The sequence below is a fragment of the Talpa occidentalis genome, unplaced genomic scaffold (genome assembly GCF_014898055.3).
Source record: "Talpa occidentalis isolate TD23 unplaced genomic scaffold, MPIMG_talOcc4v2.1 talOcc4.5, whole genome shotgun sequence".
Classification (NCBI taxonomy): Eukaryota; Metazoa; Chordata; class Mammalia; order Eulipotyphla; family Talpidae; genus Talpa; species Talpa occidentalis.
In genome coordinates this window covers 92,966,942-93,039,030 of record NW_023604861.1, presented here as the reverse complement: position 1 = coordinate 93,039,030, position 72,089 = coordinate 92,966,942, and the positions used below count along the sequence as shown (strand labels likewise).

Below are 72,089 nucleotides of genomic sequence, written 5' to 3'. Positions count from 1 at the left end.
TACTCTGCTGTGTGTCCCTGCACACACCCTCTACTTTCTGAGGCCTCTGTGATACGGTATTTTGTTGCTTTATCACCACCTTGTGGTTAAATCAATGTACTGCCAAAGGAAGTTTTTAACCAGACATTTTGAATCAGGGCAAAAATTTATCTTAGATTTGCAAGGGGCTTGAGGCATTCTATGGTATCAAGTCCCACACATTATGGTAAGTCATAAATTACCACCAAATTTTCCTCCAAAATTTGAATCAGTGTTAATTATGGATTTGTAAGAAGCCTTTGGCCAATCCCAGATAATTAAATACCAGGAATTAAAGATCTTTGCAGGTGATCTCTAGCCAGTGTTAAATGGATTTGAAAGGCCAAGGGGTCCTTAAACTCAGCTGTGGATCAGAATTACTCAGATAACTCTGAAAAGTCCTGATGCCCAGGCAACCCTTCATGCTAATTAAACTCTAAGTGAGAGACATATTGGTATTTTTTCTAAAGAGGCTCCTTCCCCAGGTGATTCCAATTCACAGCTATCCTAGTACCTGGCCACCTGGTCTTGCTTATTCAAGCTGTGATCCATGGACTTGCAGCAGTGGCATCACCTGGGAGTTTGTTATACGTGCAGTCTCAGGTCCTTCCCCAGACCACCTATATCAGTCTGTATTTTAGTGATTTCCAGGTTGTTCATTGGTGTTAAATTTGATAAATGCTGTAATAGAGAACAGAATCGGTGTCCAGTAGGTCTTCTGTATACACAAGATGGGAATGGTGTCTGAAAGGTGGGCTGCTTAGGAAATTTTTGACCTTCATGCTATGGGACAGTTCTAATTGCTAGAAAGTTCTTTTTGGTAGACGTCAAAATCAATTTTATGATAAGAATCTTAAAGATATTTTTGTTAGGTTAATAAGATGACTTTTGGAATGCACTTAAAGTCAGGCGCTGATTGCCAGGAGAACCAACCAAATGATTAGAGGATGGGGACTTTCAGTTCTACCCCCCTCATCTCTGGAGAGGAAGAAGGGTATAGTGACAGGAGGACACGGAGCAGGATCCCTATGACCCAAGCTGACGGAGTAAAGGAGGAGTCCTGGAGCCCTCAGTGGCTTTTCAGGCTTTTATTGGGATTTTACTGGGCACAGAGCAGGCAGGGGTGCCGGGGGTCCGGGAGGCTGGCAGGCCTCCCAACCCCCAGCAAGTCTTCACTCTTTCTGGGCTCTCAGGCCTTCTCTTGTGGTCTCTGCTTCTCTTTCGCTCTAGTTCTCTCTGCTTCACTGCTCTCCTCTCCTGGCGTCCCTGAGATGCCATCCTTATAAGCCCAGCTTCTCAGCACAGGTGTATCCACTTAAGCATGCCTGCATCCCACTCCAGGTGCCTGCCATCATGCACGCATTCAGGACTGGAAGGATCCATCATCAATCCTAACGGTGGGAGGGCAGAAAAGCCTGATACTTTTTCACTTACCCTACAAAGGGGCAAGAGGTTTAATCAATGTCCAGTGACCAATGATTTATTCAATCATGCATGCCTATATAATGAAGTCCCCCAAAAGCCCCAAAAGGCAGAGTTGGTAAACACATAGAGATTAGGGCAGAATGACCTGCTAGGACAGAGAACAGAGATTCCTTCACTTTTACCCATACCTTGCCTTTCTCATCAATCTGTCTATTCCTGGGTTATATCCTTTTATAACAAATCAGTTAGCTAATAAACAAAATGTTTGAGTTCTCTGAGTTGCTTTAGCAAATTAATTGAGCCTGAATAGGGGTCAGTGGGATCATGAATCTATAGCTGAAATCACAAGTTAGAAGAACAGGTGCTAACCTGAGCTTGTGACTAGCATCTGAAGTGAGGATGAGGGATAGTCTTTGGGGTTGAGCCCTTAACATGTGGGATCTGATGCTATCTCCAGTAGACAGTGTTAGAGGTGAGTGGAATTGCAGGACACCAAGCTGGTACTCAAGAATTGGGTATTGTTGTGACACTCCCCCAACCCCCACACCTAAATGTAATAATTATAATCAGAATCTTAATAGCATAGAACAGGGGTTAGTGAACACTGTTCTATGGGTCAAATTCAGGTTGTTGCCTGTTTGTAGAAATAAAGTTTTATTGGAATACAGCTGTAGGGTAAGGTAAAAAAATCAGGCTTTTCTGCCCTCCCGCCATCAGGATAGATGAGGGAACCCTGTGATCCTGAATGCATGCCTGATGGCGGGCACCTGAAGTGGGTACACCTGCGCTAAGACTATGCTTTTTAATGGCGGCGTCACGGGGACGCCAGTAGAAGCTGAGTAGAAGCCGAAAGAGAAGAAGCCTGAAGCAGAAGCAGAGAACACCAGAGAGCCCAGATAGAGTGAAGATTTGCTGGGGGCTGGGAGGACTCCCAGCCCCCCAACCCCCAGCCCCCCTGCCTGCCACATACCTGCTGAACCCCAATAAAAACCTGCAAAACTACTGAGGACTCTGACTCCTCCTTTACCTGGTCTGCATGGGATCAGAAAACGTGCACTGTGTCTGTTCCTGACAACAGCCATGCCCATTTATTTACATATTTTCTTTGACTATTTTTGTGCTATTGTAACAGAAGTGAGTAGTTGTGACAGAGACTATATGGCCCACTGTAGGGTAAAGAAAATGTCAGGCTTTTCTGCCCTTCCGCCATCAGGATAGATGATGGATCCTTGTCCTGAATGCATGCCTGATGGCGGGCACTTGGAATAGGGTGTGGGCATAGGTAGATGGGATTCAGCTGAGCTAAGACTGTGCTTTTTAAGGGCGGCGTCACGGGGCGGGGGGGGGGGGACGCCAGCAGCACCAGTAGCAGCAGCAGTAGCAGCAGCAGAAGCCGAAGCAGAAGCCGAGAAGCAGCAGAACGAACGCCAGAGAGTCCAGATAGAGTGAAGACTTGCTGGGGGCTGGGAGGCCTGTCAGCCTCCCAGCCCCCCAGCCAGCACCCCTGCCTGCCATATGCCTGGTGAACCCCAATAAAAGACCTGCAAAAAACCCACTAAGGACTTTGACTCCTCCTTTACCCGGTCTGCATGGGATCAGAAAACCTGCACTGTGCCCAGTTCCTGCCCTTACACCCACAAAGGAGAAAATATTTAGTATCTGGTCATTTAAAGAAAAGATTTTCTGATTTGTGCTATATTAAATGCATGAACATCACATACACACCCACATACAATGTAGTAAATAATAGAAAATAGTCACCATGTCAAGATAAATTACCATTCTAATTTTAGTAGCATAAGTCTTATAGGAAATTTCTCATTGTTGTCAACTTTGCCTCTGATGTGATTTTTGTAGTCTGTAAAATTTTTTTATTGCTTTGAGACACATTGGAAAGCAAGTTATTATCTAGAAATTGTGCTTTCAAATGGTAAGTAGATAGTGACACACAGTGGACAATAGCAGGAAGCTCTGAGAGTTATATTCCCAAGGCATTGAGATCTTTGGATGAAAAGTTTTTGAAAAAGAGTATTGTTGGAGACATTATGGCCAACATGGCAGTTGGAATACACACAGCTGATGTTATTTCTCTCTAAAACACGACTAGAGGGATTTCTTTTTTCAATGTTGTAAACTCAGAGAAATTAGGAAAATGGAAGAGGAAACAATAGCTATAAAAGTTTGGGTTCTGGAAAGCAGAAGTATGAATGGTAGGTGATTAAAGAGATGCAAGAAAGGTATTCTATGTAACGGTGGTGATGAAAGAAAATAACCAAGCTGACGTATACTAAAGATTCCTCAAAGACCCTGGAATGGCTGGTACCAGGCATCGCTGGTGTTAGGAGGTTGGCTGACATTCTGTTAAGGACAGATTTGTTCTATCCTCCCCAAGCCCAGCAGAAGACTGAGAAGTTTTTCATACAGTGGCTAAACAGAAGGCCTCTAGACAGAGGGATACAAACACATCTGAGAATGGGAACCACACTGAAAACCATGGGATTACCTGGATGTGTATACAAGAGATGAGATGATCCAATCCTCTTTCACTGCTTAACTCTTAGAGTAGTGGCATAGGATGTCCAATTGTATCGAGTATCCTAGTGCTGAAGGTGTTCACAAGAGTGGACTTCCAGTTTTAAAACCTGAACACAAGCAAAAATAATAATTATGAAAAATAAAATAACCAGAACAGTCCTGAGCAAACAAAGATAAATTAATCACCCTTGTCTCATAACCTTGGCATTTACACCCTTCCAGCTGGAGACTGGGAGAGTCTTCCCTGGGGAATCTGCCCCATCTAAGAGGAAAGATCTGAATGTATAGGTAGAGGAGATTCTATGACTAAGTATTCCAGCCAGGTCAGCCTTGTAGTGAAGTTCATAGTGAACAAGCTTCATCTGGGTACACGGAGGTTCCAATTCTGTTTTTAGACTCTCCCTTTAAAAAATAAGCAGACAACTAAGGATTATTAGATAATTCAAAGAAGGCCTCATACACAAAGGATAAAAACTAAAACAGAAAAATCTTGAGTGGCAAGCATATGATTCAACTTGGGATGATCAGAGGGTTCTCCTGGATTTTAGAAAGAGGATCTGGAGAGAGACGTCCTCCCTCCTCTCTAACCATGGTGCTGCTAGTTCAGAGCCTGGAGTTCTGGGGGACAGAGAGAAGGACATACTCCCTGCTGTAAAGGAAAAGCCACAGCTGGTCACATAAAGATACGTAAATGGGTTGAGCTCCACGCTGTGAAGCTGTCTGCAGTCTCTGGAGCGCTGGTTTGATCCCCGGCCAGCAGGCGAGGGTCCCACATGGCGCTGCAGACCTCGCCTGTCGCGCCCACTGCTCCCCTCAGCAGTGTATTTCGTCAGCCTGCCTGTTCTGTTCCCCGCTCTGTCTCTGGTGAATCCTCTCACCCTCCTGCGAATCTGGTCTGTACCCCGGTTCTTGTATAAATAAATAAATAAATCTTTAAAAAAATACATAAATGTGAATTGGAGTCAGTCTAGAGTTCTGATGGCTTTTCATGCCAAGATCCATCGCCTCTAAGGCAACCTTTCCTTTTCCCAAAGTTTCGTTGTAAAAGTCAATAAATTCCAACACTTTTTTTTTTTTCAAGTTTTTTTTTTAGCTTGTTTGAATAGATTTTACGTTATTCACAACCAGCTTGTCCTGGTATGACTTATGAATGACATTGCCTCTTCTACACATCTGGATTTTTTTATCCATACCTATATCCTGAAAGTTTCTAAGTCAGTTTATTTCCCCTTTTCTTAAAAAATAAAGATCACGCAAGTTGTGAAAGTAAAAATAGATGAGATTTCTTTGAACAATAATTTCAGTAGACCCAGAACACACTAACTTTTCACTATCTCTCACAGTGAGGTCCTTCTCAGAATAACATTGAAAGGAATATGTCTGAAAGATCAGTATCTGAACCAAAAAGCAAAGGTGAAGGAAAATCCTGTGCATTAACTAACAGTGTTAGCCTTCCCAAGAGTAATGAAGGAAAGAGATTATATCAGCTACAATTGTGTTTAATAGCAAATAACAACACTCAATTGCTGAATTAAACGGGGCTATTAGGGGTCACTGATACAAGGTGTTTCTATGATTTTTTTGGCCTTTTCATTATGGTACAATAGGGTTGCTGAAGTTTAGCCATCAAGTCCACATTCGAGACAAAAATAATGGGATAAGGTCAAAGGATGTGTTTGTCTCTTTATAGAAGAAAAGCAAAAGCTCTCCCAGAGGCTTCTACAGTAGATACGATTTCTACTAATGTCTCATTGGTCAAAATTGCATTCAAAGGTTATATCTAGCTGAAAGGAAGTTGTAAAGGTAAGAAACAGGATTTTCATGTATCACTTGGAACCATTATGATCCATTACCTAGAGCAAAACGAAATTGCCACCTCCCCTCAAGCTCCCCAAATGAAGACTCTACTAACAAAGACAAAAGGATTCTGTGTACCACAGGAACCAAAATGAGCAGGTTCAATTGTTAAAAACAGCTGAAAATGGAACTCTAGCTTTTTGCTGGTGGGAATACAAAAAGGTAGACACTTTGAAAAATAGTGGACAATTTTTACCTGCCAAAATAGACATTGCAGATGTGGCTAAAGGTTTTTAGATGGGGGAAGTACTCCTAGATTATGCAGGTGAATACAGTGTAACCACAGGCGTCTTTGTAAAAGCAAAGCAGGAGGATCAGAATTAGAAAAATAAGTGATGAAGGAAACAAGAGGTTGGACTTATGTACTTTGAAGATGAGAGAAGGGACCACAAGCCAATGTGGGTGGTCTCTAGAAGTTGGAAAAGATTGTCTTCTAGAACCTCCACAGGGACATACCACCACTAGCACCAGAATTCTGATCTCCAGAACAGTAAAATAATTACTTTGTGTTATTTTAGACCACTAAGTTTGTGGTAATTTGTTTGTGTCACCATAGGAAACTAATATACCTGCCTAGTGTTTCTATCTTTGGGCATCTAAAAAGTTCTAATTTTTCACTGCATATCTTTGTAATATTTCTCCTTTTTCACTTCCACCTTCCCTCACTCTCCTCCTCCTCTTCGTTTTTGTTAATAACAGCTATAATTCACACACAATACAATCTACTCATTTAAAGTATATAACTCATTTTTACTATATTCAGAACTGTGCAACCGCTATCACAATCCATTCTAGAACATTTTCATCACCTCAAAAAGAAACCCTGCACCCCTTAGCAGTCATCTTTTGTTCTTCCTCTTCCCTCCATCCCTAGCAACTTCCAGCTATGCCATCTGTATTTATAAGCCTATTCTGGACATTTCATATAAAAAGGGTTATACAGCATGTGGTCCTTCATGACTGGCTTATTTCATTTTGCATAATGTTTGGAAGACTCATCCATGGTGTAGCATATATCAGTACCTCATTTCTTTTTATTGCTAAATATGATTCCATTGTGTAGATAGACATATTTTATTTATCTATTCATCAGTTAATGGGTATTTGGGTTTTCTACATTTCTTGGCTGTTATGTATAATGCCACTTACAAACATGTGTGTCAGTTTTGTGTGGAAGAATAGAACTTTTTAGTTAGTAATTGACCAGCATTTATTAGCTGCCTATTGTGTACATAGCACATGGGCAGTAGTGGATGTTGAGGCTTTATAGGAGAGGTGACACTCAAAAGAATTATATATGCAAAATTTAACTCTTATCTTTTTTTTTTTTTAAATAGAGGCATGTTATTTATTTATTTATTTGTTTGTTTGTTTGTTTGTTTTTGTTTGTACATGCACTGGGTACAGTCAGAAGCGCGGGAGGGTGAGAGAATTCACCAGAGCCAGAGTGGGGAGCAGAGCAAGCAGAAGACCAAAGTACACTGCTGAGGGGAGCAGCGGGTGGCAGGAGAGGTCTGCGCACCATGTGGGACCCTCCTCTGGTGGCCGCGGAGCAGCCGGGGATCGAACCGGCGCCGCAGAGGCCGCTGGCAGCTTCGCAACCCAGCGCTCAACCGCTGCGCCACCGGGAGGCCCCTTAACTCTTATCTTCTGATAAACTGGACTAGTTGGGGTTAAGCAGACTAAGCTTTTAAGACATTAAAATAATGAATGATAATCTGAATTATTTTCTCAGGGTAGTTTTCTGTTCATGTCTAAGAACAGAGCACCCAACTTATGTTTCTCAAACTGAGTACAAAAGTGGACTGGAGTCTGGAATGTGTCAGTTAAAAAAGAAGAGAAAGAACCCCTTTAAAAGAGACTGCTTTCACCTGTACAGATATCCCACAGGGTACAGGTCATGATGTCCTAGAGTAGGGTGTTTGGCCCCAGAGATTTACTTCCTTCTCTTTGTGTTTTTTCTCAAAGACACTCTTTCTAAAGAGTATTGTCAGCAGCTCAGCAGCAGACTGTCAGTGTTGACCTCAGCTCTCCTGCTGACCTGGGAAAGGAAACTCACCTTCTCTCTGGCTTCTTTATTCAGTGGGCCCATATCTTTTTGTGAAAGTTTAGTAGGGTTTCATCAAGGGCAGGCTTTATAGGCCCCTAATTCATAGCCAACACTATTAGCATCATTTGTTGTGTGTCTACAAGTGCTTGGGATTTAGCAGCAAATCTTTCCTATGTTGTCTATGGCTTTAAAGTAGGAAATAAATTTGGTCTCGTCTCTTTCTCTGACCCAGAGGAAGTCTCTTCTTTGGGTGACGCCTCATTGGTTCCACAGGAATTGCTTTTTGTCATCCTGGGCTGTAATATAAGCCAACCTCCATGTGGCTATGAAGTATGAATAACATTGCGCATGAAGAACATTCTTTATGCTGTCAGGGATAAGATGTGTTTTCTTAACTCTTCAGAGGTTTCATTTTCTAGCTTGAATTTGAGGCATTCAGATAATATAATGTCCTACATTTACATAGGACCTTCAGTTATTATCCATAGAGTTTCAATGCCACGTTTGATCCTCAAAATAGTTCTGGACAATAGAAGTGGCAGAAATGTATGTTACCATTTGATGGATGGGGAAATTTAATACATAAAGAAATCACAGCTTTAAAAGTCTTAGTTAATCAGTGCTAGAACCAAAATCCTGGGTGTCCTGTCTCCCAGACCATATCTACCATGTTGTTCACAGTGAATGAATAATAAAAGAGAAATAAAAACCTCTGTAAAGCTAAAGTAAATGTTGGATCTATGGCCTGGCTGTTATTGGTTTCTTTGGTGCCCCTAGTTTGAGTCTATGCCTTTCCTGGTTTCAGAAAACCCCCTTTGCTCACCACTGTGACTCACTACCCAGCACTGGTCCAGACACATGGGCAATGCTGAATAAATATTTGTTCAATGAACAAGTGATTGATTGGTTCTAATCACTAAATTCCTTCTCAATCACTGAGTCCAGGGAACACTGCAGATAGTTTTATAGAACAGGCTTCTTTTGGCATCTTTGTTTATTGTCCACTCATTGTTTTTGTTCTTCTGTTGCATTTGCCATGAAAGAAAATACCTCCTTTCTTGCCATGGGAAAGGCAAATAACTGTGCAAATCTGGCAGATAAACAAGTCTGTCTGGGCAATAAAGGAGGCAAACCAGTTAGCTATTAACCACTAGACAAGATAATTCAGCTACTTATCAAACTCTAGGTACCTCCCTTTGGAGGTCTTTTCCTGACATTTTCCAGCCCAAAGTGGTGACACAGATTAAGGCCTTGGGCAATCACAGTGTACATTTGTCCTCCTTCTGTTACCTCAACTATATCCAGGTGGCAGCAGGTTATAATAAACAGCAGGGAGTCTGAAGTGGAAGAAGTCACGGACAAGTGGGTAGTCTGCAGGCTGAGGGGTCAGTGAACCTGGAAGGAGAATTGATGGGGATGGAATAGGCTTAAGTGGCTTCTATTTTTTGACAACTTTAAATTTATTTTGGCACCATTTAAGGCTTATTCTCCATTTAAGACCCCTCAAGGGGCACCATTTAAGGCCCCTCAAGGGACCGCTTTATAATTATAAAAATTATATATTTTATAATTTAGGCAAAGGCACAATGTTGTGAAAATATTAAGATATGTTTGAGAAAGGTAGAGTAGTGTAAAGAGTGTGTAGGGTAAGCTAATGTTAGGAATGGAAAATGAGGCAGGAAAGAGAGTCTGGAGTCAAGTCACAGAAGATTCCAGGAGTAACAGCTACCAGTTAAAATGTTTTCTACTTTCTCTCACAAAAGTTGATATCATTATGCAAAATCATAGTTTCAACCTCTTTTATAAAATTTAGTATCTCACAAGCATTTATCTTAGGGAGACTGAGGAATTTTGAACATGGCGATACATCTGTCTAAGAGCTAGGAAGCAGCCCTCACGAAACACTGAATCTGTGGGTGCCTGATCTTGGACTTCCCAGCCTCCAGAACTCTGAGAAATAAATTTCTGTTGTTTATAAGCCACCTTGTCTGTATTCTTAGAGCAGGCAGAACAGATTAAGACACCACCTCACTCCACTCAAATACCATGGGAAAAACAAGGCCCCAACTTCACCTCAAGGGGATAGCCTAAACTCCCTTCCTTGCTCAGCTGTAACAAGATGCCCCTGCACCTTGGTTTTCAAGGTTCCCCAAGAAAACCTAGCTCGCACTTTCTTTCTTACTCAGTGATAATAAAGCCCTCCTGCAAGGGTGTCAGTGGAGGCCATGTAGGATGCCAGGCTTCCAACCCCAAGAAGCAGTAATGGGCCCTCCTCCCCTGCCTTCCTGTTACAGGAGGCCAAGTAGGAAGTCGGAACTTTCACCACCATTCAGTGGTAACATGGCATCTTCCACCTTCTGAAATGTCCTTGCACTTCCTGTAAATCCCTATTTCAAAAGGAAGTTTTTTAACAATACTAAAAACTTCCTTATTTATGTTTATGCAAGGAGACTGTATATTCTGGGGATATAAAAGGAAGGAGGTGTGGGACAGAGACAGAGAGAGAGAATATAACTAAGCTAATTTTTAGTTGTTTATCAATTGGTAAATAGTTTGAAATATTGTCTTTCTCTGTGGCGTCCTGTTATCCTCAATGCCAGCATATCTGTATATAAAATAGAAGGAGGATAATCAAGGCTTTAAGTATGAACTCCTAAGAACTAAGGATAAAAGAGGGAACTTGTCAGATGTCAGAGCCTACATGAGGATTAACTGGGGAGCTTTTAAAATATATAAATTTCTGAACCTTGTTCAGTATGCAGAGTGGTCTCTCACTGGTCTTCAAGATTTCAGTCAAGATAATTGACAAGCCAGACTTGTCTGAAGTAGAGAAATTTGACAGACCAAACTAAAAACTAAAACTGAAGGAAAAAAATACTTTTTTCAAAGGAACCATCCAAGAGGGTTCAAATACTGTAAAATGGGAATCTCCTCCCAAAAGCAAATTCAGCACAAACTAACAGTGTCCTAGTTTGGGGCTTTTTGTAAACTTTTGTGTTGTCGAGAGTGTTGGCATCTTCTGTATTCTCACCCATATTTCCTGATCAGGAGGTCAGGGATCGCCAATGTTCTCTTACTTTTAAACTTTCCACTGGAACATAAATTCCAGTGGCAGATGGTGCCACTGACATTACCATCACGATCTTTGTGTGTGTGGTTCTTGCCTTGCAACCCCAAAGGATAAGTGACTTATAACCGTGTACAATGGATGTCTCCAATGCTCCATGAGCTTTGTGAAGTAACATGCATTGCATCTTCTCACAGTTTATTTTCATTTCTAATGTAGCCATAAGATAATAAATATAACCATGATGTTGAGAAAAAAATAAATAGAAATCCCTCAGATGACTCACCCGGGCCACTCTGATTGTTTGGATCCTGGAGAATCGTCGCTGAGGTGACACCATGGTGTTCCTGTCGGCTCTACCGGTTGCTTTGACTGGAGCAGTGTGAGTAGTAAGAAACATGGTGGTAATACTGGATTTTTTCTGTCTAAATACATCACCTAGCACATGTCCTTTCTCTTTGCTCTGGGTAGTATCTTATTCTTGACGACATTTTTGCTTCCCCAGTTTTGACTAATTTTCAGAATAAAACGACATGCAAGAAAAACCTGCAGTTAAATAAAGTGTGTTGCCCTCACTGCTTTGTGTTTGCCACCTCCCACTTATTTGACACCTGTGTTTTTAACTGCTTCCTCCTGGGGTGCTGAGTCCTGCTGGCAGCAAGGATGGATGGTGTGCTTGACTCTCTACATTGAAGTCGTACTCTGGGATCACTAGGATTGCCTCTGACAACGAGGACAAATTGACTGTAAAACCTAGAGTGCCATTCAGAGCCACATAAGTCAGGCCCTGAGAAGTGACATTTAGGTCTGCTCTGATTTGCTGCCTCCTGAGTAGTAGTAGTTGGAGAAAATAGAGCTGTGAATCTGGGGTTGCTGCATGTCATAAGTAAGAGCGATTGGGCTGGACAGATTCCCAGGCTGGCTGAAAGCTCCAGGATGACACGCTGCCCTCAGCTTCCTCAGGAGGGAGAGCTTGCACTTTCTCTCATAGTTTACCTTTTTAAAACGAGGTGATGGTATTTAATAGCTTGATAAATTAAGTTCCTGTTGTGTTTTCTTTCACTTTCAGGAAGATCCAAAACTTTTGGTTATCTATGTCATCAGGAGAAATTTTGTAAATGTCAACTGCAAAGTCACCATAAAAATAAACTAACTGAATCAGAGAGAAGGTGAACTAACATTTACCAAATGTCTTCCATGTGCCGGGAAGCTTGCAAAGGATTTTTTGTACATGTCACTCCTTCTGTTCCTTCTGTTCCTAATAACCCTGTGAGGTAAGTGTTGTGATCAGTATTTTATTTTATTTTTATTTTTTAAAAAGATTTATTTATGCATACAGGAGCGAGGGTACAGGCCAGAGCTGTGTGTGTGTGTGTGTGGGTGGGGAGGGGGGAGAGCATTCACCAGAGACAGAGTGGGGAACAGAAAGGGTAGACTGACTGAAGTACACTGCTGAGGGGAGCAGCGGGCAAGTCAGGAGAGGTCTGCTGGGCCATGTGGGTTGCTCCCTGGCCAGCCAGGAATTGAACTCGTGCTGCAGTGGCTGCGGATTGCTTCATAGGTTCTTTTTTTTTTTTTTAAAGATTTATTTTATTTTATTTTATTTATTTATACAAGCACTGGGCACAGTCAGAAGCGTGGGAGGGTGAGAGAATTCACCAGAGCTAGAGCGGGGAGCAGAGCAGGCAGAAGGACCGAAGTACACTGCTGAGGGGAGCAGCGGGTGGCAGGAGAGGTCTGCGCACCATGTGGGACCCTCCTCCAGTGGCTGGGGAGCAGCCGGGGATCGAACCGGCGCTGCAGAGGCGGTGGGCAGCTTCACAACCCAGCGCTCAACCGCTGTGCCACCGGGGAGGCCCCATAGGTTGTGTCTTAACCCCTGCGCCACCAGGGAGGCCTGTGATCAGTATTTCATATATAAATATTAAATGTGTGACTTTAAGAAAAATGTAGAGGCAATATAGGAGGGGGACCTGCTCCTCCAGAGATTAAATATGTGGGGTGTATGTGTTCTTTCCTCTTTAGCAAAAGAAATTGCCACTTAGGTCATGACAGAGCAGAGTCATGTTTCCCTTAGATGAGTTGGGTGGATGGGCCTGGGATCACAGTATGTGATGAGTATCTTAGAGGTGGGTTTAAAACAGAGGCCACAATTGTTTGGAGGGGAAGAGTGGGTCTCCAGAACTGAAGGATGATGGCAGACCTGTAAAGTGATAGATAGGACCAGGCTTGAACAGTACTCCAGGGTTACCATGGTGCTATTCAGTAGCAGATCTGGCTCAGCAAAGCTGCCTGAGTTCAGGCTTCTGCCACCTCTGTCAGAGTAAGAGTCGAGTGGGTCATTTCCTGAGCCCTTTAAGGCCCTCATAAGCATCAAGAGCTACAAAATGGTGGGGAGAATGTCTGATCTACTTAAGGAGCACCTGGTTTGCTGCTTGAACCTACTTAAATACAAGTGAGGACTCTGAGGCTCAGAGAGCCTAGGTGATTTTCCCAAGGTGCTGCTGCTGTGATTGCTGGGGCAGAGAGAGGACCCCAGGACTGTCTGATGGTGAAGTCCATTGTACTCTCTCCCCTATGTTTGTGAAATTTGACAGGTGGACATGGAGGCTATTTTCATTGGTCTTTTTCAATTCAAATCTTCTCTGTTGTTTACATTTTCATCTTGCCTTTTTAAAATCTAAGTTCATAGAGAATTGCTTTTAAGGAAAGATACCATTTTAGTTGTTATTAAGTATTTGGAAATCCTAACCTCACATCATTAAATTGGAATAAGCAGAGATATTGGGGTTAGTATATGACTTTAGAGTCTTAAGCTGCGATGGCCAGACACAGATTTCAGTGTTTGGAGTCACCTTTGTATCTTTGCCTGGAATGCCTGCTGCTTGGCTACTGCCCACCACTTTGGTTGTAACTGTAACTACAAGTGCAGGCAGATTTTTCCAGTTAGTTCCAGTGTGCTTGCTGGAGGACCAAGGTCAGAAAGCCTTGTAGTGAAGAATTTGGTTAGAGTTTTAACGATCTAAGTCAGGAGTGAGATAAGACCTCCTGACTTATTTGAGCCATGCCTGAAGGATAAGCCCTAGATTTTGCAGCTAAATGTGCCTGTTGTAATAATAGGTTATATCTAAGAGTTTATTATTTACTTTCTGTTTTCTTTCTCTTAATCCATATAACAACTCTATGAAGTAAGCAGTGTCGTTTCTATTTACAAGTGAGGGAACTGAAGCAGAAGAGATTTCTAAGAGACATATAAAATGGAAAATCCAACAATAAAATCCTAAACTTTGGGATCAAATTTTCTGTTGAATAGAAACAATTTGCAAGTCTACCAAATAAAAATCCGCAAGTTAACATAGAATCTCATAGAATCTAATCTAATGGGTCTTAATCATATCATTTCAGGTATAAAAGCAAAACTATTGATCACTCCTTCCTGTTATAAAAGTAATGTGTTCACCTTAGAGAACACTTGGAAGATACTGAAAAGAGTAAATTCTAAAGTAGAACGTATCTATAGGATTGATAATGATCATTATATTACTTTTGTATTAATTATGAAACCAATTCAAACACAGCTTCATCTGAGAATGAGTAACATGTTGGTGGGCTTGTTAGACAGTGTTCTGGAGTGGAATCGAAAGGGCATGAATCCTTTTGGATAAGATCCTTTCAGCTTCTGTTAGGTGATATATCACTTCAAAGCCTAATATGCGCACTTATATCACAAATATATATAGTCCCAATGAAAGCTATCATCACCCAAGTCAGGATAATGCTGAACAGAGATGAGCAATGAGGTGCAGGCAGAGTTCTCATAATCTGGTACCCTTTGGGATTGTTTTTGGTGGAATCCTTCGTCCTCCAGGAACCTGGTTACTTTCTTCTACCTAAGAGTCCTTTCTCAGGCTGTGACCAGCTTCCCAAGAACTCTTTTTTTCTTTCCATAGGCCTGCTGCTTTTTTATCCTTTTAGTGCTAAGTCTTGGGACTCTGCTTTAACCTTCCACTGAGCTGTAGAGTCGAACACAATGTCACAATATTTTCAGTTACAGTCAAGATCCCAGGCAATCCTGCTCTCTTCTTATGTCTTTGGCTTTCATGTGCTATAAAAAATAAAGAAATAAACACAGACATATACTGAGACACATGTATGTGGAGGAAGGGCGGGAAGGAAGGGGGAAAGGAGGGAAGAAAGTAGAAAGAGAAAATGTCTAAAAGATATAGATGATGAAGAAGGAAAGTTATTCCAGAAATCTCAAAGGGAGGTAAAAAATAGCTTCCTGGGTATAATTCCAGAAGTTCTCAAGGTGAATCACTAATTCATATGAAGACATTAGCAATATCTGTTGTAAAGTAAACATGTCATTTGGGAGGGGCTATCTATTAAAATAGGCCGAAGTCCTAGTGTATCTAACCCCTAGGGGACAGCATAGCCTTGAGAAAACAGGACAAAGGTCTGCAGTTCTTAGCAGTGTTGGGGGAAATGGCAGAACTCAGCACTGGACAGCATGAGGGTACTGGCTGGATAGGGGAAAAGAAAGCTATCTTCAAGGAAGAGGAGGGTCATCGAATGGGGAAAGGAGGGACACATAAACCAAGCTGTCTTCTTTATGGTTTTGCTGAGGAACTGACTTGATTTCTCATCAGACTTCTCTTAGAAGGGATACCCTGTAGCTTCTGATGTGCCACACAGATGCCCCCTTCAATGTATGTGCTGCCCTCCAAGGACTGCTGTTGGTAGTCTTTGGCTGTCACCCCCTCCCACCTGGTTCAGGAATTTCCCGGATGCTGAGAATTGCCTTGACCATAATCATGCCCCTCCCAGGGCCAGTCACACCCAGTGATGATCCATGCGAGGATGTAGAAGCCTGGCCATCTTGCCTGATTCAGGACAATGCTGAAGGGCATTGGCTAAGACTGTCATTGGGCCTGCATTACAGCTGGACCTCTCCCTCCCTGCCCTGTCTTGCTTTCTTCTCTTTGCTTTTACATGAATTTGCCCCCAGAGTACTTTTGCACAGCATATTCATATTCAGATCTCCTTCTTGGGAAACAAATCTGCAACAGGGCTCAAGTATGGGGGAAAGAAATTATATTTGGGAACCATTTTTTTTACTAAACGAGAGGTCAAAACTCTTGACATTCCTCTAAGTGTCTGATGCAGATAAAACCTCTCCTTCACAGATCCTGAGTGGATCAATCATTTAAAGGGCTGTATTAGGCTCTAAGAAGGACCCTGCAAGTGTTCTTTGTCTTCATTCTTTAGGAAAGGCAGCTGAACTAGCAGTGCCAGTTCCTATAAGGAGAGAGGGACAAGCCCGTCTCTGTTCAAATCAGCTAGTGATGCTAGCTGGTTCTTAGAATTGTACTGTGTGATGCTGTTTCTTTGAAGCTGCACTTCAAATGAAAATAATCCTCAGCCTTTCTGACTCATCTCTTCTTCCAGTTTCCTAAAAGATGAAGCTTTGTCTGAAGATAAGTGTTTTTGATTTGTGTGTACCATCTTCCATACCTAAGGCCAAGGAGACAAGCTTCCTATTCTCTACATGTTTTATGAAGGGATTAGAGATACTACAGTGGGGCCTGAAGGCTCAGGATGGCTCAGCAGCCCCAAAGGTCTCAGCCTTTCTTGGATACAACACATTGCTCTTCTAGTAGACTGTATCACTGGGAGTGAAGCAGCTACATTTTTCTTTAAAAGGTGTTTTTTTTCCAGGAAGAAGTTGGCATAATTGGACTTAGCCATAATGGAGAATGTTTGCATGATAAGGACAGGGCTGGATATAAGAGTTATATTTGGATATAAAATACACCTGGAAGGACTCTACAAATTGAGTAATAATAACTTTCCATAGGAAGAACTGGGTGGTGGAGAAAGTGGTATCAGGAAGATTTCTCACTATATAATCTTTGTACTTTTTGAATTTTGATCCTTGGGACTACTGTTAAAAATTAACATTTTAAAACTTCTATCTTTGTCTTATTCAAAACTCCTTCCCCTCTCCCAGGTCTGGCATGATCTATGGCTCTGAAACCTACAGCTAGGAGGAGTCGAGGTCCATTTTTTCCTTTTTAATTCCCTTTCTCCTTCATTCTTTTGCTCTTGACTGCTGCAAGGGTAGTGTGAGATCTCTGACATGGTGTTATTTGTGGTTCATTCCTGTTGGTCCATATGCTCTGGAATTCTGGTTCTTTGTGAATTTTTCAGTAGTTCCTTTCCTTTTCCCTTGCCTAGGGAGTTTCATCTGCACAATATCCTTATTCGAGTTGTGTGCTCTTGGGCTGACCTCTAGTAACTGCCCATGCTTCCCCTCCTGTCCCTAGGTGGTTTTCTACAATTTTTTATGCAAGAGTTCCTTGCATGAAAGTTTTCCTTAGGCGAAAGCTCAGCTTTTTTTCCTGACATCCATTTCACCCATGGGAATATTATACATCTTGCCACACCATAGACTGCCCTGTCTGCCAATGGGGGAAAAAAGTTCAGGCAAGAAGCAGACATTAGTGTTTGTGTAGATCTGCCTTTCAAACTCAAGTTTTCCTGAGTGTTCTTTGACCAGATTGCCTCTAGGGCACTGAAATAGATTCATGAATTTCTGTACTTCTGCAGGGAGTTTGCCTGGGATTTGATGCCAGTTTTCTTTTTGTAAAGCACTCACTTCTATGAATTTGTCTGGGAGTAGGAGAAACGAACACTCATGACTCAGAATTCCCTCATTTAATGAATATCAATCTTTTTCTTATTTGAGCTGCTGGGTTGTGAGGGTGAGAATTCAGAGGAAGTTTGCCCTCCTTTTATCGAACTCTGGAGAGAGGTAACTCCTAGACTTAAAATGTGGAGAGAGTTAGAATGAGGAGGTACTTATGGGCCATTGGCTTTAACTGATGATGATTTTATGGTTTTAGCCAATGTTTTGACACAAATGGAAATATCCTATTCTACATCTGGTCACATCAGTAAAAACTTCAAAACATCCTACCTGTGAAGAAGAAAGCTGTTATCTTGAATAACTATCATTTAGTGAATGTTTACAAGGTATTAAGAACTTACATATTAGTGCATTAGCTGCTCACAATACTATTGTGAGATAGGGAGTTTCAGCTCCACCTCCTTGAGAAAACCTGAGACTCAGAGTCATATAACCAATGACTAAATTGGAATTTGAATCCAGGTTTGTCTGACTCAAAAATCAATCTGCATATATAAAAGTGAGTGGTATAGTTAAGTGTCTACTGCAATTGTCTCCCACGAGATATTGGGTGAAGGTATTACTATGAGGGATGGAAATATCTTGTCCATCAAACATTGTGTGTGGATTCCGTAAAGAAATGTCTATGTCATTCAATTCATCAAATAATGAATTCTTTCTTTGTACCAGGCATTATTCTAGGTACTAAAGATACATAAATGTGCAAAACAAACTAAAAACCCTGTCCTTGTGGAAATGAAAGTTCATTAAAATCATACTGAAATTGTATTTTTTGTCATTCATTAACTTTTTTCATCCTGCATTTTTACAAGTAAAATATAATATAAAATATAGCTATTATTATGTGACACCTCAGAAGGAACTTTATTATTTAAAATGAGTCTTCATACTGGACCAATCTGGAAATCATTGATACAATTTAAATGATGGTAAGGACGCCACCTATTAGATCAGAAAGGGGTTTTGCGCGCAGCCAAGTCCAATGTTGAACTGACAATATCTGGGGCATAGAGCAAATATTGGGCAACCTCCTTGGGTAATCCCACTTATGTATCACACAACATAGGACTATTTAAGTGAATTAGGATTATAACTATGATGCTATTGATGAGGACTCTCAGGGGCACGGTTGAAGGTAGGGAGGTGAACTACTTCATTTCTTGCTTATCCTTTTACTCCTGGACTCTGTGAGTTCCTTTCAAAGCTCTGACAGGAGGAATGAATGGTGTGCTCAAACCCGGAGCAGTCACATTTAGCCTATAACTTCAGTTTCCCCAGGATCACAGGGAAGAGGCACTATTCACTTAGTGCTAGCCAGGGGCTGTCTGACAGCTTGCTTAACCAAAAGATCCCTAGTCCAATAAATTAAGTCGGTAAGGTGTTTTTGGACTTTCTCGTCACATCCTCCCCGGTACTGAACACTAGTTTGAGCTCAGATTCACAGTTACCACCCGCAATCCTTCCGGATCCCCAAAGGGGCAGGCGGTGAGAATTATCTTCTCCTTATGTCAGGCGAGGAAAATAAAGGTACAGACTGGCCTAGGGATACGGAAAGATCTGCAGTGCTCTTCGTGCCTCGCCTCACGGTTTCCTCACTCCTTTGACCACTTCATCACCTGGTTCGACTTCCCTTTTCCGTCTAGGCTTCCCTTTCAGGTTCCAGTCCGCGGAAGCTGCGAGCAGGTCTTGGCCATCAAACTACATTTCCCAAAATGCCACGCGTCGGCTTGCCGTGCCTTGGGTTTCCCTACGCTGCCGCTGTAAAAAATGTCGAGTCAAATCCACATTTTAGGGGGAAGGCTGAGTTATTTTCCATTTTTTTGGTAATATACCCTTTCTCCCCCACCTGGTCTCCCCAGTGTTTGGTGAGAGGCCTCTAACTAAGGCAATTCATTCAGGCGACTGCTCTGGCCACCCGCTTCCCCCTCGCGCGTCGGGCCCTGCCAGGTCCCCGGGGGGCCTGGGAGTGTCATTGGTGGATGACCGCAGCTCCTGCGTTAGCCGTTGCGACCATGGCCTCAAGCAGCAGCGGCATCGCAGCCGCCCGCCTCCTGTCACGCTCCTTCCTCCGTGAGTCCAGCCGGGACTGTCTCCTTCAGGCCTCCGCGAGTTCCTGGGCCCGCTCGACCGGCAGTTCGGGCCCAAGCCAGGGCTGGGCCGTCCGGGGCGAACTTAGGCAGGGGCCCGGGAGCGGCGAGAATCTGGTTTTCAGCGGGGGGCTCTGGGTTGCTGGGAGCTTTGCTGGCTGTGCGGGGCGGGCAGCGTTCAGGCTGTTCCTATTTGGGAGTGAGAGGTCCAGGGTGAACTCAGCTGGGAGGGTGGGTGTTTTGGTTGAGAGGCAGGGTCAGGATATACCAGTGGGAGATTGGGGTTAAGGCTGTGCTTTATACAGAAGGGCCTTCCACTTGCAGTTGTGCTTTCTTGTTGATTGTAGGGTCGGCAGAAAGGTGGGCTGTGTACTGAGAATCAGCATAACCCAGAAAATTCCTAGGAGCCTAAGGGTGACTGGGACTTTAACCAAGTTACTTGCAGTGTCTCCACCAGGCGGTGGGAGCCCCTTAGTTCTTCTAAAACTGAGTACCCAAGGCTGCCTGTCTTTGAATAACGCTGACTTGAAAATTCTCACTACGTTCAAAGTCTTTGTGTTTGTTAGGTAGGTGATGTAGGAAGAGACTTTGGAATCAGCTGCATCAGGGTTTGAAGTCTGGCTCAACACGTGCAGTTCTGTGTGATAACCTTGGCCACTTTTTAAAATCTATTTCTGTTTCTGTTTTAAATGTCGTGAAAATAATACAATATTGTAATGAAACTGAGATACCATCACTTGTAAGATGCACCTTTATTTCTTTTACCATAAACAGTGAAAGTGATTGCTAATTAAAATTGTGGTACACCAGTGGTTGCTCTAAGCACCCTTATTCAAGAGCTCTTAAAAGGTGGAAATACAAAAATGCATCCTAAATGTAGTACAGGATGATCTGGGTTGAGTTCCCTGTGCAGAATTAGTGAAGCAAATCATATAAAGTACCTGGGATGTAATAGACACGCAGCTTTGTTTTCCATTCTACCGCTTGTCCTGAATATAGGATGAGATTTAATTCATTTCCTGAGAATATTAAGACCTGAAAATGTGCAATGAGTGGGCACTCAGTAGTCGTTACATTTAGATACCAGATCACATGCAGATAAACATCTGGCTTTGGCAAGTGGGAAGTGGTTTATTTGGTAAATTTTGGGGGGGGACTCTTATTGTATAATTTTTTTAAAAGATTTATTTATTTTTGCATACAAGAGCTGGGGTATAGGCCCCAGATGATGCGGAGGTGGGGGTGAGAGGATTCACCAGAGACAGCGTGGGGAACAGAACAGGCAGACTGACTGAAATAAACTGCTGAGGGGAGCAGCGGGTGAGTCAGGAGAGGTCTGCTGCGCCATGTGGGTTGCTCCTTGGCCGGCCGGGGATCCAACTCATGCTGCAGAGGCTGTGGATTGCTTCATAGTGCGGTGCGTAAGCCCTTGCGCCACCAGGGAGGCCTGTCTTACTGTATAATTTAAAAGACAATTGAGAAAATTATGAGCCAAAGGAAAGAAAAGACTACTTATACCCATATCTTTCTCACCTGGGGTCTTGCTATTCTGAGTTTCTGAGAAGTCCTAGCCTGGATAGATAGGTCTGCTGTCTAAGGGGAGAGAGAGTCTAGCAAAGAAAGGAAGGTTTAAAAGATTAGAATCCTTAATCCACCCTTTGCAATATTTAACAATACTCTTTTCACAGAACTGGAAGTTCTTATTTCCTAGATTCCCAGTATCACAAGGCCTTAAAAAATCACCTATTTTAGCTTTCTATTGCTGAACCAGTCTTTAATAATTATAGTCATGTGATTACTTTTATAAGGGTCTGAGAGATCTGAGATCTAAACCAAGGTATATCATGTATTAGAGTGGTTACAGATTACAGTGTTTTAATATGTTAAAAAAGCCAAACTTTTTCATCCCCCGGCCCCCAGATCTTCTCCTTTCCATGACACATTTTTAAGTTTACTTGCACTCCCACTGGAAAAGAACAGCTGTAACAATATCACCTTGCAAACTTTTTTTTAAGGGGGTCACAAATTATTTTGTCTCTGAGGTTAGTTTAGAACTAGAAATGCTAGAAATTTTGTTCTTCTATTTTCTTGTTTCAGTTGCTAGTATATTTTGTGTTGAAGGGCACAAGTGTTGACAATATTGATTTGAGTTAGTTAAAAAAAAAAAATTACGGACACTTGTAAATGCCTTCCAGAGCTCTGTTGGCACTGCTGAGGGCAGCCTAGAATGTTTAGAAATTACAGAACTAACAAAACAAAAACACACTCCAGTAAAAACAGTTTTACAGCTTATTAAAAAGGGGGGTAAGAATCCAGTTGAAATTGGGAGAGAAAAATGAAAACTCAAAAAGACTTTTTTGAGAAAGTTTAAGGATTTTATAAGCACCTTTGAAGTCTAAGTGGTCAAGTTTTTCAAGAAGCTGAGTCTTTTAAAATAAATAGGGAAAAAGAGCCAGTGTATTTGAATCTCAGAATTATGGTATTTTTAATGTCAGAAAGTGAACCCTAAAATCCAGCAGGTCCCATTCCTTTGTTTGGAATATGAGGAAATAAACCCAGAAAGTTTCTTAGCCACTATCAGAATGAGGACTGCAACTCAGGTCTTCTATTGTACAGTGGCCTTTCCGTTAATACATGCTGTGTGATACTTTGAGCCTTCTCTTATGAAGCTCTAATTTTTTTTTTCCCTTCTCACTGGTTTGTTGAGAAGGTGATTACCCTATTCAAAGGTGCCACTTGCCTTTTCCCCTGTCTTTGCCAAGTTGTGTAGGCCTGTTTTTGGAATTGGGGAAATATTTAGAAATGTGGTTTAGAAATAGAACCCTTAACAGTGATCTGTTTTTGATGCTAGTATCTGCTGACATTTTATCTAAGAATCAAATTTTTATTCAGAAAAGCCAAATAGCTTTCTTCTAAATATATCAATGTAGCCATGAGAAATATCTTTCTGACCTCAGACTTTGTTCTTCCATGGAAACATAATTGGGGATATTCAAAATAATTTCTCTATAGGTAAATAATTTTATTTCATCAAAGGACAGGTACTTTGTTGCTATAGGCCTGCCTTTTTATTTAACAGAACATTTCTAAAATTAGGATGTGTCTCCAGGCAAAACTGAGTCAAATTTTTATCAATTAATGGTTAATAAATTATGTTAAAAGAGGTCAAAGATGGGCCTCCCTAGTGGTGCAAGGGGTTAAGCACTGCATTATGAAGCAATCCACAGCCTCTGTAACATGAGTTTGATCCCCAGCCAGGGAGCTACCCACATGGCACAGCAGACCTCTCCTGACTCACCCGCTGCTCCCCTCAGCAGTGTACTTTGGTCAATCTGCCTGTTCTGTTCCCCACTCTGTGTCTGGTGAATCCTCTCACCCCCTGCATTTCTGGCCTGTACCCCAGCTCTTGTATGCATAAATAAATAAATCTGTAAAAAAAAAAAATAAATAAAATTAGGATGTGTCTTATAAATTGATGGTATAATACAATAAATTGGCAGTACTTTTTCTTTCTTACTAGTACTTGCTAATACTTTTTTTTAAATTTTCTCCTTTTTTTAAAACCTTTTTAAAAAAGATTTATTTATTTATTTATACAAGAACTGGGGTACAGGCCAGATTTGCGGGAGGGTGAGAGGATTCACCAGAGACAGAGCAGGGAACAGAGCAGGCAGACTGACGAAACACACTGCTGAGGGGAGCAGCGGGCGCAATAGGAGAGGTCTGCTGCTCCATGTGGGACCCTTGCCAGCCGGCCGGGGGCCGGGATCGAACCGGTGCTGCAGAGGCTGCGGACTGCAGAGGCTGCGGACAGCTTCACAGCGCAGTGCTCAACTGCCTGCGCTACCAGGGGAGGCCCGCTAGTACTTCTTAAAATCAAAAATATTAAATTCGATGGAGTATGGTACTTATAACTAAGTAAATATTGAATGTATAATTTTGTATATGAATAGTGGGTTGTTGATATTTGGGAGTAAGCAGCTGCTGAGCTACCTATAGGTAGGAACCACAAAATCTGTCGCATTTACCTAATATATATGTTTAATCAGTATACATTTGTTAAATTCATGAGTACAACAGGAATGAATGAAAAGCAAAGATATAGTAATAGTTTGAGAAGTGAATTGAAGGAGTATTTTCATGAACAAATTCTCAGGTTATTTGTTCTAAGGCCATGGAATGAGTCCAATCTGGGCAGGTACTCTGTGGTCTGAGTTTACATCATTAATCTCATAGCTGTCTTATAAATGATGTGGTCATGCTCTAGGGGGAAGAAAACCCAGCATGTAGCTGATAGATACATATTTATGTTCCCTGTTGAAAGCGCATCTCTCTGAGATTACTCAATTCCTTTCCTTCATAGCTTCTGTTACACTTTGTACTTTTGTAGTTTTGTCTTTCTGTGTTTAACACTTAGCTGTCTAACAGGGCAGGAAGCTGCAGGTGAGAAGGGCCTGAGTCCATGTTGTTCACTCCCAATTCCCTGTTCCCTCACAGATAGCCTGGCATGGTGACCCTCTCAGAGTATTTTGGTCTTCTCATTTTATATCAGTAATAGTAATGATAATTAATAGCTAATAGTTAAATAGCACTAACCATCTTCTGTGGCCTACATACTATTAATTAATTTAATTCTCACATTGCCTATGAGGTACATAGTATTATTTTATTACCATTTTTAAAGTGAATCTGCACCCTTAAAAAATTTTCAGATTTAAACATTTACAAGTATTTGCGTGCATGCTATACATTATATATAGACATGACACTGTATTTTACGAATAAACTTATGGAGGCTGTGTATGAAAACATACATAACATTTGTAGTTGGACTTCATTGATTTTAAAATCTGAATTGTATGTTCTCTTTTTGGGAAATGATTTACCCTTTTTGCTCATGTAGGTTGTAAACCCGGTTTTGGGAGTGTACCAGGCACTTTGCTACCCATTTTATAGGCATCCTCTCATAACATCACAACTCTCTCCTGGGGCTGTTATTCTATTTACACATGAGAAGACTTGAGTCTAAGGGAGACCAAAAGACCTGCCCAAGTCACATGACTGGTAAACAGCTAAGTGTAAACTTAAACTCAGGTCTCTCTGATTCCTGGGACTGTGTTCTCAGCTGTTCCTGGGATGCAGTGCCAAGAGAGAATGCACAGAAGTCTAGAAGTCCACAACTGGACTTCTGTGCAGTGGCCAATTAATAACCTAAAGAGAAGGTGACCCTACCGTGTTCCCTGAAAATAGCCCAAGGTGTGGCAGCCTTTATCATTGGGAATTTCTCCATGGTGGCTGCCTTCAGGACTTCTTGCTGTCCTAAAGTTTAATTTAAAATATTCATTTAAAAAATATTAGTGAAGTTAAATATCATATGTTGATTGACCTTGTTGTATTTCTTGTTTATGCATTTTTTTCTGTTACACTTTTAGTCAGTTCCTTAATGTCTTTTCATGTTGTTTAGGTTAATTCCCCATCTGTTACATGCTATGAAAACACTCTCCTTATATGTTAACTGCTTATGGTGTGCTTTGTTCTAAGTTATTTCTTTTCTCATGTAGTAAAATAAAATAGTCCATTTGTATTATACTTATTCTTTCATTTGTTAAAAAAAAGTGTGGAATTTGTGCTAGAGTGATAGAACTCTGAGGACCAGTAGTAGCCTTTAGGACTGGACTTCTGTGCATTCTCTCTGTGAATTTTAGGGAAACCTATAATTTTTGTGTGTACAAAAATAGATCTAGGCTTTCCCCCCATCTTTCTCTACAAGTGGAAGATTGATATTTTTCAATTTGCACAAAAAGTTGGCACTGATGACATTTAGCTTAACATGAGTATTTCTTCTATAGACTCTGATCTTGTCTTGAAATTCAGTAAAACATTTCCTATATATTTACTCTGTAAGGCACTGTGCCACACACTGTGGGAGAAATCAGGTCTAAGATAGAGTCCTTATGCTCATGGTATGTACAGTTATAAGTTCTAGAAATATTTAGATGACCCCTGAAATAATTTTAAGATAAATTTAACCGTAAGTGATTTTACTTAGATATAAAGCAGTCAAGAGTATAATAAAATGTGTGTGCCTGGCCTCATACAGTGTGTGGTGTTTGTTATATACCATATGTGAAGGTGTTTGCAAGTTCTACTTAATCTCAGATCCCCTACTTCCACCCTTTTATTTACAAGACATGAATATCATGGGGAGATTTAAGGATTCCTCACTTTACAATGTTTTATTGGAATGTGAACTTATATGAACTAATGTAAGTAAAATTCTCAATAAGTTGATTGTATTGATTCTAATCAGATTATATTGACTCTCTGAACCAGGAGCTGTGGGGGTTTCTCTTACAAAAACTCCCATGACTGGTTGATCCCTAAGTGCAGGTGTAGGTTTCAGTTTGGATGACATGGGGCCAACCAAGTTGGTAGTGTGAACTAAGGCAGAGATAAAGAGAGCTTTTAGCTGCATAGAAATTACAACTATGAACAAGAAACACAAACCTCTCCTTCGTTTAGGAAGTTGTAGGTCAGGTATTGGGGATTATAGGAGTGCGCTCTTGATAGCCCAGGACTTAATGTAGACTTAGTGCCAGTGTAAAATCCATTCTATAATCCTACCTCTTCTTCCTGCTTCTGCCAGCCCTTGACCTTGCCCACCCCCATCTTACATTGGGATTGGAGAGTTTACACCAATGTCTAAGTCTTATTCCTACCACAGTATTTTGCATGCTGTGCAGTTACAGCCAGCTTTATGTGTCCAGATAGATTATAAATTCTTTGAGGACTGATACTCTCTTATTCAACACTATTTACATATGCACTTAGCATTGTGATTTAGTGTAGATACTCCCCAAATGTTAAACAAATGCATAATCATGACAACCCCAGGAACTAGGATATGTGCTTGTTCTGGCATCCTCTCATTTCAGTATCAATGATACTCTGTCTGGCATCATGCTGGATTCTTGTCAAGACAGGAAAAGATCAGGAATTTAATTTCTTAGCTTAACATTTATTTTTGGGGTTGACTCAAAGGTCATGGTAGTCTGTTAGTTCTAGCTTACCGAAACTAATATGTAAAGGCCCAGGCCTGCTGACTAGATGGGAGAGCGATGCACACATGCCCATACCTATGCATGATATATGTCTCTCAAGATCTTTTTCAGCAGATGCTGCAGAAGATCAGGAGCATTGTAGAAGCTCAGTTGTATCAAAGGGCTAGAAGGTGAGCTGGTGCTCATCATATATTCTGATGTAGTTTCTATGAACATCAAAAATATGGAGTTTTGAAATCTTCATACAGTTATTCTAGGAGATCTGGTATAGGAATAGCTGGCAATCGTAATTGACCAGCTAGCAATCTCTGTCTGGTAGGCCATGCTTTCTGAACCTAGGTAGGTAGAATCATTTTTTTCCTCAGAGGTGTCCCTGTGGAAGAAGAAGTGAACTATCTGATACCTCCTTCCTTTACTTAGTGAGTATAAGAATAATTGTGGTGAGACCATACTCTTCCTTCAAAAAAACAAGTATTTCTTATAGTGAGTATGGGTTCTAGATATCATATCTTATTATCTGATTTTATAATCAAGTCTCCTTTCCTGTCTGAAAAATTCCTGATGACAGACCATTTACTGAAGATTCTAGGAGTGGGAGGGACTGATGGAGCAGATTCTGTTGGGAATAGCAGCAGGGGAGGAAAGGGTGTGTAGCTCTTCCACAAGTATTGTGGTTGTGAGTTTCCAGCTGGGAGAACTGGGAGCAAGGCAAGTATGGTCCTTGAGTGATAGGACTGATTAGAATGGGCTTTCAGGCCACAAATACCAGTCCAGTTGTTGTGTCTGCTGTCCAGGTTCAGGTACTTAGCACAGGTGTGCCAGGACTCGATCCTAAAGGCTCCCTCATCTCCTCTTGTTCAGCATATTCTAGTCCAAGAATGTATCTGTCTGTTACTCAGCAAAACTATATGCACACAGAACAATCTTCTCCAGTTGATAAGGGTGAAATCTGTGTCTGTCTCTTCCCTGGAGATACAAGGGATCCCCAAATTAAAAGTCCTTAGAAGCTCAGGCAACTATCTGAGACAACTCAAGAGGTGCTTAAGGGATGGAAGTGGATCAGATACAAAACCTGAGGTCTGCATTTAGGAGGGCATCAGGTGATGATTCAAGACAGAAAGCATGGAGTAGATCCTGGACAAATATATATAACAAGGGTTTTTTGTTTTGTTTTGTTTTTTTGTTTTGTTTTTTGTTTTGTCCTTTCCTGGGGCTAGCTTTCATGGGCTACCATCTCAGTGGTAGAGGAAGGCCTGGTACTTTGAAGGGGTCAGGGAAGGATCATAAAGACAGCAGTTTGGGCTTTCATGGGGGTTTAGAAGGTTGCCAGAAAATAGCCCACAATTTTAATTCATCTGTGCTCTACTTTTACTGACTTTTGAAATATACACAGCTGGCTTTAGAAACGACTTAGGTTTCTCAGTTTTATTGAGGTAGGTTGCTGAAAATAACTTAGATTTTTTTTTGTTGTTTCTCCCTCATATACTTTACCTGCTTATTTTATTTTCGTTACTATTTTTATATGTGAGGGTCTTGAGTCTTACATCGAAAGATATCAAATTAAGTAATTTTGGCTTATATTTTAGACAGGCTTTATTCTGTGAACACATTAAATGTTAGCATTTAAAGTTAATATAGGGGGCTTCCCCTGGTGGCGCAGCGATTGAGCGCTGGGCTGCGAAGCTGCCCGCAGCCGTTGCAGTGCCGGTTCGATCCCCGGGCACTGGCGAGGGTCCCACATGGCGTGACAGACCTCTCCTGTCCCGCCCGCTGCTCCCCTCAGCAGTGTATTTCGTTGGTCTGCCTGTTCTGTTCCCTGCTCTGGCTCTGGTGAATTCTCTCACCGTCCCATGCTTCTGACTGTACCCAGTGCTTGAATAAATAAATAAATAAATCTTTAAAAAAAAAGTTAATATAGGGGAATGAGTTGTAGAGTGTTCTTAGTAGTTCTCTTGATAAAGTTTTGATTATATGTTGGGTTTAAAGAGGTTGGGTCAAAGGGGGCAAGTATGTGACTAACACTCTTAGTAGGGGTGATACCTACTTTTCAGACCCGCGATTATATTTGAAGCATGAGTTTTTGAGCCCCACTTTTTCCCCTGAGGAATGAAAATTATAAGCTTCAGGTTTTCTCTCTCAATTCAGAAAAACATACAAGATGATAGTTCTGGGTAAAGAGGGGATCCTGGAGATAGAACATTGTCTTTTGTTTGTTTCTTTTTTAAATCTATTTTTATAGTCAGTGTGTCTCATTTAAAAAGTAACCTTTAAAGTTGCCATGATCACAAGATAGTTCCTGCTCTAAAGGATATTTTTGTTGTTGCCAAGTTCAATTATCGTCCAAAAGTTTGGAAAAATTATTATGTGTTATTTTTTTTACTTTTCAGTGCAACAGAATGGAATTCGGCATTGTTCCTATACAGCATCTCGGAAACATCTCTATATTAATAAGAACACGAAGGTTATTTGCCAGGGTTTTACTGGTAAGCAGGTAGGTTGTCAAGATTTTTTTGAAAGATGTATGTTCCAGGTATGTTAGACATATAAAAAATAGAACTATTTTCTGTGTCACAAAAGTTTTAATACATTTTTTTTTTGCAGCAAAGTATATGGTATTGTAAGGGAGTTGTATTTTCAGAGCAGGTTAAGTGCTAATCAACCTGTAAGATGAAAATTATGCTTAAACTTACCTGAAAAATCTCTCCCTGGGAGTCTGTTGTGTTGGAAATCAACCTATTCTCTTTCAGCAAGTGTAACACCACTGGTTTTCCTCCAGTATTGGAGCTGATCACTCTTTCTTTAGTTAGGCAATCAGTAAAGTAGATGGCTTATATTTAGATCTTGTACAAAAAAATTCACTATAAACAGGAATGTAGATTCAGTGTGGGGACATGCTCTGGACTAGAGAGTCTCATGAGAGCCGAGACAGGCAGGGGAAGTGCTTCGCACCCCGGCTTTGCTCCCCTTCCACCCTTTCTGGGCAGATGGTCTTTGAGGGGACAGCAGGCACAGTTGCCTGAAATATTAAATTTGTTCTCATTCATTTACATTCATTCTCTCTCCCTACCCTATACCTGTGTCATAGATTTTTGCATCATTTAAATATATCTGTGATGTAATCCACAATAAAATGCAACATAATTTTCTTTCTTTCCTACTGTTCTACTTCCCTGGGATTTTTCTGTTAGCAAGTTGACTTGTTTCCTTCTACATGTTTTTCTTACTCTAGGAATTTAAACAAACTTGTTTATATTCCTATAAAGTGCATAATAGTGTTTAGTATACAAAAATATATATATTTTTATATATATATAATGCCATATAATATATATCATGTATGCTTTGTGTCTATAGAATAGATTCCTAAATGTAGAATTGGGTGTCAAAGGTTCTGTTCATTTAAATTTCTTGCACTTCACAAAGCACTAAGAAGATATTTTAATGAGGAAAAAACAACAACAAATTTTAGTCTTATGTTTCTATTCAGAGACACTCTGCAGACTACTATTCAGAGACACTCTGCATACTACTTAACTACCGTTAAGTTGCCTTTTAAAGCTTTTGTACAGATTTATAGTTTTACTACAGTAGAGGCACTTTTTTTTAACATTCTCACTTTTTTTTTTTTTTTTAATAGACGCATGTTTATTTATTTGTTTGTTTGTTTGTTTATACATGCACTGGGTACAGTCAGAAGCGCGGGAGGGTGAGAGAATTCACCAGAGCCAGAGTGGGGAGCAGAGCAGGCAGAAGGACCGAAGTACACTGCTGAGGGGAGCAGCGGGCGGCAGGAGAGGTCTGCGCGCCATGTGGGACCCTCCTCCGGTGGCCGGGGAGCAGCCGGGGATCGAACTAGCGCCGCAGAGGCTGTGGGCAGCTTCGCAACCCAGCGCTCAACCGCTGTGCCACCGGGGAGGCCCTTAACATTCTCACTTTTTACCCTCTCCCCTTCCACATACACACACGAAGGATACTTTTAAAGTATGTTTTAAAATGTAGCTTTTTTTAAAGTATAAATTTATAGACTTAATCAAAACACTAACTTCAAATTGAAGTTAATGTATACTCTTAATAGTCAGGTGTAGGGAAAAATGAGATAATCCAAATTTGGATTAAATGTTGTATGTATGTGTGTGTTTGTGTATAGCTGAAGATTGCCTTTTATGCTTTGCAGCCTCTCTCTTCTTACAAGTCTTGTGATTTGTCCCTCAGGGCACCTTTCATAGCCAGCAGGCATTGGATTATGGTACCCAAATAGTTGGAGGAATCAGTCCAGGAAAAGGAGGCAAGACACATCTGGGCTTACCAGTGTTTAATTCTGTGAAGGAGGTAAGTAATAGTACTGAGTTCGGCAGCAAGAAAAAGAAGGGGAAGAGCAAGCAAACTTTGGGTAGGCATCTTAATTGTGTCCCTTTAGGAAGGGTCATTTGATATTTTAAAATCCAGTGACATAGAGAAATTTCAGTCACAGTAAAAACCTGTGGGTTTACCTTAGCCACATAGACTCAGGATGTTTTCTCCATAACCTGTGTGATTTTTGCTTGTAAACAGACATTAGCTCCTTAGGGAATAAGTGCTATGACTTGGCTTCTGTTTGGTTTATTATCCTTTTTTAACCCTTTCTTCTTCCAGGTTAATAGTATGCAGGTCAGCATTTACCCCCTAATACATACTGAGAATGAGCTGTTTGCCAGGCATTGTGTTGGGTTCCACACATACATTATTCAGGCTTAGCACAACCCTCTGAGGTGCTGTTGACATCCCCATTTAATTAATTAATTTATTTATTTATTTATTTATTTTGTTTTTTTTTTAAATTTTTAAAAATTTTTAAAAATTTTATTTTCATATTCCCCATACAATTGCAACCCCCTTATTTTGACCCCAATCCCTCCCCTCCCCACCCACAATAGAGTATCTCTGGTTCATAGTTTTTTGTTGATTTTGATTTTCACTTTTTTATAGTTATTCATTTTCTTGCTCCCTTATTTAAGTTTTCTAGATTCCTGCTATGAGTGAGACCATCTGGTATTTTTCTTTTTCTTTCTGGCTTATTTCGCTGAGCATGAGCCCTTCCAGCGCCATCCATGTTGCTGCAAATTGCATGTGTTTATCTTTTTTGAATGCTGAGTAATAGTCCATGGTGTATATGTACCACATCTTCTTGATCTAGTCATCTATTTTTGGGCATTTGGGTTTTTTCCAAAGCTTAGCTATTGTAAACAGTGCTGCTATAAACATAGGGGTGCAGGTGCTCTTTGGAATTGATGTTTCAGTGTCCTTTGGGTAAATACCTAGGAGTGGAATTGCTGGATCATATGGAAGCTCTATGTTTAGTAGGTCCAGAGATCTCCACCCAGCTCTCCATAGTGGTTGGACCAGTTTGCACTCCCACCAACAGTGCAGGAGAGTTCCTTATTCTCCACATCCTCGCCAACATTTGTTGTTGCTGGTTTTTTTAATATGTGCCATTCTCACTGGTGTAAGATGGTATCTCATGGTAGTTTTAATTTGCATTTCCCTGATTACAAGCGATGTTGAACATTTTTTCATATGCCTGTTGGCCATTTGCATTTCCTCTTCAGAGAAGTTTCTTTTTAGCTCTTCTGCCCATTTTTTGACAGGATTATTTTCTTTGTTGTTGTTGAGTCTCACCAGCTCTTTGCAGATTTTTGTGATCAGTCCTTTATCATTAGTGTTGTGTGCAAAAATGTTCTCCCAGTCGGTGAGGTGGGGTTTCTCTTTGTTTTTGTTATTGTCTCTTTTGCTGTGCAGAAGCTCTTTAATTTGATGTAGTCCCAGCTGTTTATCTTTGCCTTCACTATCACTGCTTTGGGTGATGTGTCTGTAAAGATGTCTTTGATGTGCAAATCACGTAGTGTTTCGCCTATATTTCCTTCTATGTATTTTATGGTTTCGGGTCTTATGTCTAGTTCTTTAATCCATTTTGAGTTGATTTTTGTGTATGGTGTGAGGTAGTGGTCAAGCTTCATTCTTTTGCATGTAGCGACCCAGTTTTCCCAGCACCATTTATTGAACAAACTTTCTTTGCTCCAATGCATAGTCTTTGCTCCTTTGTCAAAGATTAGTTGACCATAAATCTGTGGGTTTATTTCTGGATTTTCTATTTGATTCCATTGGTCTGTGTGTCTGTTCGTGTTCCAATACCATGCAGTTTTGATGATTATGGCTTTGTAGTATAGTTTGAAGTCTGGGCGTGTGATGCCTCCATTCCCTTCTTTTTTTTTCAGGAGAGCTTTGGCTATTCGGGGTTTTTGGTGATTCCATATGAATTTCATCAACTATTTCTTTGAAGAATGACATTGAAATTTTGATTGGAATAGCATTGAATCTGTATATTGCTTTTGGTAGGATGGCCCTTTTAATAATGTTTATTCTTCCAATCCATGAGCAGGGGACATTCCCTTTTAAAGGCTATCACTGGTACAGAAAGGTTAAGGGTCCTATCCATAGTCACTCAAATGGTAAGTGGCAGACTTTGCATGGCTCAGAGTAAATACCTTTGTGTTCCTCCATGAAGACTGTTTGATTTCTTTTTTTCTTCCCTGTTGAATTCTTAATGCTTTAAACATGACTTTTAAATTAAACTGTAATTCTTTGTTAAAAACTAGAAGTGCTTATTATAAAAATTCTGCTGATGGATACAAAGGTATTTCAGGTTTAGTTTTGCAGTATTTTCTACATCTCAATTTTGGCTTTTCAGAGAGCTAATTTCAGTGTGTATTCTCTTACTGTCTCTCTACACTTATATGACTATATACAAAAATAATAGTATTTTAAAAGAAACACAAATTCTTGACTATTAATATAAGAAAATAAGAAAATTTAGTATTTGGGATTGATGATAAAAAAATATATACTTACACTTTTTACCCTCTTCCCTCCCACACACACACACTTGAAGGATACTTTTAAAGTATATTTTAAAATGTAGCTTTTTTTAAAGTATAAATTTATAGACTTAATCAAAACACTAACTTCAAATTGAAGTTAATGTATACTCTTAATACTCAGGTGTAGGGAAAAATCAGATAATCCAAATTTGGATTTTTCTTTTTACTTTAAACTTGAAAATAGAGTATGTGTACTATATATGTATGTGTGTTTTAAATTTATCTTATTTTGAAGAGTAAGAAATATAAGTAACAAATCATATACTCTGTAGAAGGATCATTTAAATTCATTTTGCTTTAAATTTTTTGTCCTCTCTCCCCTTAAATTCTGTTATGACCGACTTCATGACCTCAAAGTTTGGAGAGGAGCTGTTTTCATAATTTTAGGCAGATTTGATTTTTGTAATTAGCTTTTCTCGCTTTTTTTGTAAAGAAAGTTTTTGCTGCTAAGCAATGCATTTCTTATTCACCACAATGCAAATAGATAGCTGCTATTTCTCTCTCACTGGTATAGCTCTTATAGAGAACTTTTCAAGTGAGTAGGATGGATACCTCCCATCCAGTATTAGTTTGCCAGTACAGACACTGTTAGTCCAGTTTCTAACAGTATTTTTAACATAAGAGGTAGAGAAATGTGGGATGTTTTTTCCATCAAATGCCTACATGCCTATCTTTTGTTTCTAACATAGTTTTTATTCCTTTTGTTTTCTCTGTTGTTATCTTGAACATAGTTTTTCAAAAATTATTTTTCACTGTTGGCATCATTTGTGGGTGATCTGCAAGCATATCCCTTAGCATTCTTTTGTCACTGTCAGAAACAGGGATGCAGTGAGAAAACGTCTCAGTCTCTGGAGATGTGGGGATCATTCAGGAATGAGTTCCAAAGACACTGTCTTTTACTTCTGCCTCTTCTGATTGTATTTGTATGTTCTATAGCTTAGTATTTTTATCCAGTGTAAAATCCCGTGGCACAGCCTTCCAAAAAGGTTTTGCTTTGTGTCTTGATTAAGTTACCTTTTAACATTTACAGGGAACCAGTCTGCTGTAACTAAAACAGACACTTTGTAATAAGATATCCTTAGGTTTGAATCTTGATTCTACCACCTTCTAGCTATGTAATCTCCTAAAAGTTATTTAATAATTCTTGGCCTCAACATGTTGATTTATACATGGGGCTACTAAAACTAAGCATGAACTGTCATGGTGAAGCCTTAACTGAACCCTCTCACAGAATAGTTGCTGCTACTCTTTGAGAATTAGATATCACGGACAATCTCTGTCTTTAATCTCCTCTTCTTTACAGTAGAAGAGACATGGTCACATGCAAAAGTGGGAAGAAAGATACATCTTTATAGGAGGAGAGTAGTTAAAGACCAAATGCAGGCTTGAGCCACAGACAGAAAAATGTTCAAACTGACAATGTTTAAGTGCTTTGCATTGTGAGAAGCCATGTAGAATATAGAGTAAAATGTTTAACTTATTTTCTTTTCTGTGGCTATTTCTGCCTGTGTTTTTTAGTTTATTTCCAATAAATGAGCATTTAAAGTGAAAATTGTCAGTTTAAAAAAACTTTGTTTTTCTTGTCTCTAGATAATATTTATCAAGTATGATATATTTTTAAACAGGTGTTTGAGATCCAAGTTCTTTTTCTCCTGGGGAGTATAGGGTCTTTGGTACTGAATAGATAAGACAGTGTCTTATAGAACAAAATAAATGTAACATGGCCATGGGAATTACGGTACACAAACACAAAATCAGCAGTGCTTTGAGGTTTACTGACATGCCACTAACTGAGGGAAAGTGGTGTCACAGAAATTCAATTCAGAGGAGCATACTAAGGGGACAGAAAAGACCATGGTATATTCTGTTGTTTTCTGATAGCATAGTGAACTTTTTAATGGGAAGAATGAAGGCATCTAATACCTACAGGTAGTGTCCTTTCCTGACCCAAGACATTAAAATCATGGTATTGAAAATGTATAGGGCCTCCCTGGTGGCGCAGCGGTTGAGCGCTGGGTTGTGAAGCTGCCCGCAGACTCTGCAGCTCCGGTTCGATCCCTGGCTGCTCCCCGGCCACCGGAGGAGGGTCCCGCATGGCGCGCAGACCTCTCCTGCCGCCCGCTGCTCCTCTCAGCAGTGTACTTCGGTCCTTCTGCCTGCTCTGCTCCCCGCTCTGGCTCTGGTGAATTCTCTCACCCTCCCGCGCTTCTGACTGTACCCAGTGCTTGTATAAATAAATAAATAAATAAGCAAATTAATAAATCTTAAAAAAAAAAAAAAAAGAAAATGTATATAGCTTAACTAATAATAATGTGCTTCCTGGTTAATGTTTCAGGCCAAAGAACAGACAGGAGCAACAGCTACTGTCATTTATGTTCCTCCTCCTTTTGCTGCTGCTGCCATTGATGAAGCCATTGAGGCAGAAATGCCCTTGGTTGTGTGCATTACTGAAGGTATCCCTCAGCAGGACATGGTACGAGTTAAGCACAAACTGCTGCGCCAGGGAAAGACAAGACTGATTGGGCCAAACTGCCCTGGAATCATCAATGTGAGTGTAAATAATAAAAGTGAGACAAGGTTAAGCCTCTCGTAGACTAACTAGCTTTGGATCAGTCCAAATATACTTGTGTATATGACCTATGAGTTATACTCATAGGTACTTTTCTGAAACTGTGATTTACTTTCCTTTTCAGCCTGGAGAATGCAAAATTGGCATCATGCCTGGCCATATTCACAAGAAAGGTAGAATTGGTGAGTATGTTTCTTGTAGATTAAAAAAATTTCATTCCCCTTAAGTTCAAAACTTAGAGAATTTGTGATTGTGTAAATCAAATTTAATAATTAACTTGTTTTTAATTGTAACATTGGTTTGCAGCACTGTCTGTGATGCAAAGGACCTTACCTTTTTAGATGTATGTTACTATACCACACCCACTACTAAGGCACCTGTAGTCCTCCTCCAGTGTCCATTGGGCAACCTCCATACTTTGCTTACCAGTCTTCCCCTCTACTACTGCTCAATTCTACAGTCAAATTTGTAGGGTTGGTTATTTTTTGGTTTTCTCTGACCCTGTTTCTGTATATTCTGTGTAAAAGTGAAACCATCTGGTATTTGTCTTTTTCCTTCTGACTTATTTTGCTTAGTATCATCCCCTTCAGTTTCATCCATGTTGTTGCAAATGGCAATGGTTCATCTTTTTTATAGCTCCATAGTATTCCACTGCAAATATATATCATATCTTCTCAATCTTCTGCTCTGCTAATGGGCAGCCGTAATTTGGCTATTGTAAATAATGCTGCAGAACATAAGAGTGCATGAATCCTTTCAAGTTAGTGCTTTGTATTCTTTGAGCAGATACCTAGTAGTGGAATTGCTGGATTATGGTAGATATATGGTAATATATTTTGAGAAACCTCCATATTTAAACCCAGAGGAAGTTTGGCCTTATTCCCCAGTTTTCTTTATATTGGCTTTGAAGTCTACATATTGTTTGAAAATTATTAGAAAAACAGTTGTGAGGAAGGAAGGTAGCTAATGTAACTAATGCTGGTATTGTAGACTAAAGGTTTTAGTGGTCTAATAGCTGGGTATCTGTAAGTCTAATCCATTATGTTCCGCCACCCTAAACAGGGTCTTAGAAGAGGTAACTTAGGTCTTTGTCGCACTCCTTTTATGTATATGGAATAACCCTCATTAATAATATGCTCTCTCCTATGTCTAACTTTTAAAACCTCCCTGCTCTGATTTAAAACCTTTTTTCTTATTTTATTGTTTGAAACTTATTTGGATGACAAATTGTGGGATAGATTTTACGTATATTTGTTTTTCTAATTTAGTTTACCATATGATGGTCTATCATATGAACACAAGCTAAATTTTTAAATTTGTCTTCTTTTAAGGTATTGTGTCCAGATCTGGCACCCTGACTTATGAAGCAGTCCACCAAACGACACAAGTTGGATTGGGGCAGACTTTGTGTGTTGGTGAGGGATTTTTGCTAAAATCTGTTTGTTAGAATGCAGTATCTTCATTGAATGAGTATAATAGTTATTGTTTGTGGTTTTTTTTTTATTTACAAGGGGTTTTGATGTCATTTTATTTAAAAGATATTATGACCTGAAATTTAATTTGCTTAAGTGTGAATTTCTATATATTTTCAAGGTTCATGCTCCAAGGTTTGACTTTCATGTTGAGGAAGGAACAAACATCCTCAAATATGTGGGTCCAGAGACTCATGATGCCTGAAAATACCACTTATTTTGCTTGCACTGAAGAAATTCATATTAAGGCTTTTATTACTATAATTGCTTTTTTTTTTATAAATCATTAAAAGCTACCATTCAGTGTTTCACAGTTACTGAATTCTTTGTATTTGTTATTCTTAAGGCAACTTTCTAAGGTGCTTCTGGGATAAAAAGTTTTACAATTATCGCTTTATTGGTGATCACAACCTAGGTTAGGAGGTTGAGCTTCCCAGAACCTCTTCTTATTTTGCCAAATTATACTGCCTCCCACTTTTAAAATTTAAAATGTGTTTTTACACTATAAACTAAGTTTGGTATTTGTTGCCAAAGGGTAGGTGGATTTCTCATTTTTATAAATACTCCTTCAGATTTGGGGAATACCTTTTAAAAGCTCTTTTAAAAATAATTTTTTATAATTAAAAATTACAAAATATAGCCCTGAAAAATCCAAAATCCTTAAATCCAAACAGTCAGTATTGGAAACATTAATGAAACTTTATTATGTGCAAAGTTCAGCCTTAAATACAAAGTAACTTAGTGTGATAAAGAATAAGAATGTGTTTTAAAGTAGAGTTGTAATAATTCCATATTCTCCAGTTTTATTTTTCGTTAGTTTAAAATAATTTAAAGCAAGTAGGTTGGAAAAATTAGAAAATGGCAAGTCTTCTGTATGAAGCCTAAAACTTGACACATCTCACATTTGGGAAATGCCACTTCCCTTCTTCTGCTTCATTCTTCAGAATTGCATTGAAAATCAACTCTGCCTTCAGTATGTTTACAATTTAAAAATTGAAAAAGAGTGGCAGCAGTTGGTAGGCAACAAATGCTTTATCCTGTCCAAGTACTTGTTCTTAAACATCATAATAACTTGTAGTAGAGGCCTCTATGTATAGTCACTGTCTAAAGATCTACCCCCTCTGGATCTAAAGGAAGAAGTGTCAAAACACCCTCACTGGGTGATGTCCCTTGGAATTCCTGGATTAGTGTTTTAAAATTTGTGAGTGGTTTCTCTGCATCATGCCTCATTAAATAGTAACTTTGTGCAAAGAAATTTGTTAAATGTTTAATCAGAGAAGACATTCTCCCACGTAATAGCGATACACATTTTTAAAAAATGCTTATTTTAAAGATAAGTTATCTGGCACTTACTTGTTGGAGGAAGAGAATTGATAAAGGAGCTAAAATACAAAGCAGGTTGTCTTTGTCAATATCAAGCCAGCCCCCACTTATCATTCATGAAATGTAAGCAGAAGTAAAGTAGCATTTGTGATAGATGTTAAATGCATGAGTTCGGATATATTTAAATATACTGGTGAGAAGGGGTAGGTAAAATAAGAAACCAATTTGAAATATTTCTTGACTTAACTTTTGTGGTCCATCTTCAAATTACCTGCTGTGTTCATAGTTTTTGACTTTTTTTCAGGCATTGGAGGTGATCCTTTCAATGGAACAGATTTTATTGACTGTCTTGAAATCTTCCTGAATGATCCAGCCACTGAAGGCATCGTACTGATTGGTGAAATTGGTGGTAATGCAGAAGAAAACGCGGCAGAGTTTTTGAAGCAACATAATTCAGTAAGTTTGGGTTTAGAAAAATATAGCACTTTGCTCTTAAATAATAGCACAGGCTTGTTTTGGTGGTAATTTATTTTTTCAAGGATTAATTTTTCAAGAAAACATAAAGATAAAATTAAACTTCTTTAATTTTAGGCCTTCTATACTGGCCATTCAGAAAACTTGATACTCTTTCTGGATTGCTTCTCTTGCCCCTTTATCACAGTCTGTTCTCTGCTTAGATCCTTCTTAATGACATCACCCCACAGGTTTATGGGAGGCAAGTTGCCTCCTAGTGAACAGATAACATTTGTGCTATCAGCTTGAAAAGCCCTCACTTGACCTGCATTTACATGTTCACTTGTCTGTTCTTCCTAATCTGAGGGGAAATAAGTGTTCTTGCTCTTTTTAAGGTTGACCAACAAAAGATCCTATCCTTTTTATACTCTTTTTCAGAATCTCACCGCCCTCTAGCTGCAGTCTTTCTGTATAGAGTAGCACTTCCCTTCAAAAGTCAATTAGAGGGCCTCCCCGGTGGCGCAGCGGTTGAGCACTGGGTTGCGAAGCTGCCCGCGGCCTCTGCGGCGCCGGTTCAATCCCCGGCTGCTCCCCGGCCACCAGAGGAGGGTCCCACATGGTGCAGACCTCTCCTGCCGCCCGCTGCTCCCCTCAGCAGTGTACTTCAGTCCTTCTGCCTGCTCTGCTCCCCGCTCTGGCTCTGGTGAATTCTCTCACCCTCCCGCGCTTCTGACTGTACCCAGTGCATGTATAAACAAAACAAACAAACAAATAAAATAAATAAAAAACATGCCTCTATAAAAAAAAAAAAAAAAGTCAATTAGAAAAGCTTTATTATTACCCAAATCCTATGAAGGCTTTCCCTGTTGCTTCTCCTTTAGAATTAAATGTAAAGAGTAGTGTGGAATGGTGGCATTTAGCTTAGGGGAATTGAGCTTTGTTCCTGGGGTGATGGAGAGAGAGTATAGTAATAACTGAAGCATCTTGGTGCTCATAGCCCCCACTGAGAAAATGTGTGGCAAGACTTGGGGGAGAACATGTAGATGATTTCTGTGATTTCCCTGATACAGACAAATGAGTGAAGAAATGAAGCACTTTCAGAAGACCAGGCAAGAGAATGGAGATAACTTTCTTTCTGTAATTGTGAAATTGAGAGTGAAAGAATTAAATTCTACAGAAAAATAATGAGTATTGAGATTAAAGGAAAAATAATGAATATTGAGAGTTAAGGAAACCAGTGATATCACCTATAGGGTGATACACACAAATAGTGCATATTTATATGTGATTTAAGGAATTTTCAAGTGCTATTTTGAATATGTAGTGGACTCTAGAGCACCATGGGTTTGAACTGCATGGGTCCACTTTTAGTGGACTTTTTTTTATAAACAGTGTAAACTTATAGTGTCGATAAATACAGTTTAATACTGTAAATATATGTTTTCTCCTTTGTGGTTCTCTTGATTTTTTCCCCTAGCTTGTCTTGTAAGAATACAATATATAATATACAAAATTTGTATTAGTTATGTATTGACATTACTTCTGGTTGACTGCAGGTTATTAGTAAAGTTTTGGGGGAGTCAGAAGTTATATTTGGACTTTCAATTGTGCAGTGGATTTTCAACTCTGGAAGGAGCTTGCACACTTAACCCCTACTTTGTGCAAGGGTTAGCTGTACTTGATTTCCTTCTGTGGTGATCTTAAACTCTGATTGCCATGCAAGATGTAACTCCGTGTTCCCCTTGCTCTCTGGATAGCTTTCCTTGCTTTTTATTCATGCTCTCATTTTCAGCAGTCTGGCTTCTGTCTGCCACTTAGAAGTTGTATAACCCTGGGCATGTTACTTAACTTCATCATGCCTCAGTTTATACATTAGCAAAATAGTGTCTACCTCTTAGCACTGTAAGATCTATGAAGTTTAAGTTACTTAGTAACATCCAACACCAGGCACATAATATGTTCTCTTACTGAGCTGTTCAACTGCTGCTGCTGTTGAATCTTACTCTCCTGACTTTGCTTTTACAGAGATCATTGCTGACCTTGATTTATTCTTTATCCTCTCCATTCTCTTGGTTTTTCTCCTTCTCCTTCCATGGATTTACTTTCTGAGCCTTTTCCCCAAGTGTGAATGATTATTATATATAAACAATGTCACACTCATGCAATTTCTAAGGCAGAAATCTCAGGGCCATCTGTTATTTCTCTTTCACCCCTTGTTTTCACTCAGTTACCAGCTCTGTTTGTGAGATCTCAGTGGTGTATTTCTGTTTCTGAGATCTCAATAGTGTGTTGAGATTCAGAACATTGTCTTTAGTGTCCCTAGTTCAGGGCCTCAATTATCTCACCTGGACCATGTCAGTAATTTCATCTGGATAGCTCTACTCCTTTCCCTCCACCCATTCCCGGTCTCTCTCAGTCATCCTGCATATAGCTGCCCAAATTATCTGTCCTCCTGAAACACAGACAGTGGAGCCTTATGTCCCCTAGTTTTGAACCATCACAGTTTTCCATTATTTCATTAGTCTCTTATTCCAGACTAAAGGCCAGATTTGGCATAGTATTCCATTCTCTCACATGCTATTCTGATGTTCCTTTTCAGATTCATGACCCTTCTGAATGAAGTTTTTATTATTTTCTTTTGCTTGTTCCTTCTGCAAGCCATGCTTAATAATCTTGCCTCATTCTAGACTATATTATGGACAACTGGGAATTGTAGCCTTAATGCTAAGTATCCTGGTACAGTAGTTACCAGTAAATGTTGGATAATGAAAAAATAAGTAGATTGGAGTAAAATGTTATTAGAGTCTCTTGAAAAAATTTCACAAGAGTTGTAATGTTTTAAATTTATGTAAAATCTGACTTCTGGACCTATATTTTGAATAGCTTAGAAAGCTAAGTGGACATATTGCTTCACTGGGTACATGCTTTCCTATTCCTGGTTAGTTCTTATGCACTAATTCTTATTGAGGACCTACTGTGTTAGGAGATTCTGTATAGAACAGTTTAGTTTGACATATTATATACAACAATATAGAGTGAACACTTAGTAATGTTATTTGTTGCTATAACTATTAATATGATCATTACAATGGCCATAATTATTTGCAAAAGTAGTGTTGTTTAATCTTTATCTTGACTTTTGAGCAAGATGTTTATGTTCTTTTTTTTTTTTTTTAAGATTTATTTATTTATTTATACATACAAGCACTGGGTATAGTCAGAAGCGCGGGAGGGTGAGAGAATTCACCAGAGTCAGAGCAGGGAGCAGAGCAGGCAGAAGGACCGAAGTACACTGCTGAGGGGAGCAGCGGGCGGCAGGAGAGGTCTGTGCGCCATGTGGGACCCTCCTCTGGTGGCCGGGGAGCAGCCGGGGATCGAACCAGCGCTGCAGAGGCTGCGGGCAGCTTCGCAACCCAGCGCTCAACCGCTGCGCCACCAGGGAAGCCCTGTGTTCTTCTTTTGTGAATGAGGAAAGTGGAACAGAGAGGTTAATAACCTGACAATCTTATGTATATAGCACGTGAACCAGGGATGGGATTCATAACTTGGTATACCCGACTTCCCTATTGTGTGAACTAAGGACAAGAGTTGGTAGTCTTGGGCATGTGTTCGATGTCATCCTAACTGATCTTTCTGTTTTTAGGCTTTCATATTTCTCATCACTTATATATCCAGTTTTTAAGATTGAATAGTCTTCCCTATAATCTTTCAATTGTGTTTTTCTCTACTTAAAAATTTCAAGTGACTTTTCTTTGTTAATAGCTACATCCTACTCTTGTCTCTTTCTAGTGCAGTATTCCCAGTGTTTGAATATGGGGACAGAGGGATCAAGTGGAAATTTGTGTCACTCAAATATGAGATGCTAATATCCTCCACAGAGCCCACAATGAATGAATAAATGACTTGTGGAGTCTTTCATTTTCTGCTATAGTAGCTTCTGGGCATAGAGAAGTAAGTGAGACCATAGTCCCTGTGTTTAGGGGATTAATCGTTTAGGAGGGAGAACTAGTAGGAAATAAGTTACAGTTACTATACTGAGTGTAATAGTAGAAATGTGTTAAAGACACAGAGACTGCTGAACAGAAGATGATCAGCTATTTGGGCATTTGTGGAGATTGAGAGGATGAGTCAGAAATGCTTGAGAGAAGAGAACACTTGAAAGTTAAGTAGGAATTTGCCAGATATTTGAGGAGAGTGAAGAACTTCTCAGCAGAGGAATAGAGGCAGAGCAGCCCGGAATTACTGGAAGATAAAGAGCAGGAAAGAATAATGGGAGGTAAGGCTGGGGCAAGCAGTGTCAGACTATGCAGAACCTGACCTGCTGCTACCCTAGCGTGGGTAGGGGCATTGGAGGCAAACTGTGCTAGTAATTATTCACTGCCATGCACTTGCAGTTAAAAAAAATAAAGTCAAATTCATTTAAGAATGTCCTTGATGAAACAGTGAAAATTATTAATTTGACCTTGAGTTAGTATTTTGTCTTGAAATGGGAAGTAAAGCACTTTTCCAATTAGCTGAGTTAGCAGCTTTTTTCATGGAACACCAGTTTTGCTTGAAAGAATAACCAACAAACTGGTCTTTCAGACTTTGGTATTTGACAGTCCTTTTTTAAAAAATGAATTGAGTGCGCCTACCATATTAAGGAGAAACAACTCATGGTATTTGTTGCCAGTGATACAATTGAGCTTCTATCTGTTGTTTACTTACCAACTTCCCACCCTAGACCTCCTAATGAGAATGGTGGTGATACTGATGAATGTGACTTGTTGAAACTGAATGTTGCCATGTGTCAGCATTTGGAAGAGCAATATAACTCAGAGAACCTGTATTTTCTCTCTGACCATGCGTGTTATAAAATCATCACTTAAAAGATCCTTTCAAAGTGAAAAATAGATCAATGGATTTTAAACTAACAAAGGACAAGAGGTTCTTTGTTGTGGTTTCACATTCTAGCATTGCATTTAAACTTTAAGAAGTTAGTGCTTGAGGAGGTTTGTGTTGTATCAAAGAAGAATAGCCACAATTATCTGACAGGCAACTAAAATACTTTTCCAACTATATATGTGTGTGAGGCCAAATTTTCTTCTTGTACTTCAGCCAGAATAACATGTTGCAATAGATTGAATGTAAAAGCAGTTAGAATTCATTTACTTTTCATTTAGTCTAGTTGCAAAACTATAAAATAATGTCTCACTAGAATATTGTTTTGAATAAATTAGTAAATATTTATAAAATTTCATTGATTTTTTTATAGAGTAAATAGCAGATAAAATTATTAAAAACAAAAGTTCTTTGGGATCCTTGACAATTTTTAAGTATAAGGAAGGGGTTCCAAATGATTTGTGAACAACTGCTTGAGAGGACTAGATATTGATAATACCTGGATGAAGGCCCACAGATTCCACCTGTGCTCTGGTGCTGCCCTGTGCAGGCCTCTCTCTTTTTCTTTTACCTGGATCCTCTGTTGCCTCTTGACTCCTGTTATGAATGTGGTGTTTGTGAAATTTAGCATATATTCATTTATTCCTTTATGGCCTCTTTTAACTGATTGACATTTTTATATTATATATTCATAAAAATATATATTTAAAATATATTGGTTATTTTTTCAACTGTAATTCTAAATTATAGGCTTCTTATTTCCTGTGTATGGGTTTTATGTCAACCTCAGAATCTAGCACAGTGCTGCTGTGAACTTAGAGGTTGCACATTAGAATGCACTGTCGTTGAATAAAACCAGGCCTGATCTTCTTTCTTAGATTTTATAGAATTTCAGAAGAGAAAGGATCCGTGGCCATCAAACTGATTTAGCCATTTTATTTCATAGAGGAGGAAGCAGACAGATGTCTAGAAAGGTGACATGCCTTGTTCAAAGTAATGCAGCTTTTGTCAGTAGGAAGTCAAGTCTGGTGACTCCTTTCCAGTATACCTTTCCACCTTATCTTTTAGTAAATTTACTTAAATGACATAATAGTCAATTAAGACATAAAATCAGATTGAAATAATAAAAGCTGTTTTTGTGTCTTGATTCATTATTATCGTAAGTCATGTGAAATGTTCAAGTGTCTTTTTTTTTTTCAAACAGTTACGTATGTATTTATAAAACAGCTTGTGCCAGTGAAGTTAAAGTTTAATATCTAAACAGATTAGAAAAAATTTACTCAGAATGATTTACATGTGTTTATATAATAATGTGAGTGATCTTAAAGGAGAATGCATTGGTTTCAGTAGTTTAATATTCGTGTTGGTTTTCTTAGTGAGGATGAATGATAGGTCCTGACAAATCCATTTTGCTGTTTACTGACAGAGTCATAAATCTGAAGTCCAGTTTTGATCAATTTTTTCATTAGTACATTTAAAATATCACTTTGCAGGGTCCCAAAGCGAAACCTGTGGTGTCCTTCATTGCTGGTTTAACGGCTCCTCCTGGCAGGAGAATGGGACATGCAGGGGCAATTATTGCTGGAGGAAAAGGTGGTGCTAAAGAGAAGATATCTGCCCTTCAGAATGCAGGAGTTATAGTCAGCATGTCTCCTGCGCAACTGGGAACCACCCTCTACAAGGTGAGCTATGCCAGTGGCCTGAATGCCCTGAAGTTACAGGCCTTAAACTGTGGACCACACTGGGTACCTAGAAATCGTGACCTTGTCTTCTGGGTCTTATCTCTTCTTTTCTTTTTTTGTGTGCAGCTTAACAATCTGTAGCAACTTGACTATCACTCTAATGTCTATTTGGACATGACCAGGATTAACGTTCTGATTAAAAACTTTGTTTTTATAAATATTGGTATTTGCTCTTTTGTGAGTGGCAAGATGTGATATAAAGAAAGTGTTTTGGAATTCATAAATGCCATGAATTCCATTCATTAGCTTTTGTTTTTTCTGTGGAGGTTTTTTGGGATGTAGCTATCCTGATCCAGTAGGTTTCTGTTTCCAGGTAGAGGGATTGACAGCTGAGTACCAGGAAATGGAAACTAGATGAAGAGGTAGTTGGGGTGAAGAGATATTTAAGGAAGCAGGCAGGGTAGGTTCAGCCTTTGGTTTCTGGCTCTGCCTGTCTTGCGAACATTGTTATTTGTAGGTTGGAAGATCAACTTTTTAACCATCTTTTCTCTTCAGTGGTACACCATGGTTTAAAATTTTCAAAATGACATAGTATTTTCTGTGATCATTTTGTAATCATTTAGCACTCTCTTTATTTTTTATCATGGTGATAGCCTTCACAAAAAAGCAAACAGGAAGCAAAGGAACTTTTTTAAGAATGCTGAAAAGAGGCACACATTGCATTTCCAGGAGGGAATGGTGTTTTGACTCTATTTTCTTGCCCTTGACTTAAGAAAAATAAAATGGATCCTTGTTTTATCGATTCTTTGATCCTGTTTTTGGAATATGAAAGTTGGCCATAGTGTTTGAAAGAAGCCTGGGTGGTTAGTGAGTGTGGAAAGGTGAATTTATTTAAAAGAGGGGAAGGGCAGAAGCAAATTCTTATTCACATTGGAGACATGTGTTACCATTTTTGTCCAGTAAGTGGCAGCAGGCATCTACACATGTTGTATTCTAATTGTTACAGGTAGAGAAATGTTAATTCCATATTGTTTCCTTTTCATATATTTCTAAGGTTCTTGACATTTTTTTCAGATCTTAAGTGAATCTGTATTTAGTTTTATTCTCTTAGAAACTAAACAAATCTTCCATTGCCTTATTAAAAAGGCTGATGTTCATGTACAGCATTAAAGCATTGGCTATCACAATCAGGTTTGTCAAACTCCTATTGTTAATACTTCAGTATACAAAAAATATAATTCAAAGCCTCAGAGCTTTTGCATTTAGGAGACATAAAGTTACAGCTCTGCATTTAACTTAAGTGAAATTCAAATGGCCAGAGATTGATTTGAAAGCTGTTATTTTGTGTTCAAGCACTTTCATTCTGGTACATTTTACTTCTGTAATTTTTGGTTGTTCAGAGGATCCTAAGGATAAGAGGTAACAATCACTTTGCCTATGAATATAATTTGGATCTTTTGTCTTTTATCTCCTCTCCCTCACTTCTATTTCCAAAGGAGTTTGAAAAGAGGAAGCTGCTGTGAAAGAAAAACTGAAAGTTCCCTAAATGTATGGAATGATGTATCGTGGAATGGGAACCAGCAGCAGTTCGCATCTGATGTCCTCTGTTGTCAGCCTGTGCACCTGACTCTCGGATTTTAGGACATTGAGAACCGTTTTCACCTCCTTGTATACGGAGATAGCCAATAAATCTATCATTTGGCTTGAACACAGTTTGGAGACTTTATTATTCCATTATAGAAAATGGGGGGAATGGGAAAAATGGAGAGTACATGTGTGCACACGTGTGTTTGAATGAGCTCAGTAGAGAACACTCTGACTTGAGAGAATGAGGCTATAAAAAAATTCAATGTGCCATTTGTCTCAGACAGAGAGCGACTCTAAGTCTCTTGAATCATAGTTTTCTCATATGTATATATAATATTTATCATCTTGCAGGTGAGTGTTGAAAATTAGGGGTAAATATTAAGTATCTCTGACACTTAAGGCAATTTAATTGTCAGTGCCACCACCATTATCACTGTCGTCATCATCATCATCATCAAGATTGCAGGCAGAAACACATCTATGTTTCTGTTTTTTCCTAATTGGGATATGGAGGGCCTTCAATAATGGTGCATTTTTCTGTGGTTGTGCAGATGGCTCTCCTCTTCCCCATCTAGAACCCCATTTCTTTGCCTGAGGTCTACCACAGTCACTGCAGGAAAGTGGTCACTGCTCTACTTTTGTTTAAAAGAGACTTGTTAACAAGCAGCAATCCCAATGGATAATTGTCACAAAAGACAGATGCCATCTGTCTTCAGGAGTTTACCTTCTGGAGAGAGACAAAATATTCTCAAATTGTCTAACTGGCCAAATAAGAGCTTCAAAATACAACCTGAAGGAGAAGCCCCTGAAAAAAAGTTTGGGGATGTGTCCCTGGGGAGGGGATGTTAGCTGGGCCCTGAAGGATAGAGGTACCAGTCATGCACAAAAGAAGGATAAGTCTCCAGGGACGAGATGAGTGCAAATTTGGAGGAGGTGAAGAGCACAGTGCTTTAGACCAATGAGCCCTGGGAGGGGCTAACGGAGGTTTTGGGAGGCTGGGGAACCATGTCCAGGCTGCTGCGGGTTTAAAGAAAAGGTGTCAGGAGAGGGATTCACAGTCCAAGCATTCCACCCGGGCCCAGGGACATGTCATCACCTTTGCATCAAGGAGACTTTAATTCCTGCTCAGCTGCTTCCTCATGTTGAAAGCAGGGATGATGACCCCTATCTCACAGAATAGCTGGGCAGAACATATGGGTGTGTAAGGGTGCTCATTACAGGTTGGACTTGGCATTGCTCCATAACTCCTGAATGTACCCCTGGGATCACAGGCTGATGCCCGTGGCCAGGGAGGAAAACATGTTCAGTCTTTCTGGGTGGGTGCTTCCAACCAAAGGTCCCTATAGGGCAAGCCTATTCTTGTCTAACAGTATTTGTGACAGGGATGTAATTCATAGGGACAGGTGACTAACAGAAGAGGGTCTTGTGAGCACACACCCCTGGTTCCAGGCTGTTTCAGGCCTAGCTTGTCTCCCTTTTCTGTCCCCTGAGCATCCATCTCTACACATCCCCGCTCCTCATACTTCTGTTTCTAAAGCAGCTCAGTGCCCGCTTGACCCTATTCTCCCACTCCATCTTCCCTCTCCCATTCCCTTTTCCCTTCACCCCACCTAAAATCTTGTGTGAAGCTACTCCCTCCTGCCTTCCTGACTATGGCTTTCACCTCTTTCCCTCCTGCAACCACCACCACCTCTGGTCTGAGCAACTCCAGACATATCTGAGCAGGATATTTAGTTCTGTTTTTTCTAATTTCATTTGTACAACCCAAAAGTGAAAGTCCAACTCATGAGCCCGATGCATTTTTAACTTTCATTAGAGCAACTTTCAAACATTTGCTAAATAATTGCTAATAAACTCTCAAGTACCCATCACCCAACTTTGAAAATTATCAAGATTCTGCTATTTTTGTGTAATGTGTACCTCCAATTCATCCCCATCGTTGCTATGGTTATTTAATTTTAGGGTGAGTTGGTTGATTTCTATAGGATTATGATTGGGGTTTAGTTAAGTTCTGTTGACTATTTTGAAAGGAACTGGCCAGTTAACAGTACTGAGTCTTCTGTATTTCAATTTTTTTGCCACAAAAATATACAAACATAAATTGATTTTTGTACATTGACGTGGTGAAATAAATTTATTAAATTTAGTGGTTTTAAAAAATAGATTTTTGGGGGAATTTAGTATAGGAATTTGTTTCCTATGAATAGAGTTTTACTTCTTTCTTTGTAAACTTTGTGCCATTTTCTTTTCCTTGCCCTATTGCACTTGCTCTACTGCAATGTTGAATAGGCAGAAGAACAGATATCCTTGCCTAGTTTCCAATCTGGAGATTTTTCCACGGTTTTCCATTAAAGATGATGCCGAGGATGTTCATATCTGTCCTTCATCACATGGGGGCAAGTCCCCTCTGTTCCAAGTTACCTGAATGTTTCTGGTGTTTTGTTTGCTTTCTTGTATTTTTAACCCTGAATGGTTGATGAATTTTGTCTGTTGATTTTTTTTGAATCTATGAAATAAGTACCTTTTTTTTTTTTTTGAATCTATGAAATGGGCACCTTTATTTGCTCAATTTAAATGTTTAGTTTTTAAATAATGACATATATTCCCATTCATGAATGCCACTTGGACACATTACTCTGTCATATGTTGCTGGGTCAATTTGCTAATATTTTGTTAAAAGGGATGTTTTTCAAGGGATGCTTTTCAAAATTTTATTTTCTTATGGTGTCTTTGCCAGGCTTATCATTGGGGTAATATTGGCTTTATACAATAATTTGAGAAGTATTCTTTTATCCTCTATTTTCTGAAAGAGTTGGCACAAGATTGGTATTGTTTTTTTCTTAAATGTAATAGAATTCACCAGTAAAACCACCAGAGCTTGAAATTTACTTTGTGACAGGTTTTGATTATAAATTCCATTTCTTTGATAGATGAAGGCTTTTCAGATTTTCTGTTTGGCCTTATACTATTTTTTTGGGTTAATTCTAGTATTTATTATACATTGGGGAGGGCCCTCAAGCAAAAAGCTACAAATTCAGATGTTTCACAGGTAATCCCTGCATCATCTGTCTGATTTTTGTCACCCTTCAGTGCTTATAGATAATTGTTTTCTTATAAATTGTTTGTCCAAATTTATTGTGGGAAGATCCATCTGATCAAGCTATTCCATCATTACTAGATGCTGGAAAACCTCTACTGCAACATTTTACAGAAATGAAAGGGCCCCTCTTCAGCATTCCCTCTTCTGCCCTAGAACAAGCAGCTTTGAGCAAGACAAGGCATATCATTCTCAGATGTCATCAGATTTGTCAAGTTATTTCACCCTGAGTTTATGGGTCTCATTCTGTCCTGTGAGTCACATGTAAAATGGCTTTGAGTTATACTGACATCCTGGGGGGACGTTCAGGCCCAGATTTGAGGAGACTTCAAATGAGTTTGGTCTGGTGTTTTATTGCTTTGAATATCTCACCTATTTCCTGTCTCCATACTCCCCAAACGCAGAGCATAGCCCCTTCTTAGATTCTTCACAGTCTCTTTAGGAGGCAGTGATTATGGGAGACGGTATTAAAAATTAATTTTAATTTTGGAGTAACATTTTTATGTGGTAGACTATTGCTGAGAAAAGCTGTAAGATGCTCTCAACCCAGAAGTAAGTATTTGTCACACTTTCCTGGAGTCCCACCAAAACCACAGAGAAATAATCACCACAACTTTTCTCCTTCAGTTCTTACTCTAATCCTTCTCCCAAGTCCGATGTGATAAAGTTCCTCCTCCCCACCCCCAGGCCCCTGTGGTGGTTCTGCATCTTCCAATTGCTCCATTTCTAGCTGTTGCTGTCTTTGAAAACTGCTCTTATTTCTTCTGCAGAACTTTTAACACTTGCTGTGCCTTAGTTCTAGCACATCTCAGCTCTTTAGGTAAGTCCTGGTCTTCTCAGTCACAACTGTCCCCCCGGGAGTAATTCTGGGGTCAGTACAAAATGGGATTCTTTTTGGCCTGCTCCCCCATACTCTCAGCTTCTTATCTGACTCCAGTCCCAAGTTATATACCAAAACCTATTCTCTGACACCAACTAGGTGCCCTACAATTTAGTTGAAGTCAGATAGTAGCCACCAGGTAACAGACCTCTTAGGTTAAGGGGCTTAGTTTGGCAACTTTGTTCAACTTAAAATATCAATTGCAAGTGCTGATGTTCCTCCAGATAACTTACTTTTGTCTTACTTGCCACAAACTTGGGGCTTCCCACAAACCCCTCAGGTTCAATAATTGTTAGGATGAATTACAGAACTCTCTAAAGACTGTACATACAACTATATTTTTATAATAAAGAATGGAACTCAGTTACTGTCAAATGGTAGAGAAGATCAGGGCAAGATCTAGGCAGGAGGGCACAGGAGCTCTAGCACCATGGAGCTGGCATCCATTGACATGTTTCCCACCTTGGAAGCTCTCTGAATATCGTCTAGAGTTTTATTGAAATTTCATTACATTGGTATGATTAAGTCATTTATCACCTGATTGATTAAGTCAATTACCAATCTCCAGTCTCACTTCCCTTTGTGGAAGTTAGGAGGTGGGGGTGAAAGTTCCCACTCTGTAATCGCTGGTTGGTTTCCCTGTCTACCCTGGCCAACTCCTCCCAACAAACTATCTAAGAGCTCACCCTGAGTCCTCACTTCAGCATGAAGTCAGTGAGGTCTAAAGGGGCTCATTATAAACAACAAAAGACAATCTTATCAGGATATTCCAAGGCGCTTCTTTTCTCCAAGGGTTTTTGAAGCCTTGTGTCAGGAACAGGAAATGAAGATCAGATTATTCTTTATTAAATCACACAAAGCTATCCAGGGACAGAGTGACCTTTCCCATCACACATTTTCCCATTACATTTCCCATTAAAATTCTCCTAGGGATCCCATTGCTTTCAGAAGAGTTCTGAACCCTCAGCCTGACACACATAGTCTACCTCAGCCTCCTTTCCAGCATCGTGTTGGATCTCATGCCCCAATAACTTCAAGCCAGCTACCAGAAACCCTGTAGTTCTCTAAAAAGCCCTAATCTTCCTGGTCATATGACTGCACCATATTCCGTCTTGGTAGATTGCTCTTTTACAGCCTCCTGGGTTTAATTAGCTTTTAATCATAGCTGTAATATCTGAATACATTCTTCCTGGACTTTGGAACCTATTTCAGAAAAGAGCAAAGCTTCTCTAGAAAAGCTTCTCTAGATTACAGATTCTGTAATCATTTAGTGAGTGCTTACCATGTGCAGGCAGGCACTACTGAACATCTTGTTTGTATATTTCTAATTCTTACTGCAATCCAAAGTGCTTGCCTCTTCTATTTTGCCAAGCTGCTTCTTCAGCATCTTAATGCCTGAAAGAACTTATCTACTGGTGGCCTTTCTGTCTTTATCTTAATACAGGGTCTCCCTAAGGAAGGAAATTCATGGAATGAAACTGGACTCAGCCTCTTCTTGGTAGAGGATTTATAATTAGCTCCCCAAGGAAAGGAACTTGTTTTATTCATTGTATATACCTGTCACCTAGAACAATGTCTGGCACATAGTAAGCACTCAATAAATATTGTTTTAATTGAAATAAGAAACCTTTGGCAAAGTTGCAGGAATAAGGTAGTAACCTAATCTTTATGTTTTCAGTCTTTATCAGCTTAGGGCTCTTAACTGACATAAATTAAGTACAATCCTTGACTTGGGGAAACTGTACCCTGTCTGTGGAAATACAACCCACATGATTCTCTATACAATGAATATTTATTGAATATCTGCTATGTGTCAAGTACTCTGATAGATGTCTGGGTTCAAGCGGAGAATAAGACAAACACAATGTGTTTATCAATAGGTGAAGAAGACATACCCTGACTATGTGCTCATGAATGTGATGATGACAAGGAGATACCATCTTACACCAGTGAGAATGGCACATATTTTAAAAAAAACTAGCAATAACAAACATTGGCGAGGATGCGGAGAAAAAGGAACTCTACTGCACTGCTGGTGGGAGTGCAAAATCGTCCAACCACTATGGAAAGCTGTGTGGAGATTCCTCAACCTGCTAAAGATGGAGCTTCCATAGGATCCAGCAATTTCACTCCTAGGTATTTACCTAAAGGACACAGAAACATCAATTCAAAAGGGCATCTGTACCCCTATGTTTATGGCAGCACTATTTACAATAGGTAAGCTATGGAAACAACCCAAATGCCCAAAAATAGATGACTGGATCAAGAAGATGTGGTACATATACACAATGGAATATTACTTAGCAATCAAAAAAGATAACTCATGCAATTTGCAGCAACATGGATAGAGCTGGAAGAGATCATGCTCAGTGAAATAAGCAAAAAAGAAAAAGAAAAGGAAAATACCGAATGGTCTCACTCATAGCAGGAGTTTAGAAAACCTAAATACGGGATCAGGAAAAAGACTATTATAATAAAGTAAAAATCAAAATCAATAAGCAACTATAAACCAGAGACACACTATGGAGGGGGGAGGTAGAAGGGAGTAGAGTCAAAACAAAGGTGGTGGGAATTGTACAGGGATCACAACCAAGATGAAAATACATACATTACACAAAAATGAAAAATGATGTAAAAAATATACAAAATTAAAAAACAAACAAACAAACAAAAAAAGATGGTGGTCATGAATGTGATGGGGATGATGAGGATGAAGATGAAGACAACAAAGGAGATGACAGTGATGGAGAAGGTGGTGACCATGATCCCTATCCCTTAAGCAGTGCCCACCTCCTGCCAGGCCTGGTTCTAAGTGCTTTACATATACTAACCCATTAATCTTGAGGCCCCCACAAGGAGGGTAAAACTATTATCCCTAATTTATAAATGAGGAAGCTAAGGAACAGAGAGATTGAGTTCCTTTTTCAAGGTAGGACAGGCAGTGTTAGGAAAGTGAGAAGCTTGTGGAAGTGTCAGTCAGGAGGCTCTAACAAGTTTAGGGAGTGAGGGTAGCATGAGGATATGACATGATGTTTAAGCTTAGAGTTGCATTTGCTGAATATGGGGCTGGGATACTTGCTAAGTGCAAGGTTTAATGCAAACTCTATGCAAAGGACCCCGCATGTATGAACACATAGAAACCCTGACATATTTGAGAAGGAAGAAGTCGAGGATGGCTGGACCAGAATGAAGAAGAAATGTGTCTTTAGATGAAGTTGGAGAATTAAAATGAGAAGAGATCTTAAAGGTCAGTTAAGAATTTTGTTTCTTAGTCCAAGAGCAGTGAAATATATTGAAGACTTTTAAGCAGCAGCATGTGCATTTTTGAGAGAGCTTTCTGACTCCTGTGTGGAATTGGAGACTGGCCAGAAGTTGATGGCATTAAAGCAGCTGAGAGGTGATGGTTTACTGGGCCAAAATGGTGGCAGGAGAGAGAACAGACAGTGGGCATTTAGATTAGAGAGATCTGTAAGGAATAAACTAGCAGAACCTAGTAAATTATTTGGTTTAGACAAGTGAGACAGTTGATTTCTAACTGACTGAATACAAAAAGGAGGGAGTTAAGATGACATGTTAAATTTGAGGTTTCCTCCAGGTGGCAGTGTCAAGCAAGCCACGGCAAATGTGAACCAGATGTACTCTGATTTGTGATTGGGCAGGAAGTAATAGAAGCTATAGGAATGATCAGGATCATCTGAGAGAAATCAGGAGTAATTGGGTCTTGTGCCCACCCCATCACTGAACATTGCTGCCACCCACAGGTCAGGAGAGCTGAACTGCACAACATACTCTGTAGAGACCCTGGCTCTACCCTGGCTCTACGCACAATGTTCCTTTTGATTTTAAATCACCACGTGCAGAGATCAGATTCCCATGACTGGTGGGAGAAGCAAATGTCAGAGCATTTAAAAAAGTTATTGCTTTAGACTTGGATTTTGACTTGTGGAATGCCACTGCGAGATCTCAGCGATCATCCGGTGACTGCACATTCTTTTTTTTTTTTTTAGAGGCATGTTTATTTATTTATTTATTTGTTTGTTTGTTTTGTTTATACATGCACTGGGTACAGTCAGAAGCTCGGGAGGGTGAGAGAATTCACCAGAGCCAGAGCGGGGAGCAGAGCAGGCAGAAGGACCAAAGCACACTGCTGAGGGGAGCAGCGGGCGGCAGGAGAGGTCTGCGCGCCATGTGGGACCCTCCTCTGGTGGCCGGGGAGCAGCCGGGGATCGAACCGGCGCCGCAGAGGCCCCGGGCAGCTTCGCAACCCAGCGCTCAACCGCTGCGCCACTGGGGAGGCCCGACTGCACATTCTTTAGGAGAAATTGGTGCCAAGTTTCCTTCGCAACCCATGGATGGCAAATGCCAAAGATGATATATAGGGAGTCACCAAGGAGGGCTTTATCATCCAGCTACACCAGAGAAGAACAAGAACGTTTTTACATGACAACGTAGGGCTGTGAGGATTTACCAGGAGTCAAGTGCCATCGATCTTAAATGTTACACATTTGAAATGCAAACTCCTGGATGGAGGGTGAGTCTGGGAGGAGAGACTTGTGAGGAATTAGGAAAGAGATGATAAGTCAGTATTGATATAACAGAAAGGAATTGGGATTTTTTTTTTTCCAACAAAAGAGAGTGTGAAATGGTTAACTAGAAATGATAACCACTGATGATCCCAGGTTCCTTTTCGAGTCTGATGATCGCTATGGACTCTGCTCACACATACATATACTCACAGACCCTTGGAAACCAGGGTTAGAGCCCTTGACTAAAAAACAAAACAAAACAAAACAAAAAAACATAAACTCTTCCCTAAGGCATTGAATTTTTGGAGAAAGGAAGACCAAATCCTACATGGGAATGACAAGATTCATTGTGTCCCTCATCCTTGAAGCCAGTCTACACCTTCTGGCGAGAAAGGGGAATGTGATTCCCCATTGACAAACCCCTTTGCTTCTTTCACCCCGGACTAGTTCATTTGGTCCTGTCTTCTCCAGGTTCTGAGCTTCTGGCTCTGTATCTCCCATCTTAATTCCTGGCTTGACTCCTGATCTGGGCATTACGACTTGTTCTCTCATGTATTTGAACTTCGCTTCTCCTTAGCAGCCTTTGACTTTCAGCACCCTAGGTTGTCCCGCATAGGTGTCTGACAGATGGTCACCCAAAGGTGAAGTCAACTGGGGTCAGGGTCAGTGAGAAGCCATCCTTAGGCCTGAGCTGGCAATGGGAAGGAGTTGTTCCTGCAGCTGATGAGCCACGTGGTGGGTGAGAAGTCTCTGGTGGGGGCTGTGGCACAGCCAGTGTCCAAGTCAGGACCTGCCAAGGAGGAAGTGAGGGTATCAAGTGCCCTGACCACCCTTACTCCTATCCTCTGATCTGCTGGTAGGAGGACAGGCTGAACCCAACTGGGAAGAAGACGGTGGATAAATCCGGAAGATGCATAAATAGCCTACCCAGTGGCACGGTGCAGGGCAGAACGGAACTGGGAAGGCTAGAGAATGGCTCTGGAGCAGAGCATGGAGAATTGTAATTTTACTCTCTCTACTCTCAACTGGGCAATATCTTGGTCAGGGCAGAGCAGGGTGCTTTGAGGGAGAACTTGGAGTACATTTGGTCTAATACCTAATGCCCCCAGGGAGATTATTCGTGAAGGTTTGTGTTACATTGTACATTCTGTGACTTTCCTCTGGAAAAAATAGTTATTGTTGGTGTGCTCTCCGAGGTGTTGAAAGGTTAAAGGGTATTTGTAGGTGTGTATACCATGGTATTAGGTTTCTAGAGTGTCCTGTGAGAGAAGTGAAGATATCTCCGAGTGTGGCAGCTGGACCCTGGGACCCAAGGGCAAAGGGGCTGAGGCTTGGTAGGGGGAGGTCATGAGGCTGGACAAACACTGTTTTCAGAGAGTCCAGGACGCATGTTCCGCAGCTTCCCAGAGTCCTGGTGGAGCTCCTTTTCAAAGTGGTTTGAAAAGTGATTTTCACTTTTCAAAGTGGTTCTCTCAGCCTGGCTTTTCAAAGTGGTTCTCCCAAAATCACCTAACATGGCGCAGTTTGCAGAGAGCACAGCTGCAGGACAAGCCTTGGACCTGAGGCTCCTGGGCGGTAGCTGGGGAAATGACTCTGTAATGTGTTTTCTGGACTGTTTGTCATTGTCTCTTGTTTTTCTGGATGACACAAAAGTGCTGTAACAGAGAAGCTCTAGCGTTACTTTTCAGGTGGGAGAGCTAAGATTTGTGCACGGAAAGCCTAAAATCGTAGCCAAGTTGGTGACAAAACTGAAATTGGAGCCTGGATTGACTCTCCTGTCTCCCATGGATGTGTGTAAAGAGCACAGCTACCATGCAGGATGGAGGCACTTACAACAGACGGCATTTTCAGAGATAAAACGGTGTTCAAACAGGGTGAGTTATGTCTTTGACTTAACGTCCTTGACTTGTATGTGCTCTATGATTGGGATAGCCTTGCCCTGGAAGGGGGCATGTGCTGGGTATGCTCCGTGACAATAAGGTGCAATAAATCTGGGAGGGGTCAGGAGTCAGGGCCTTGCTTTTGGCCTCTGGCACAGAGTTCGACTCTTCCCGCTAATGAGAGGACCACAGACAATGGGGATGGCATTCAAGGTGTTCTTCGTAGTTTCAGGAAAGGCCATCAAAAAAGGAACTTTGGTTCTTCATCAATTTCACTTTATCAAAAATTCCATCGAAGCGCTACAGGGCTGGGCGGCTGGTGTCAGCTCTGTCAGATCCGAATGGAGATTTGAAATTGTTCAGGATCAAAAGACTGGTTAGGTGTGCTACAATCCAAGGGAAAACTGAGCTGACAGTGTGAAGGTCAGCACTCATGGCTTTTATTCAAATAAAGGAGTTCTATCTTTTAATAACTTTTTAGTTCATTAGTATTCTGGTATGGAAAGGAAAGCATCTTCTCTGCTGCTGAATTAATGACTTTTCAATATGTGAGAACTTTAATTTTGACACTGGGGGCAGAGAGGCCTCTGCATTGTGATTGGGTTGGTCATTGTTGGTTCCAGCAGCCAGAGAAGCAATGAGCCATGATCCAGAGCGAGGAGTATGTCACCTTCAATGAGGCACCTGCAGGTGACAGGTTTCCAGTGATGGGGTGGGGATGAGGAAATGTTGAACACAGGAAAGTACCCCAGGGGAGAAAGAGCCATTCCCACACAGCATCCAAGACTGGGTAGTGCACAGTTTATGACTGTGTGGGTCAAGGGTGAGAAACAGCAGCTGGCTAGTAAGGAAATGGTGAGTGGGAGGAGAGAAGGGGACCCTCCTCCCCCCGTCCCTGCTCCCCACCCCCTGCAAGACTTCATGCCTGCAGCTGGTCCTTGTGTCCTGGCAGAGGAGGGCAACGCGAAGGGGCAGAGTAAGGATGTGAAGGTGAAAGTGGTGACAAGCCTTTCTTCCTAATGGACATTACTGGTGATGACTTGGAATTGGAAACACTAAAGTCTGAAGCAATTTTATCCCTTAAATTACTACTAGGGTTTGAGTCTTTTAAGTAGGAACAAAAGAGTCATGAAGGGCAGGAAAAAAATAACCCCTGCTAGTTTCCTTGGGCTCCTATAACAAATGACCACAAACTGGCTAATAAAACAGCAAATTTATTCTCTCTTTTAGTTCTGGAGGCTGGAGTCTTTTTTTTTTTTTTTTTTAAAGATTTATTTATTTATTTATGCAAGCACTGGTTACAGTCAGAAGAGTGGGAGGGTGAGAGAATTCACCAGAGCCAGAGCGGGGAGCAGAGCAGGCAGAAGGACTGAAGTACACTGCTGAGGGGAGCAGCGGGCGGCAGGAGAGGTCTGCACGCCATGTGGGACCCTCGCCAGCAGCCGGGTATTGAACCGGTGCTGTAGACGCTGTGGGCAGCTTCGCAGCCCAGTGCTCAACCGCTGCGCCACCAGGGGAGGCCCATGGAGGCTGAAGTCTTAAAACACAGTGTGGGTTGGTTTGCCTCTCTCCCAGAGGCTCTGGGGGAAGTCACTACCAGCTTCTGGGGGCTCTTGGTACTGAATGAGGAAGTTAGAAAATGGCTATAGGTAGTTAGCTAGAATCAGGGGGTGGGGGGCTCAAGCCCTGGTGTCTAAGCCCTTCCATCAAACTGAATAAGGGACAATCTGTTGGAGCTAGGGAGTGCCCCCAAACCCAGGTGTCCTAGGTCCATTTATCAAATTGATGAGGAATAATGGTGGGGGTCAGGGTACCCCAATCTAGTAAAAATCCAATGTTTTGAACACCAACACAATAACACAATGATAAAGCACGGCCTGAAACTTGTTTCAGGAAAGCAGGCCAGGTAACCTGGGAGACTCAGTAACCTAGGAGACCCCACAGGCCTCAACCAATCAGCAGAGACAACTCAAGGATACCCAATGACCAAACTCCTTGCCCACTATACCCATATAAACACTTGCTTCCTGCCCCCATAGGGCAACCCATCTGGATCCTTCTGTGCTCATTTCCTGTCCTTTTTATCTGTCAATAAATTGTTTGCTTTTGTACATAACTCTGGTCTCAATGTTGATTTCTTTCCTCACCAAGATAAGAACCAAGATCCTCTAGGGGTTCGCAGACTCCCAAGCTCAATTCAGTACTCCTGGGCATCCTTGCCTTATAGCTGCATCACTCTGATCTCTGGCTGTCTTAGCGTGGCCCTCGGTCCCTCTCTATTTCATTTTCCCTGTCTCTCTCTTTTAAAGATACTTATCATCGACTTTATCATTGATTATGTGATAACTCAGGATAATCTCCACTTTGAGAGACTTAATTAATTATATCAGCAAAGACCTTTCATTCCTAAATAAGGAAGCAGTCGCAGCTTCCTGGAATTCGGACAGAGCATTTCTTTGGATTACCCAGCACCACTCACAGTGGGTTTGTGATTGCAGCACAGGAGTTAAACTTGCTCAATAACATGAGATTTGGGAAGGGACAGGGAAGGCAGAGCCTGATACTGCTGGCTGCATTTGCACTTTTCTTCTGAAAGCTCCAGGGAGGCCCTGAGGGGATCAGATCAAGGCATATTCTTTTAAGTGTGGCAAGAAGGAAACAGACAAAATTGTGGGTTTATGGGTTCCATGTGGGACGATGAAGGAGTTGCTGCTTCTTTCTTCTTTTTAAAAATTGCTCATGGAAATGAAGCCATCGACTGAAAGTGAAAGAGGGGACAGTGTTAGGAGGTTTGAAGAGAAAAGAGAGCAAGTAAAAGAGGCTTTAGGCGAAGAGAAAAGGGAACCATTTCAGGTCTTCATCACCTCACACTTCAACTAAGTACTCATAATCATTTTCCTGCCTCAGATCGCTCCTGTCTTTATCTTCATGCCTCTCCTTATTCTCTGTTCTTGCTCGAAAACCTTCAGTGAATCCCTATTGTTAAAGCAGTAAGGCTGAAACTGCAGAGTTTACCAAGACCTGTCGTGACCTGGGCCCTGACAGATATGCTTCTTGACCTATTCCAGCGATTTCACCTCAGGTAAAGTAGTCGGAGGCAATTTTTTTTCTGTAAAGATCCAGATTTTAGGCCTCTATGGTGACTACTTGACTCTGCTGTAAGAGCAGCGGTGAACACCATCACCTGGGTGAGTAGGTCTGTGTTCTCATGGAATCTTGTCAGACCTGAAATATGAATTTCATATAATTTTCAGGTGTCACAATACATTCCTTGGCTTGCTTTTTTTTTTTTAAAATTTTTTTTTAAATAATAAATTTTATTTTTATATTCCCCATACAATTGCAACCCCCCCATTCTGACCCCAATCCCTCCTCTCCCGCCCCTCACCCCCCAAAAAGTGTCTCTGGTTCATAGTTTTTTGTTAATTTTGATTTTCGCTTTCTTATAGTTATTCATTTTTCTGGTCCCTTATTTAAGTTTTCTAGATTCCTGCTATGAGTGAGACCATCCAGTATTTTTCTTTTTCTTTTTGGCTTATTTCGCTGAGCATGATCCCTTCCAGCGTCTTGGCTTGCTTTTTAACCATTAAAAAAAAATGTAGAAACAATTCTTAGCTTGCAGGCCTTACAAAAACCTGGCAAGCTGGATTTGACCTGTCTGCCTACTTGGCTGAAGGCAGAGAGAAATCGTGTCTGTTCTTTCTTTCACTCTGAGCCCTTGCCTGCCTAACATCCATCTTCTTACACATTAAATATGTCCTACACTTTAACCTAAGTGCTTCTCCTCCTGTTCCATCAATATTCTTCAATCCCCCAGCTGCCCCAAAGCTCTTAGGGGTTATGCCTGGCATTTGACCTCCCAGAGCCCAATTGTCTGCACTCCTCATGATGTTCAGCGAGGCCTGTTATTTATCTTTTCTATGTCTTTCTTGTGCCTCCCAAGCAAACTGTATCTTTTTGAAGGGCAGAGCTTGCATTTTAAGTCTCTGTGTGTCTCCTGGATTCATGCCCTACACCTACTTGGTGTTCAATAAATATTCAAGAAAAAATGGTACTTTTTAGACCCTACTCTGCAGGGCTCAAAGGACTTATTTTATGCACAAAGTTCAGAAATGAAAAGCCAAACCCCAGCAAAATTGCTTCCCTTTGCATTCTTCATTTTGATGATGTCTCTAAGGTATGGTTTTCTAGAGTCTTTATGCCCCTAATATATTCTAAATTACCTTCAATTTCTGTTGTAGCTAATAGATAGGAGGTGACATGGAAGGGTACAGGGCCTCCGGTCACCTAGAGTCATATACCAAAACCTGTCGGAGCCATCTCACAAACAGACCACACCAGGAGATTTTATTAAGGGTTTTACCTGTGCTAGATAATTATGAACCATAAAGTTAACGCACACTGGAAAGAGGCAAAATGAATTTGGGGTGTACTGAATGTAATTCAACCAATTGGGACAATGATAATTAGGACGACCCTGAGCGACACTTCAATATATCGTTCTGATCAGGTGTTATTTGGAGGTCATTGAACAGATGTTATTTGACATATTGCTGTACTCGGGGAAACAAAGAAAGGGAGAAAACAGCAGATTTTGAATATCCTGAATTCTGTGCCTCAGGTATTTTAAAACTATAAACTCTCCTTCCCACCTCTATTGCAGGGGCCACTTGAAGTCAATCTGTTGAACCTTCAGCCTGAACTCGAATTAGCCTACATACTACTTTTTGCACAGTAGATAATTATAATAAACTCCATATAAAAATTAACTATTGAGGATGTATCTCCCTCTAAAATTGTTTTTAAAAACTGAAGGCTAAAAAACTCACCCTTGAAAGCTGACTATAGAACTGAGGCAGACAATGGGGGTGCTGGAGCGGGAGGAATAAGAAAGTTGGGGTGGGAAGCAATGGACTATGGTGGTGGCCTATGGGTGTTTTGGAGATGGGTGTGGTATGGGAACAACATCTGAAGAGGGAGATCCTGTATCTCTAAAATACAAACTATGATGTAAACCAACGTGACTATAATAAAAAAACAAAAACAAAATAAAACAAAATCTGAGGGTTGCCTCAACATTTCCCCTCATCTCAAAGTCATTCCCTTTACTTCAATTCTGCATTTACTACCATAGTGGAATCAAGACAAACCCCACTCTAGAAATCCACCTGCAGAAATTATACCCCTTTTTTTCTTCTCTGGGCTCTATTTCTGCCTCTGAAACCAAACTCACTAGAAGTGAGTGTATCAGCTGCAGAGATACAGCAAGCTGTGGAATGCAGGAGAAAACTCTCACCTATTTCCCTCACAAGACAGTCTTCCTTGAGAGTCTTAGAGATTGTCCCCCTTTAATAGGACTCCATAGTGTCTGGGAGGTCACTAATTGTGGTGACCAGGTCGTTAGCCTAGACTTAGAGAGGAAAAGGAAAATTTTCTCTTACTGGAAATTGCTAAACAAATGCAGGAGACCAAATGTATCGATGTAGGTTGTAACTGTATTCCCAGAGTCTAGAATAGTATTTGGTCCATGATAAGATGTGAAATACATGTGTCATCTTGGGTCAGGCTCAGAGACTACTAAATACTCTATAATTATTATTGAAAAATGTTACAGTTTAGATTTCACCTAATAAACACATGTATATTTGTGAAATGATCAAATGAATCCTGAGTGCCCACAATATTCTTTCTTGGAGAGGCTGGCATGAATGGGAATGAGTGTGGTTGCAAGGGGGTATAAACTTAATTAGTGAGCTCCATGGAGACCCTTCCCAGCTCCAGGCAATAAGAGGAGCAGGGTTGGAGTGGAGGTTGCTGGCAGAATTACCTCAACACCGTGCACTTAAGTCTCTTGGGGCCCCTTCTTCGCCCCTGCCTTTCCATGCCTCTGCCAGGGGCCCTGGCAGTTTTCCCATCTTGCATGCATTTCCTTATGGTTTCATGAGCTTCAGGCCTTGCAGAACTCAGACCTGCCCTGGGAGGTCCTTACTAGAATTTCTCTTTGATTTCCATGAGATCTGTTTTGGTCAACCTGTATTTCAAGCCTCCGTTCAAAAGACCCCACTTGAATGATGATTACCCAGATTCCTCCTTATTCTCCCTCCTGTGCCCCCACTCTATCCAGAGCAGTTCCACTCACCTTCCTTTGGCTTTTGTTTATGCCAACCTCCTTCCTACCTCTGGACACCTGCCTTTTGCTATCTCCCCCTCCTGCCCTTGTATGCACTATTAGCCCAACAGGGTCCTTACAGCCCTTCTTTAGATCGATTTATTCCATCTCTCATTCTGTATTTCGAGCCTCTCCCTCCCTTACTATTTCTCTTTCAGAGTAGCAGCCTTCTCAGTTCTGTTTCAGGATCATCACACATATTTGGCTTAGAGTTATGGGTATGCTGATCTGTGCAGTCTCCATCTCTCCTGTAGGCCGAGGAGAGTAGGCCTGTGGTATTCACCCACACGTGCCATTTTAGACATAGTGCCTGGTCCAAGGTGTGTGCATATTGAATATTTAATGAATAAAAGAACAGGTGCTCCCATGGCACTGAATGAAAGTCACATCGCTTTATGGCTTAGCCATGGCTTGTTTAGTTTGTTTTTACATGATTATTTCTTCATTGTGCATTCCCGCTCTTAGAGCACAGGAAGCATACATTTTTATCACTTGTGTCAGCAAAGGGAAAATAGAGGCTTTTACACCACTGGCCTCTGTGGCTACCACCTGCGGCCTTGATCTTGTTAACATAGAAGGTGCGTGGGTGTGGGGCACGCATCCCTGATTATGGACACCTGAGCATGGGTGCGTGCGCATGTGCAAGTGTGCACACCTGTGCCTAGGAGGGCGAGGATAAAAGGGCGGCGTCGCAGTGGGGAAGGGTGCTCGAGTCGCTGTCTCCCTGCTGGCTTGTTTCCCCCTGCTTAACACTAAAACCTGTGAAAATGATGCCAAAGCCTTCAAAATTCTCTTTCAAATCACTAGAACCGACGATGGTGAACCTACTGAGCCTGGGATGGTTGCAAAAGTCATATAGGTAAGTGCTTAAAAAATATTTCAAAAATTTAAAAAAGTCCTCTTATGTTCTCCCCGCTGCTCGCGTATCCCTGTGCAGTGATTTTTCTGACTTCTTGGGCTCAGGCATTTGGAGTTTTCATTGGTGCTCTGTTTGCTTTCCTCTGGAGCAGCTGAGCGTGGAGAGGATCCTGAACCCAAGCAGCTCCTGCTTTCCGCGTCGTTCTTGTTGGCGATGTGCTTTAGAAGGCGAACGCGAGGAATTCGGCTTCCTTGGTTGGCAGTTCTAAAGAGTGTTTGGAGCAGGGCCCTTAAATTGGGCCAGGAGGCTAGCTGGGGACGCTTGGGAGGCGCACCAAGGCCTGCTCCCCACAGGAACCATCACGGCAAGATCTCTGGGGGGCCGGTGGGGACGGCTCCGCCACCAAGGTGTTCTCAAAGCTCCCAGGTGAGTGAGGACGAGGAATACTGCGCCGAATCACTTCCATGTGCGAACTCAAAGTTGAACTCCTAGAAGTCCTAGCGTGTAGTGGAGGTTGCTGGGAAGTGAGAGGTGGAGAAAACAGGGCGACGTTGGTCCAGGGTACAAACTTGTAGTTCTGAGATTAAGTTCGGGGGATGTAATGTCCGATGTGTGTGAATTAACTTGATTGTGGTAAATATTTTGCAAGGGGCATATATATCAAACCATCACGTTGCATGCTTTATATACAAACTTGTCAATTATGCCTCAATGAAGTTGAGGAAAAGCAAAATAAGCGCTCCCAGGTGATTCTAATGTGCCTCCAGGATTGAAAGCGCTGCTCTGGGAGAACAAACACAGCTGTGACTTTCCCGAGGCGGTTTCACAGTGTCTCGCCAGTAGCATGACGACACTGGGAGCCAGTGTGCTTTCCTCGACAAACAAGTAGAGAAACTTTGTTTTCAGGCTATGATGCATTTTGTTTTCTTTGCATAAGCATGGAAGGAAAAACTCTAGAGTGCCTGTGATCTGGAAAATTTCAGAAGAAAAATAAGGCGCTGGGACCTGGAGTTTCACATCTGATTACTTACATTCTTCCTCTTGTCAGTGGGGCGGGCAGGATTTATGGGATCTGGAGCTGAGGTGCTTTTAAACTTGATTGTTTGGGGGTATTAGGGTATCAAGAGAGAAGTATCAGGAGAAACAGAGGTGAATGTATCTAAAGCCTTTGAATGTTAGATACTGGTGCTTATTTGATTTGTAATCGGAAAGTTTGGGTTTGATTCTCAACTTGGCTACTTAACATCTGTGGGGTTCTGAACAAAACACTTAACTGCCTGAGCCTGAAAATCCTCATTTGCCAAGTGGGGATAATGGTACATATCTCTCCAGGTTCTTGTGAGGATTAAGTGGATGATGTTTGTAAAATACTTAGCAAAGCATCAGGGGTATAGAAAATACTCAACAAATGGTGCCTGTTGGTGATAATAAGAGCAAAGGCAAGTTCCTGAATGCTCTGTGGTTAGGTTGCAGGGTCCAAGACAGCAGGAAGCATTTATTGGTGTTTCTTTTACAGCCCCAATCTAGGTCCTACTACTGTGTGTGGAATTGGTGATGGCTCTTAACCTTGAGGCTGGGGCAGGAAGTGCAAGTTAATCTTTTTTAGCAGGGTGGTCACCAGGAAGGGGGGAGGTTCCAGGTTCCCTGCCCCACCCAAAGGAGGGTGGAGCTGAGCAGAGAAGCTGCAGAGGAGACTGAGAAAGGGGAAGCAGGATGGAGATCCAGAAGGAGACCTGGAGGAGGCACATGGAGCCGAGAGACACGTGAAGAAACTGCACTTGCCTTTTGGTCGTGGACTGGTTGACACAGATGTGGGTGAGAGACCCGTGGGGAGGTGACAATGGCGGTTTTTGTCTTGATTTTGATTTTGCTCTTTTCCTCCCAAACTTGTCTGATTGCTTCTGATCCTTTTCTGTGGGTCCCCACTGGAAGGTGCTTTAGACTTGTGGCAGGCTTTCGGGCCTTGCTCTGGGCCAGTCCTGTTTGGGTGGACTTTTACCCGCAAGAGGATGGGTAACTTAGGGTGCTCGATTTAGAAACTATTTTCTTTGCCTTTCCTGTATTGTTTGCTAATTGTATTAAAGTTCCTTTCTATTAAAGTCTTATATGTTTTGTGTTGATGTGGCAGATGGCAGAACCTATTTAGAGCAGGCAGGTTTGCGGGGACTGGGGTGCCCCTCTCCCTGTCCTCTAACATTTTTAGGAAGAATTCTACTGAGCAGAGAACCAGTGGTTAGTGTGAGTCTGAATCACCGAGGGCCTGTTATAACAGATGTCTGCACCCTACCCCAGAATTTCTGATAGGCAGATCGAGTAGTCAGCTTCTGAGATGGTCTCCCCCAAGTCCACCCCCCAGGATTTGTGTCTACCCTGGCGTGTGGGCTGGGCTGAGGGACTCACTCCTTAGGAATAGAATCCAGCAATGGTGGGCTGATATCTCTTCTGAGAGTAAGTTAAAAAGAGTTGGTGGTTTCGGGGGATGTTGGGCTGCCTGTCATGAACTACTGTGTGGAGAGGCCCTTGGGCCAAAAATTGATGTGTCTGACTGGGAGCCTCCAGGGAGGGAGATCTGCCACCAAGATGGGGATGAGCTTGGAAGCAGATCCTCCCCAAATGGAGCCTTGAGATGGCTACGTGGGAGCCAAGAAACACCTTGATTGCCACTTGGGACAGATTTTGAGAAGCACAGAGCTAAGCCATGTCCAGATTCCTATCACAGAAACTATGAGATAGTAAATGCCATTTTAAGCCACTAATTTTGGTAACTTGTTCCACAGCAATGGATAATAAATGCTGTAGATCTGAAGTGAAGTTCAAGAACTGTTTTTTTTTTTTTTTTTAATAAGTTCTCAAATGAAGTTGATGCTACTGATCTGAGAATCAGATTTGGAAAACCATTGGCTTTTTATCCTAGAATTGTTTCTTTGTCTTTCTAATAACTGATCCCCTTCAGGTAACTCAAAGTTCATTTAAATAGTTTTCTAAGATGATAAAGCAAGTGAAGAGCCATTTACCCTGCTCACCCCACCTTTCTTCATCCCTTCCACCCATCAAGATCACCAACTTTAGAGACACTTCATTGGACCAGTTTTCTCTGGTTATTTAATTCGAGCCCAGGGACAACTCTTGAGTGATTAATGTGTACTTTGGCTAATAACTATTTTAGTAGATTTAAAAAAATACTTGCCTCTAGGAAACTGAGTGGGGCAGATGATTTGTTTTCATTTAATAGATAAAATGTGGCCATGAAGTAAAGTGAATTCCTTAGTTGCACAAGAAACTAGAACTTGAGCTAGGATGAGAACTCATGTCCCCTGATTCTATGAAATCTTTCTTTTCTAACCTTGTCTTTTCCCCAGCAGCTATCCATTTGCTTTATTATGAGCTTTAATGTCCTGGTCAGAGATCAGTGGTTATAAAGAACAGAAATTACTTAATGTTAGCTAAGGGTTACAGAAAGTTAAATGGAGGAAGGCAATCACCTTTTGATTTGAAATTTTAAAAGATAGCAAATTCTCAAATAAAGTTTCAATGTTGCTTCGTTATAATGTTGATTTTAAAAAACCACAAAAACAAAAAACAACTCCCAGTCTTGGCCACTGTGTGTGGAATCTGCAGGCTGCATGACTCTGTGTCTACGTGGGCTTTTTCTGGTGCTCCTTTCCCTCCCACATGCCAAAAATGTGCACATTAGGTTCACTGGTGTGTCTAAGTGACACTGGTGTGTCTGTGAGTGGTGGCTATGTGTATGATGTGCCTGTGACGGAAGGGTGTTGTGTCCAGGCTTGGTTCCCACCTTATACCTGGAGTTTCCCAATAGGCTCAGGTCATCCGTGACCCTGAGCTGAGTTACAAGAGGGCTAGAGAATAAATGAATGAATGAATGTCATTGTTTAATATAGGAAGTGTTTGGGTCTTTGTTTTTAGATGTCTGGTGACATTTTTTGTGGCAAATATACCATAGGAACTTAATTGTTGCTTATATAAGTTAACCAATGGTAAAGCTGGTTTTGTTTCACTTAGTCTCAGTTTCTGATAACATTCTAATGACATTAAGTCATCACTTAACATACAGTCTGCAAGGTCTAGAACTGTGGGTCTGCTACTCCTAAACAGCCTGTTTGGCCACCATTTTGTTACTTACAGTTCTAAATCCTAAGCAAGGTCAGAACAGCTTGGTCAATTAGGTACAGGTGCCCCAACCTGCAAGGTGCCTTTCAAAGCACAAAGCAGGATCATGCTGGGAAGGCTATGCATCACAAGGTATGACTGGGAATGCAGGGGCGGGGGGCAGATGAACGGTGCATAAACCGTATTCCTGACTTCTACTTCATGGGGTATGACAGGGAGTGAGGGGAGGGGTGGGGGGGGCGAGGATAAATGTATAACAAGGAACCCCAGAAGCTGATCACTGGAATGCCTTGTTGATAAGATTGAAACCATGGATGGGGAATTAGGGCGTGATCTCAATTACAATACTAAGTCATCAAGCAGATGAGATGTGCCTGGAGAGCAGACTCAGTCCCTGATAATATGGAAGTCAGCACATTTTCTAGTTACATTCTTCCTTTTCCTTTTTAACTTCTTCCCCTTACAACTGATGCTATGTGATTATTCTGTTACTAAAAAGGCCAGGATCTTGCTCTTCAGCAGCATCCTGCATTTTGTAGCCTGCTCCATGACTCCTGTTTCTTTATCAGTGTGGTATTGCCTGACACAACATAGAACCAAGATTATTTCTTTCATTTCTCATGAATCTCTTGGGTCCTCTTCTGTCTCCTGCTGCTTCTGTCTGCTCTTGGCCTTTCTGCTCCCCTAGAAGGTCAGCTTGCTTTTGTTTTGTTATGCTGCTGACCCTGACCTCCACTCAGTAAGTACTTTTTAGTTCAAGAACTTATAATTTCATAAGAATCCTCAACTCTTAGTTATAATTCTAAAGAGAGGAAATATTTAATTAGCTTACCTAAACCTGTGGATTAGGTACTGTGGGTGTGGTGCCATCTTCCTCCTACCTGACACTATCAGATGAGAAATTGAGGGGATTGGGGGTGCCTGGCAGAGCATTATGTAAAAGTAGAGTCAACAAATATTTTATATAAAGGGCCAAGTGATAAATAGGGGGGAAGCCTGGAGGGTGAGATTGATTTAGACTGCATGTGGGTCTCTTGCTACTTAAGAGGTAAATGTGTTTTTGTTACTAAAAGGGGCAAAATTCCAAGATGAGCATTTAGAGTGCCCAGCATGGGCTGATGTCTACTAGAAGTTTTACAGGAGGTGTATATTTGTGGAATGAACTTTTCCCTCAGAGTGGCTTCTCTTAGTAACCATTGAGTCTTTACTGGTCAGACAAGCGACTTAATGCAACTCTACAAAAAGACATCCCTAAATGATGTGGAATATCTTCTTACTGTTGCCCCTTTTTCATGTAGTCAGTCCATGCTGTGGTCAAATGGAAGAGGGGCTTGCCTGCAAAACCTGTGTGCAATATGGCTAAGACAGTAGATTATGTATTTGAAAATCACAAAAAACAGATTGATTATGCTTGCATCAGAGCTTTCAGAAGACCTAACATATTTAATTGAACCAAAGATGCCATCAATTGTATGGCACACTCCTATTTTATGTGCCACTAAAAAATAAAGAGCCAAGGACTGGCAATCTGACAAGGACACACCATTTGTTACAGGGCAGGGAAAGGGGCACCCCAGAACTCCCAAACCTGCCTGCTCTAAATAGGTTCTGCCATCCACTGCAGCAACACAAAACATGTAAGACTTTGATGGGAAGGAACTTTAATACAATTAGTAAATAATACAGAAAAGACAAAGAATATAGTTTTCAAATCAAGTTACCCATCCTCTCTTGGGTAAAAGTCACCCAAACAGGATTGGCCCAGAGCAAGGCCCGAAAGCCTGCCACAAGTCTAAAGTACCTTCCATTGGGGACCCACAGAAAAGGATCAGAAACAACCAGACAAGTTTGGGAGGAGAAGAGCAAAATCAAAATCAAGATAAAAGCTGCCATTGTTATCCTCCCTACGGGTCTCTCACCCACATCTGTTTCAGGACCAAAAGGCAAGCGCAGTTTCTTCATGTGTCTTTCTGCTCCACGTGCCTCCTCCAGGTCTCCTTCTGCCTCTGCATCCTGCTTCCTTCCTTCCTCAGTCTCCTCTGCAGCTTCTACTCTTTAGCTCCATCCTCCTTTGGGTGGGGCAGGGAACCTGAAACTTCCCCTTTTCCTGGGGACCACCCTGTTACATATCGACTATAAGACACATATCATTTCAAAGATACTAGTATCTGCAAAAATTATGTCTTAGAATTGATGAAAATGGTTGGCTTACTAAGAGCAATCATACCTAAAATTGGTGTTACCATCAGGAAGCCCCGATTTTCGGCAATGAGGGGGCCTTGAAGTGCTGGAACAACACTCACTGTTCTACCATCACTAGGAACATAAAACATTAAAGTCCTTAGTAGTCATTCAGCCCAACTTCCTTCTCTGGAAATAAAAACTGTATCCCCCCTTTCTAGCATCATCTCTTAACATCTACCCAATTATTCTGAGCATTGTTGGAACTCCCTATCTCACATACTATCTCTCACATACTATCTCTCACATACTATCTCTCACATACTATCTCTCACATACTATCTCTCACATACTATCTCTCACATACTATCTCTCACATATTTTCACATATTTGGGTAATTCCAATTTAAATGTGGTCATGCTTACCTAGATTCTGACTATGTGAGAATGTTGAGGTTGATTAATAGCGTTACCTGTCAAGAGAAAGAATCTAGAAAGTTTGTTCAACAGACGAATTACACTACAAGGTGTTCCAATGACCACGTCTCAGTTTATTCATTTTTCCTCATTCAATAAGAGTGTCTGCCCTGCCCTGTGCCAAGTCCTAAATCAGTGACAGGCATGACTTGCCAGTTTCCATTCCTCACAGCTTATAGTTCTTTTAACTTCAGTTTGA

The 72,089-nt window shown here is 40.9% G+C and overlaps 1 protein-coding gene across 1 annotated transcript; it reads left to right on the top strand.

Moving 5' to 3' along the window:
• The first annotated feature begins 19,609 nt into the window (after positions 1 to 19,609).
• SUCLG1 (succinate-CoA ligase GDP/ADP-forming subunit alpha) lies at positions 19,610 to 47,828 on the top strand. Its single transcript, XM_037527725.2, has 9 exons — positions 19,610 to 19,731; positions 29,197 to 29,300; positions 31,022 to 31,138; positions 36,059 to 36,271; positions 36,417 to 36,474; positions 37,624 to 37,707; positions 39,392 to 39,543; positions 45,915 to 46,103; positions 47,600 to 47,828. Exons 1-9 carry the CDS (start codon positions 19,641 to 19,643, stop codon positions 47,624 to 47,626), a joined length of 1,035 nt encoding a protein of 344 aa, XP_037383622.1. The 5' UTR covers positions 19,610 to 19,640; the 3' UTR covers positions 47,627 to 47,828.
• The last annotated feature ends 24,261 nt before the right edge of the window (positions 47,829 to 72,089 follow it).

What these genes read in the sequence shown, in the direction of transcription:
- SUCLG1 (XM_037527725.2), top strand. Translation starts at nt 19,641, where the DNA reads ATGACCGCAGCTCCTGCGTTAGCCGTTGCGACCATGGCCTCAAGCAGC. An exon ending in AGGGTTTTACTGGTAAGCAG is followed by an intron (nt 29,301 to 31,021) that starts GTAGGTTGTCAA and finishes TTTGTCCCTCAG; the next exon opens with GGCACCTTTCATAGCCAGCA. An exon ending in TGGGAACCACCCTCTACAAG is followed by an intron (nt 46,104 to 47,599) that starts GTGAGCTATGCC and finishes CTATTTCCAAAG; the next exon opens with GAGTTTGAAAAGAGGAAGCT.